The following is a 72,089-nucleotide window of genomic DNA, read 5'->3' on the forward strand; positions in this document are numbered from 1 at the left end:
TCCATATGAATACCTAGCAGATATGGGAGCCCGAGAGGCCCTTCATAACTTTCTGCAGGGGGCTCCACCATTTTGTGCTACTCCATGGTGACACACATTCTCACAGGCTGACACAAAGGCTTGTGATGCATGTTTCTGTGCTCTTGTCTACAGGTCTCACACTCCATAGACATATCCGTCAGGAAACACCGGTTCTTCCCAGTGCCTCCCTCACTTTCTCACTCACACATCTGCTCATTCACTCAGAAGTGTGTGCATTGCCAACAATGAAATAGTTGTGCTGTTATACTGGACCTGCAAGGCCTTAGGCAAAAGCACTGCTGAAACGACCTGAATATATGGGCCCCCTCATTAATCTACTACAAAGAAATATTCCTGCACTCACTACCCTCATGCTGCAGCAGGAGCAGCGTAGACCTAGGAACACGGGGGCGCTGATTTCAGGTGGGGGTGCTGTGTTAAGCAATAACTTGCGATTTAAAAGCAGCTGATGCAGAGTTCCTTGTGTGTCCAGATTTCAGGCAGCAATACAAATTTCAAGATAACTCTTATGATTAATGTTCCGCTAGAGAGAGAGATCCGAGTTTTGTCTAGTGGCCGTTTTGACTAGCCATAAAATAGCACAGAGGCATAATATACCTGCTGTAAAGAAAAGATCTGTATTTAAAGTGGATAGCTGAGTGGATTAGTAAAGCCAGCCTTTAACAGCGCTTTACAACAAATGAAATGTATGTGAGAGAGGGGCTATGGAGAAAAAAAGATTGTCGCAACGGGCGACACGAGCGCTATAGCTGGCCCTGGGGGTATGCTCACAATGGCAATGAGCTGTTTGTGATTCTAAGGTGCTGAATATCTGTGCTGTTGCCATATCTTTCAACAATCACTCTAATGGGGTGCACCATTATGTCTATTGCAAAGCACTTGTTCCATGCTGTTTGGTTGCCAGTTTGTTAAAAACATTGTTTAAATGTTGTGCCATCCTTTAAACCTGGAAATCTTTACACTTTTTTCAAAGCACATAACGAAAAGGAAAACAAATAAGCCTTTTTGCCCGCCTCTATGGGCGTTATCAGCATTCGATATCCTGCTTAGTGCATAATCCTCTGCCCACCCCACAATGATGGGCCTAAATTGAAGAAGGCAAGGGTACCTGATGAATGGAAGGGCAATCAAGAGCTTTTACCACTTGACAGCATGTGGACAACTGGGTAGTAGCACCTGTACCCCTAAACACTTGCACCCAGTGCTAAAGTTGTAAAAATGTAAGTTCCAGGGCCCTTCTCGGGAAGCCACTGCAGCCTGCACCATCAAGGGCCCCTGCCAACGCTGTCAATAACAGAACCAACACAATTGCTAAGCATCGGACTCCGACAAGTGTGACAATTGAGGCTATTCCAGGCCACCCAGAGCTATGAGGATGGCATGGAATGGGATGATTTGTCATTTTACATGTATATTGAATTATTAAATACTTTTGTTGTGCTCATCTCAAAATAAAACAAAACAGCGCCACCATTTGGTGGACTGTCATTAGTGCCAGGGTTGAATTTAAGGGCTGTCGCCGATCACCGGAAACCACCGGCTCAAATTAAGCACTGCTTGTACTCCTAAATTCAACCAAACCAGGCAGGCAGACAGGTCAGCTCTCCCTGTTTCCACTATCTCTCTGCTTCACGCTCTCACCGAACTTAGCCTGCAGGCAAACCGCAGTAGCAAATGCCAGAATTCTGAGCATTCAAAGTGGCTGAGCAAATCTGAGTATTCCATACACCATACTATTCCAGTCCATATTTAAAAAGACAGGGACAGGCAAAAATGAGAAAAGCGATGAGAACCCATAAAAAAAAGAACACTCATAATTGTCAAAAAAATTACAGAAAATGTGCAAAAGTAATCACTATCAAGGAGGTCTAACTGCGGAAAGTCTTAAGTAAATGCATTTACTCATTAGAATTAAGGGCAAAGTTTCAGTCAGGGATGTTAGCTTTGTTGTCATAAGAAACTGCAAATACGCAATGTTTTCCGAAGCTACCTACCTACATGCCAGTCCTGCCCTATTATTTTCCTCACCGAAAACACCCTCGTGGGTTCAGATTCACCAAGTGCTTATCCACCCACCACCACATACCACACATAACCCAATAACAGCTCTCCCGCACGCTGCCAAGCATTCACTGAGCATACCTGTGAGGAAAAAACCATCAGCGCGGGCCCATGCTCGGCTTCCCTTCAAAGGCAAACACCCACAACAGCCTGCATTTCAGATCAGGCGGCAGATATGCTGTGGATAGCAAGACACTGAGGCAAAAACAAGCCTATATTGAATACTGCAGTAAAGGTTTGTAGAACTTCCCATGAGAGCAGCTTTAGATGGTTGTAGAATGTTTAATTGATCAAGTGAAATGTTGCAAAAATCTATTATTCTCAAAAAAACATACAAATATGCTCTGTGTTGTTTTTTACTGTAAAATAGATATTCACTCAAGGAAACCACTTAAAAGTTGTTTTTTTCCCTTTTTTCCTATATTGCTTAAGATAGAAAAGAACGTTGCATTGCAGGGGGTGATTTACTCGTAGGTGGCTTCTGGCCATGAATTCCTGTGATTTCCAAAACACCATCTGATATAATCAAACTGTGCAAGCAATTATAATGCTGGTTATAGCATGCACAATTACATGGACAAATGTATGGAATCCACATTTTGAAAAATAGGAAAAACCCTACATCATCAAAACGTTTTTCAGCTCCAAATCGTACATTTGGACTTAAGGGGCTGCAGTCTGCTGCCTTCACTTCCTGGTATAATGTTTTCAACCACATCCTCCCTGCATCACACATACTTCACTGGTAGGGTTTTGTTTCAAGTACATAAATGTCAGCCCTTTTCTTATTTTTTTTTTTAGAGAAACTTGTGCTCTATGCACGAAGCATTTTTACAGTCATAAAAGGCCCGATTAGCACAAACATTTTTGGAATGTTCAAATCCCAAATTGCAATTTAGTAACTTGTTACCAAATGAAATACGGGTTTTGAGATTCGGTATTTGCAAGGTTCATGTTGAGGGCTTCCCTTCCTAATACCGAATTGAAATGGCATGTATGAGCATTTTGCGACCAAAAAGTGGTCGCAAAACATTCGCAATTGACCGCCATTTCAAAAATGGCGGTAACCCATTTGCAAACTGAAGGGGGCCCAAAGGGACCCCTTCCCCTTTGAGAATGGTTGCCAAAATATTTTTTAAGAACATGTGGTGGTCCCAGAGATTCATGAGGTAGGTCTATTTGTGACCCACTATGAATCGCTAAATGAATCTCAAAGAGTTTCTAACATTAGGAATAGTGATTTCCTAATTGCGATTTGCTGAAAATCGCAATTAGAAAATTGCTATTTCTAACTTATGTAGGGGCATATCAGCAACACCCGGCGATAATTATCGCTCAGCGCTCTTAGCGTGAGGATAATTATCGCCGGGTAACGTGGATTTTTATCGCTGAGATAGCGTGCTATTAGCAACGCTTATCTCCTCAGCGATAAAAATCCTCACGCTAACTGCCTAACGTGAGATTATCGCTGGAAACCCAGTGATAATCTCACGTAGTGTGGCGTTAGCTTGCTGATAGGGACTCACAAACTTAGCCATGATATCCACCTTCCATAGGGTATCATGGCTAAGTCAGTCCTGAAGCAGGCGTAAGGAAAGTAGCGATAACAGGGGTTATCGCTACTTTTCCTGCCGCTATGCTTCATAGCGTGGGGCTTGATGATAGGAGAAATGTCGCTTAGCGACATTTCTCCTGTCATGTTAGGTCAGGAACGCCCACTTTGCATCTCATTAGAGATGCAAAGCTGGGCGTTAGGAATCCCCACGCTAAAGCAAGGTTTCATGCGTTAGCGTGGCCTTGCTAACTAGGCGATAAAATTATTGCCTCTTTTCGGTCGAAAACGGCCGCAAAAGCGGCGATAATTTTTTATCGCAAGCTTGTAAATATGCCCCGTACTTCTAGCCCTAGTCACGTATAACCAGGGCTACCAGAACCCAGCGATTCTGCAGCAGCAGTTTCTTTCCCCACCTTAGTGCGACTACACCAGACTAGTTTACAATCCATCATCTGTTGCATAGTTTTCAGATTTCAAGAAAAAAATAGTTAAACAGATCAAAGGTTGGTAAAAGAAACACATCCCACGTAGTGCAGACACTTTATAATGGTTAACTGGTCACTTTTGAGTCGTTGATCGCTATAAATAGGTATTAAATTAGCACTTGTGAGAGGAGAGTTTTACCCAGGCAGTATTAATGCCCAAGTTGTTGAACTGGGAAGGGCTTTGTCTTCAGAAACAATCCTGGCAAATTAAATTTAACACAGAGTGCTTAACATTTTTGCTTCACTATTCATAAAAAAATCAAATCACGTCACAGGTACCTTATAACGCCAGCAGTTATTTCAAGAGTGGAAAAAATACCACATGATTTTCTTTTCTTTTTTAAGGGCTTGATGTCTTTAATCATGCAATGTCTCCAAGCAAGACCCTTATATTACCCACATGTACTGTAAAATACTGGTATGAAGGCCTGTTACTTAATAGAAAGAGGTGTTTCCACAGGTCTATGTGGACACAGTAAAAAACACTGCACGTGTAGGTATGTTTCTGTCGAATCTGTACATTTAACCCAAACTATTACACTCCGGGATTTAGCAGGGACTGCGGTAATAAAATGGAGTTTCTATGCAAGACATAATTATTATTTTTGGTGGACAGCACGTTGAATGGAATGACCGCATTCACTGCCCAACAGAGTTGGTCTTGTAGACTCCAAGAGGTAGGATTCTTTTTGATATTGCACAATTCTGGGGCCTTGTCATTTACTCCACTAGAGTTTATTTTATTTATACTTCTTAATAGTTCAACGCAAACTACAGCACGCGGGCATAGTGCACACTATGGGGTGGGCATGGGGCACACCATCGCAGCAGACTCTGATTGTCCTTTATTTATGGTGCGGCGGTCAATCAGCCTCTTCAACTAAATATATTTGTACTCAAAAGTAAAACAAAATGATTCTTACTGCTCATTTTCTTTACTTTTGATTTTAGTTGAGTATCATGACCCTCATGAGTGTCATGCGAAGTACCTCATTTATTTAGATTTTAGGTTCAGATGTATTATTTAACAGCTCCACTCCACGAGATTTCGTCGGGCCTGATTCTCCACTAAGACGAGAGAGTAAATTACTCCTTCGCTCGGACAGAGATGCCACCCGGCAGATTACATCGCATTGACAAGGAACCACCATCACTGAGGTTTCTATCAATGCCTTACACAGTTTGGGGCAGGGCTAGGTCAACTGGACGGAGCCCTGCACCAAACTGTTTTCTTTTTTTATTTAAAAAAAGAAAATCCAGAATGAGAACGACTAATGACAATCTAACCCCGTAGACCTCAGTGGAGGACCCAGATGCCGACAGCAAGGACGATCCACACGATCAAAATTACCCACATCTTTGCAGGCACTGTGGCACCAACAGGCTGCCACTGTGGCAGCCGCAGCATTCTGCCACACCTCGTTTGCAGACCTTTCTGACCCCCTTAAGGCGCTTCTGCCCTACAGAATACTACTCTGACTCCAGCAACGGAACATCTACAGCCCATGCTGCTGGGCAAAAACCCAGGACAGCCAGAACTCTTTCCCCACTACTGGCCCCTGGCTGGATTGCACAGTCATTATAGGGGGAGACTTCAACATTAGATGTACATCTAGAAGGGTCTCACCCGCTCATACCGGATGTATGTCGTTACAACGCACACTTTTACAACGCATGCACTTACAACGCATTTTTTACAACGCAACATCCACTACAACGCATTCCATTACATAGCATGACACTACAACGCATGTTTAAAAACTACCTTTACAACGCATTCCATTACATCGCATACTACCTTTACAACGCATACCATTACAACGCATAGTATAGGGGTAAAAATTACTATTCTAACTCCAGGGGGTGCAACAGTAGGGTAAGTGTTGGATTGCGTTGTAATGGTATGCGTTGTAAAGGTAGTATGCGATGTAATGGAAAGCGTTGTAAAGGTAGTTTTTAAACATGCGTTGTAGTGTCATGCTATGTAATGGAATGCGTTGTAGTGGATGTTGCGTTGTAAAAATTTCGTTGTAAGTGTAGTGCGTTGTAACAGTTGCGTTGTAAAGGTTGTTCACCCTCATACCTAACACGAATGCACACACCATAACCAAGGCACTGAGGGACTGCTTGCATTTCTGAACTCTCATCGACTCCTGGTGTTATAGGTTCCTGCATACCCAGGAGTACTCATACTACTCCACAGTACACGATGTACATATTTCCCTGGACCACTTCCTTATGCATCTCAGCCTACAACCACAGATGTATGAGGAAATATTTGTCAGCCGCACCATCTCTGATCACAATTCCCTGCTGACACAAATCAACTGGGGACACCATGGTACCCCAATACTATTTGAAAACTCCAGATCAGGTTGTTGGAGGACACTGCCTTTTGCTAATCACAAAAGCATAGAGTACTATTTCACTACGAATTAGGGATCCACTGATTCCTATTCAACTGTCTGAGAGGCCTTTGAAGGAACTGGTTTCCACGTTCTAGATCTACTATGGAACCCAAGGCCGATGACTCTTATTGTCAGCATGAAAGCGTGGAGGGGAGGAAATTATTAGCCAAATCAATCATGCAGTTCCAATGAACTATGACTCCGAAGAATCACAGACTCCCAATTAGATTTAGGTAGTTTATCACAAAGCCAAGAACAGTTGGACATACAAGCACCTGAAAATGAGGGTGTAGAAATACAATGGAACTAATACAAACCTGAACCTACGGGGGAAGTTGAGTCGGTGCAGCACGCACAGAATAATCAGTTCCAGAGTCAGAATAGAGACGTTAACAGAACAAACATCGAGATTCCCCTTCGTTGGAGGTTCATGGGTATAAAACATTAGTTTGTTCCTACACTACCACTACCGAGACATCCCTACATAGCATTTCCCAAAGCAAGATCCATAAAGGTGTGAGCACGTTAAATCTTCCTAATAAGTCTCTTCACGTTTAGATGGATCGAGTAGCATAAAGCTATAGAGCTTGTTCTAAGATGCTCTCTCTTTGAAGGCAAGGCAGAAGTCTCCCGAACTCTGTCCCTAACATCAATACTTCACTTTAGCAGGTAGTATCCCAAGATGCATTGCGGCATCACACCATTCAGTCAAGTCACCTCCTTATAAGTAACTTTCCACATGACAGCGTTTCTCCCAGGCCTTGGCGAGGTGATCTTGATTCCCAGGCTTGCTCTGATAAGAAAGTACAACAGTTCTTTATTATCAGAATCAACGTTCAATGTTTCCTCTTCTCCCTAAGCCTAACTACTAAAACAAGGACACTATTCTAGCTAACAAGGATGAAGTCTCCATCTGCAACAGAAACGTGAAAAAGAACAAATCCAACATGTACATGAAATTCACTAGTAATTCTAAGGCAAGAGCTTCCAGGAGGGAAAATACAATTCAGGCCTACAGAAATCAGTCAACATAAGGAACGGCAGAAGGCCTCGTGAAAGTCCACCTTTAAAATAAACATTATTACTGAGCACATCTAAATTAACACGTTACATAAGCACATCAATGGTCTGAGAACTTGTCAGCGACATGTACAAATTCTGCACGTTAATGTTTACGACTAACCACACGAAGTTGCAACATTAATTTTGTCACATTTACATTGAAAATATCCCCCGCACATTACCTTTCACGTGATTACAGTTCACGTTCTAATACCCTAAGTTAATACAATAAAGGATTATAAGTAGTGTTAGACCTGGCATCATTGGCATGAGTCTCTCCTCCATTTTTTTCTGTTTGCCTCCTCTGTTTACGATGTTTTTGCTGGATTATTGCTTTGGGCACTGTGCCACTGCTGATCAGTGCCACAGTGCAAGTGCTCCCTATGTTAAATTGTTACATTGATTGGTGTTACCATGATTGGCTTGGTTGACTTACTGTTCAGACCCTAGTCTAGTGCACTGCGTGTGCCAAGGGCGTGTAAGTTAACTGCTGCTGGTGGGCTTGCAGCACTGGTTGTGCCACCCACAGAAGCAGCGTGTAAAATGTGTCTCAGGCCTGCCACCGCAGCGCCTGCGTGCAGTCCCTGACTGCCATGTCGACTTGGTAAGGAAACACACTTACCAGTCTCTAAACCTTCACTTTGCCACATTTCAGACACCTCTATGGTAGGCCCTAGGGCAGGGTGCATTGTTGGTAAAAGGTAGGTCATGCCCTGATGTGTGTGGCATGACCTAATAGTGAATTACAGCCATTTTCGTTTTTCACTATTGAAGGGCTACCTGCCTCCAATAGGCCAGACTGGGCAGACTGATTATTAACTCCATTATAATCTATCTGACTCAGGGAGCATGGTAGCATGTCGAGTTTAGTATCCCTGAACTCAGAATTTAATAACACACCCTTTAGGATGGATGGTTTTTAAATTCTATGTTTGAAAATAACACTTTTAGAAAGTGGCTATTTTCTTGTCCAACTATCTACCGGTCTCTGCTGGTTTGGTGTGTGTGTCAGGGGCTGGGTGGCTCCAGAGGTCTGGGTGAGTCAGTGTGGGGTGAATGGGGCGTTTACACGTAGAGTGAGGGAAGAGTAGCCTGCCCTGCCTGACACAATACTGGCTCCGCCTCCTGCTGGGCGACTGATAGCCCTGCTCCTGCCAGTGACAATACTGGCTCCGCCTCCTGCTGGGCGGCTGAGGACTCTGCCCTGCTCAGTGAATAGGCCAGGTGCCTCTGCCTGGCAACACCCACAACAAACCTGAGATGGTGGGAATCTCCCTGCTTGGACAAAGGGAACAAAGGGAAAACGGGGTATAAGAGAAGGACCCCTGAACCAAGAACTCAGATCACTTCTGACAAGGAAACCTGTACCAAGGACAAGAAGCCTGCTGATCTAAGGACTTGCCTCCCCTTTCTGCCAGAGTGCTGTTTTGCTGTGGAGGAACCTGAAAGCTGCTTCTTTATTTTTGCCAAGGAACAAGGAGAGAGGAACTTGGTGTGTACTCTCTGAACACTTGCTAGGAAATCTCCAAGGGCTGGAAGAGTGCCAGTCTCCTGCTGAAGTCACAGGGCCAAAGGACTTCACCATTTGCTGAATTGCTGGGAAGTGTTGTTTCCAGTACACGAGGGAAAATCTGCAGTCTCGACGCCAGCAGCAACGCCAGTGAGCAGTGGGTATCGGCCCCGGCTCCAAGTGACCCCGTCTCGACGCCGGTATCGACGCCAGTGAGGAGTGAGTATCGGCTCTACCTCCAAGCGACCCCGTCCCGACGCCGCTGCTGATCGCATCGACTCGACGCCCTTCTCGACGCCGTGAGCGCTGCTCCGGCCCGACATCCCTCGACACCACTGCGGATTGACCCGACTCCGAGGCACGATCGACGCCGACCTCGACGCCGACATCTCGACGCCGTGGATCATCGTTTTCTTCGTTTCTCAAGGTACTGTACTTGTGGGGTCTGTTGCGACTCCAGGCTCGACGTAGCGCTCCTCGCGGTCGACGCCGAACCTTGGGAATCCTGTAGACTCGACGTCGTGTGACTCCTGTGGGGGTTACATTGTTGCCAAAGAACTGTGCTCAGAAGAATACTTTGCTAAAGAACTATTTGCCAAGAAGAAACCTTACTTGAACTATTATTTTTCCTTCCAAAGAGTATTTATTAAGACTGTGGTATATTTTTGTCGTTATTTGGTCTTGTGCTAAACCTTATATAAAGATCCTATTTTTATAATAACTTCTGTGTCGTGTCCATCTGTAGTGTATTCACTTTATTACTGTATGTGGTCATAAATGCTTAACACACTGCCTCTGAGATAAGCCTGTCTGCTCTGCCAAGCTACCAAGGGGGTAGCAGGGGTTATCTGAGTGTGTAATCCCCTTGCCCTGACTAGAGTTGGTAGGTCCCTATTTTTCAGAAGTGTATACCTCTGCCAACTAGAGACCGCCGGTTCTAACATTGGTGGTCAGCGGTGAGGATTTGAACTTTGCATTTATGACTCATGTGCAGTGATTAGTGTACGCTACATAGTGAAAGCAGACCATAACGCAGCCACAGTCCGTTTGGTAGGATATCCTATTTTTGTTCTCCGCTTTCCTGGAGCTTATTTTCTTAAACACTGCCAGTTTTGACCATGGAGAATGCCGGAGCTGCTACACCTGTGGAGAATGTTGTGGGGGAATTTGATAAGGAGAAGATAGATTCCTACACGCTAAAAGATCTAAAAGGATTTTGCAAGCAGTTTAAAGTTCCTACCACAGGTGTCTCAAAGAAAGAGGGCTTCCTCAAAGCGCTGAAGGCCTGGTTAGAGGCCAGAAATCCCTCTGATCCGGTGGTGGTACCGGAAGAGGAAGAAGAAGAGGAAGAGGAAGAGCCCACCGGTGGGCCAGTGTCATCTCCAGGCAGTAGTGCGTCCTCTAGGAGCCTTTCCCCCGAAGAATTAGAAGACAGGGAGAAGGAGAGGGGGTACAAGTTGGAAATGGCAAAACTCAAATTAGGAGGGCAGTTGGAATTAGAGAATGCAAGAAGCAAGAGAGAAGCTGAAATGGAGAGCAAAAGATTAGATTTTGAGAGAGAGAAATTAGCGTTTGAACGTGAGAAGATGGTGAGGGAGATGGAGCTTAAAACTAAGAGTTTAGAGTTGAATCCCTCTGGTGGCAGCACTCCATCTGTGCCTGCAGAAAGTAGGTTTTATTTTCGTAAAGATGTGATCAAGGATTACAGTAAGAATGAAGATATTAGCCAATGGTTTAAAGCATATGAGTTAGCATTGTTGGCCCACCGGGTCCCTGAGAAGGATTGGGGAACGGGGTTGTGGAGCCGCTTTACAAACGAGGGGAGAGATACCTTGTTGAGCCTTCCTGCTGAGGATAGGATGTCTTATACTCATATGAAAGATGCTTTAATGCTGAGATATGGCTTAACTCCAGAAAAGTACAGACAAACCTTTAGAGAATGTAAGAAGTTGCCTGGTACTACGTGGGTTGAATATGTGTCTTTTTTCTGCAGAACCATGGATGGTTGGATAAAGGGTAGCAAGGTTGATAGTTATGATGCTCTTTATGATTTGTTTGCTTGGGAGCACTTGTCTAATAACTGTTTTCCAGAGCTACGCCAGCACCTTGTTGATAGCAAGCTATCTAACCCTAGAAAACTTGCTGAGGAGGCGGACCGCTGGGTCAGTACCAGGGTCCACAAGGGTCCAGTGGGAGACTCAGCCAAGGGTGGGCAGGGTCCCCAGCAGAAGAGTGGGGGGGACAGGGGTAAACAGAGGGAGTTTCAGAAAGGGCCCCAAAGTAGTCCCCAAGGGAACCAAGGGAAGGGTTCCCAGCCTCCCCCTGTAAAGAAGCCAGAGGCCCCGACAGGTAAACCTGTTCACAGGGGCCCCATGACCTGCTATGCCTGTAAGCAGGTGGGACACCGTTATTATGATCCCCAGTGTCCCATGAAGGATTCGAATGCACCGCCGCGTGCACCCCCTCGTCAGGTAGCGAGTGTAGCCCTGGGAGGGGATGAGATGGGTGCCCCCGGTGGGTGGGGTCCCGCAGAAATGTCCCTGGTCTCTTTAGGAGACGTGGAAATGGTCCCTCCAACCCCTCTGCCTAGTAACACTAAGAAATATAGGCAGTGGGTGACCATTAATGGCCATAGGGTGGAAGCTCTCAGAGACACCGGAGCGAGTGTGACAGCTGTCAAGTGTCACTTGGTGTCCAGAGAGCAGGTGGTCCCTCATGCATTCTACCCCGTTGTAGCTGCTGACAACTCACAGAGTCAGTGTGAGGTAGCTCAAGTTCCCTTTGAGTGGGGGGGGGTCTCAGGTACTCTTCAGGTTGCTGTGAGGCCCGCCATGCCTGTTGATTGTCTCCTGGGCAATGATTTGGAGGACTCCCCTTGGGCTAAGGTGGAGAGAAAAGCGCATCTGGGAATGTTGGGTCTGCCTGAGTGGGTGTGTGCGACCACCCGGTCCATGTCAGTTAGTAAGGGTGTTGATGGGGGCCCGGAGCCTGAAAGTATGGCCCAGGTCCCAACCGTGAAGAGAAGAGGCAGGGGGCGCGGGAAACCGTCCCCCATCGTTCCCGCGGTCCAGGAGGGAGCAGACTCTGAGGGGGATGCCCTGGAACCGACAGGAGAACAAGTGGCCGAACTGGGAGACCTGCCCGAGCTGACCCATTGGCAGCAGGATGGTGGTCCCTCCAGGGAGGAATTTTGTGCTGAACAGAAAGTGTGCCCTTCTCTTGTGGGTATGAGGCAGCAGGCCTCAGCCCAAACGACAGTTGATCAGTCAGGATCACATTGGGTCTACTGGGAGAACGACCTCCTGTATAGCGAGCCTAAGGCTGCTGAACCTGGGTCAGCCCGTGTGCTGGTGGTACCCCAGCGCTTCAGAGCCTTCCTACTGGGGTTGGCTCATGACGTTCCGTTAGCTGGACATCTGGGACAGGACAAGACCTATGACAGGCTTGTCACCCATTTTTATTGGCCCCAGATGAGAAGGGATTCAGATATCCATTGTAGGACATGTCAAACTTGCCAGGCAAGTGGGAAAAGTGGGCGGAAGCAGAAGGCTCCCCTCCAACCTTTTCCCGTCGTCAGTACCCCCTTTGAGCGAGTGGGAATTGACATTGTGGGGCCACTGGACCCCAAGACAGCCATGGGCAACAGGTTTATCCTGGTCTTGGTGGACCATGCCACCCGGTACCCGGAAGCCATCCCTCTCCGAACAGTGACGGCCCCCGTGGTGGGACGGGCACTGATGGGTGTTTTCTCCCGCATGGGGTTCCCCAGAGAGGTGGTGTCAGACCGAGGCACCAACTTCATTTCGAATTATATGAAGTCTCTGTGGAAGGAGTGTGGGGTAACCTACAAGTTTACCACTCCTTACCACCCTCAAGGTAATGGGCTGGTTGAGAGATTCAACCGGACCCTAAAAGGCATGATCATGGGTCTTGAAGAACCAATGAGGCGTAAATGGGACGTCCTCTTGCCATGCCTGCTGTTTGCTTACCGTGAGGTGCCACAGAAGTCTCTAGGGTTCAGCCCCTTTGAGCTTTTGTATGGTCACCCGGTAAGAGGACCTTTGAGTCTGGTCACAGAAGGCTGGGAGCAATCTCCCAGGAAACCTCCCCAGGATGTATATAGTTACATGCTGGCCTTTAGGAACCAGACTCGGCGCTTCAGAGATCTTGCTCAGGCAAATCTGGAGGCCAGCCAGGAAGAGATGAAGCGGTGGTACGATCAGAATGCCACTCTGGTTGAGCTTCAACCTGGTCAGAAAGTTTGGGTCATGGCCCCTGTGGAACCTTGTGCGCTCAAGGACAGGTGGACTGGACCGTTTGAGGTTGTGGAGAAGAAGAGCGATGTCACCTACTTGGTGGACTTGAAATCTCCCAGGAACCCCTTAAGGGTCCTGCATGTCAACCGGTTAAAGCCCCACTTAGAAAGGTCCGAAGTGGGCATGCTCCTTGCCACAGATGCTGGGATGGAGGAGGAGAGTGAGCCTCTTCCTGACCTCCTGTGTGCAAAAGAAAAAGATGGGTCAGTGGATGGTGTTGTCCTCTCTGACACACTGACCCCTGAGCAGCAGCAAGATTGTCGCCATCTGTTGGTACAATTCCCTGATCTGTTCTCCTTGATCCCTGGTGTCACTCAGTGGTGTGTCCATGATGTGGACACTGGGGACAGCACTCCTGTGAGGCACAAGGCCTACAGGGTGACTGACAAGGTCAGAGCATACATCAAGGAGGAGGTCTCCAAGATGTTTGCCTTAGGGGTGGTTGAGTCCTCTAGCAGTCCTTGGGCCAGCCCAGTGGTCTTGGTCCCAAAGGCTGCAGCGCCTGGTGCTTCACCAGAACTTCGGTTCTGTGTGGATTACCGAGGACTCAATTCGGTCACCAAGACTGACGCGCACCCCATCCCCAGAGCTGATGAGCTCATCGATCGGTTGGGGGCTGCCCGGTACCTTAGTACGTTTGATCTAACGTCTGGGTACTGGCAGATCGCCTTGACTGATGGGGCAAAAGAGAGGTCTGCATTCTCCACACCAGATGGGCACTACCAGTTCCGTGTGATGCCCTTTGGGATGAAGAATGCCCCTGCCACATTCCAGAGGTTGGTTAACCAGGTATTGGCCGGGCTGGAAGATTTCAGCGCCGCCTACCTGGACGATATAGCAGTGTTCAGCGCCAGCTGGGAGGAACACTTGCGCCACCTCCAGGAAGTGTTGTTGGCCCTGCGCAGAGCAGGCCTCACAATCAAGGCTAGTAAGTGCCAGATTGGGCAGGGTTCAGTGGTGTACTTGGGGCACCAAGTAGGGAGCGGCAAGGTGGCCCCCCTGCAACCCAAGATAGATACCATCCTGGCTTGGGAACCGCCCAAAACCCAGACTCAGGTGAGAGCCTTCTTGGGTCTCACGGGTTACTACAGGAGGTTCGTCAAGGGGTATGGCAACATTGTGCACCCCTTGACCTCGCTGACTTCCCGGAAGCAGCCGAGACTTGTGATCTGGACTGACGCCTGTCAGAAAGCCTTTGACACCCTGAAAACTGCAATGTGTACAGCACCGGTCCTCCAGGCACCCGACTTTTCAAAAGAATTCATTGTCCAGACGGACGCTTCAGAGCATGGTGTGGGGGCTGTTCTAGCACAGATGAATGAGGAGGGCCGAGACTTACCTGTAGCCTTCATCAGCCGGAGGTTACTTCCCAGGGAACAAAGGTGGAGTGCGATAGAGCGTGAGGCATTTGCTGTGGTCTGGGCGCTGAAGAAGCTAAGACCCTACCTGTTTGGGACTCACTTCCGGGTTCAGACAGACCACAGGCCCCTCAGATGGTTAATGCAGATGAGGGGTGAGAACCCAAAGCTGTTGAGGTGGTCCATTTCCCTACAGGGGATGGACTTTACGGTGGAACACCGCCCTGGTACAGATCACGCCAATACTGATGGTCTGTCCAGATTTTTCCGCCTTAGTGATGAGGACTCCCTGGGTGAAGGGTAGTTCTCCCCACATTTCAGCTGGAGGGGACACGTGTTAGACCTGGCATCATTGGCATGAGTCTCTCCTCCATTTTTTTCTGTTTGCCTCCTCTGTTTACGATGTTTTTGCTGGATTATTGCTTTGGGCACTGTGCCACTGCTGATCAGTGCCACAGTGCAAGTGCTCCCTATGTTAAATTGTTACATTGATTGGTGTTACCATGATTGGCTTGGTTGACTTACTGTTCAGACCCTAGTCTAGTGCACTGCGTGTGCCAAGGGCGTGTAAGTTAACTGCTGCTGGTGGGCTTGCAGCACTGGTTGTGCCACCCACAGAAGCAGCGTGTAAAATGTGTCTCAGGCCTGCCACCGCAGCGCCTGCGTGCAGTCCCTGACTGCCATGTCGACTTGGTAAGGAAACACACTTACCAGTCTCTAAACCTTCACTTTGCCACATTTCAGACACCTCTATGGTAGGCCCTAGGGCAGGGTGCATTGTTGGTAAAAGGTAGGTCATGCCCTGATGTGTGTGGCATGACCTAATAGTGAATTACAGCCATTTTCGTTTTTCACTATTGAAGGGCTACCTGCCTCCAATAGGCCAGACTGGGCAGACTGATTATTAACTCCATTATAATCTATCTGACTCAGGGAGCATGGTAGCATGTCGAGTTTAGTATCCCTGAACTCAGAATTTAATAACACACCCTTTAGGATGGATGGTTTTTAAATTCTATGTTTGAAAATAACACTTTTAGAAAGTGGCTATTTTCTTGTCCAACTATCTACCGGTCTCTGCTGGTTTGGTGTGTGTGTCAGGGGCTGGGTGGCTCCAGAGGTCTGGGTGAGTCAGTGTGGGGTGAATGGGGCGTTTACACGTAGAGTGAGGGAAGAGTAGCCTGCCCTGCCTGACACAATACTGGCTCCGCCTCCTGCTGGGCGACTGATAGCCCTGCTCCTGCCAGTGACAATACTGGCTCCGCCTCCTGCTGGGCGGCTGAGGACTCTGCCCTGCTCAGTGAATAGGCCAGGTGCCTCTGCCTGGCAACACCCACAACAAACCTGAGATGGTGGGAATCTCCCTGCTTGGACAAAGGGAACAAAGGGAAAACGGGGTATAAGAGAAGGACCCCTGAACCAAGAACTCAGATCACTTCTGACAAGGAAACCTGTACCAAGGACAAGAAGCCTGCTGATCTAAGGACTTGCCTCCCCTTTCTGCCAGAGTGCTGTTTTGCTGTGGAGGAACCTGAAAGCTGCTTCTTTATTTTTGCCAAGGAACAAGGAGAGAGGAACTTGGTGTGTACTCTCTGAACACTTGCTAGGAAATCTCCAAGGGCTGGAAGAGTGCCAGTCTCCTGCTGAAGTCACAGGGCCAAAGGACTTCACCATTTGCTGAATTGCTGGGAAGTGTTGTTTCCAGTACACGAGGGAAAATCTGCAGTCTCGACGCCAGCAGCAACGCCAGTGAGCAGTGGGTATCGGCCCCGGCTCCAAGTGACCCCGTCTCGACGCCGGTATCGACGCCAGTGAGGAGTGAGTATCGGCTCTACCTCCAAGCGACCCCGTCCCGACGCCGCTGCTGATCGCATCGACTCGACGCCCTTCTCGACGCCGTGAGCGCTGCTCCGGCCCGACATCCCTCGACACCACTGCGGATTGACCCGACTCCGAGGCACGATCGACGCCGACCTCGACGCCGACATCGAGACGCCGTGGATCATCGTTTTCTTCGTTTCTCAAGGTACTGTACTTGTGGGGTCTGTTGCGACTCCAGGCTCGACGTAGCGCTCCTCGCGGTCGACGCCGAACCTTGGGAATCCTGTAGACTCGACGTCGTGTGACTCCTGTGGGGGTTACATTGTTGCCAAAGAACTGTGCTCAGAAGAATACTTTGCTAAAGAACTATTTGCCAAGAAGAAACCTTACTTGAACTATTATTTTTCCTTCCAAAGAGTATTTATTAAGACTGTGGTATATTTTTGTCGTTATTTGGTCTTGTGCTAAACCTTATATAAAGATCCTATTTTTATAATAACTTCTGTGTCGTGTCCATCTGTAGTGTATTCACTTTATTACTGTATGTGGTCATAAATGCTTAACACACTGCCTCTGAGATAAGCCTGTCTGCTCTGCCAAGCTACCAAGGGGGTAGCAGGGGTTATCTGAGTGTGTAATCCCCTTGCCCTGACTAGAGTTGGTAGGTCCCTATTTGTCAGAAGTGTATACCTCTGCCAACTAGAGACCGCCGGTTCTAACAAGTAGGTACTGACTACTCATGACTATAATGCACCCCTAGTAATGAAAGAGCAAAATTTGCGCTCCTACACCTTCAAGGTGACCATATGGGTGCACTGCATACAAACCTCAATAGGAACATGGACACATATCATACTATGCCTTGATGCCCTCAGTACCCACATTCGAGAGTTGTAGAGGCGTCCCACCTCCAATGTGACACCCCCCAACCTCCGTAAAGCTAGAGAACACACTAAACATGTGGAACCACAATGCTGCAGAGATTACACAGCATATATTATCAGAAGATAAATATGACGGGTTACTCACCTGGTTGATAAATCCAGGTAAACAATGTAATAAACTGACCAAAATACTTGACACTGAGGGGCCCCTCCAACATATACTAACCTCTATAAATGCAATATTTCTGAAATATTATAAGCAATTATACACCAATGAGGATACTGAAACAGAGAAAGCGTCTTAAATTTCTTTATCAAGGCTTAAGTGACAGCTCTCTTGGTACCTGACAGACCACCAGAACAACTCTCATTGTAACACCCCTCTCAGTTTTAGACTTGGATTATAAAATACTGGGGTAAATATTAGCCAACAGACTATTGTCCCACGTGACCCATCTGGTTTACAGAGAAAAGAGTGGGTTTATACCCAGCTGAAACTCAGGAGGCTGTTTGGATAGCTGAAGCTGCTCCACCAGAATGGCCCTACTTGGTGGTAATATCAGTTGATATGGAGAAAGCATTTGACTCCCTCCGTTGATGATTCCTCCATAAATGTTTGTGCCGCATGGGAGTGAGTACAACGTTTAACAACTGGCTCAACACTATTAACTACCTGTCCACGGCCAGCGCACTTATAGGTCAAATATTATCAGAGCAATAACAGATTAGTAGACCAATCAGTCAAGGTTGCCCTTTTTTTTGCACTACGGTTAAAACCCTTAGCGGCTTGACTCCGCAAAGTAGGCAGCCACTGAGGCATTCTGAGTGGCAACACAACTGACATCATGTCCTTTTTGCAGATGACCTTCTCCTTCATGTGCAAGACGTGAATATACTCTATTACTTGATGGCCAAGGCCCAATGGCTATCATGGTGGCTAGAATTATTGAATTTAGGGGAACTAAGAGCTCACACAACATCCAGAAAAACAGTGTTTCTGGGTTACTGGTTTCTCCAACATTCTAAGCCACAAAATGACTTGTCTTGTTTGCCGAAAGTCACACAACATTGTCACTGGCAATTTCTCTGGCACATCCCAAACACTCCCACCTGCTCGCCAACTATCCCACTTACATTGACAACTTCGCTAACACCAACACTGAGCAGATTAACAATGACTAGATAGGAACAGGCTGGCCTCACCACAGTTGGAAATCTATTCGAGAATTAAGTATTAATCCCCTTCGAGGCACTATCGAACTTCACAGGCATCCCAGCAGGTGGATTCCTGACCCACAGAACACTGCTAACCGGAATACAAACTTTGTGGCTCGTCACCAATTTGAAACCACCTACACATGCTAACATATAGACCCTTCTCACTCTAGGCAATGGGTATCACCTCATCATCACATGGCTTTATTGATCAAAATTGCATTAGGCGACCTCAAACTCTGCTGGAAAAGAGGCCTGGGATATCAGATCAATGACAAATATTGGGCTCTCTTCTAGAATATCCCAGGAAGGTATGTCGCAAAGCGGGGTTTCAGCAAATACAGTACACACAGGGAATATATATGTCCCACATAGGATTATTAAAATACACAACAACACCACTTTTAGCTGCCCCTGATGTCATGAAGAATCTGAGGACGTCTACCATATGATGTGCAGCTGCCCTCAAATAACTCAATTTTGGCACACAGTACAAAACACACTCACACAATTGACTGGCAGGAATTTCTGCAATACACCCAAATCCTGCCTTCTAATCCTTGCACCCAGCCTTGAATGCGGGAAGCCAGGCACAAAGTTTGCAGACCTACTGCTAATTTTAATAAAGCAAACTATCACTGTACAATGGAAGTCTACTACAGGCCCTCACATACAATACTGGAGAGCGGCCACTAAATGCTTCAGTATTAGTGAAAGTGGCACTTTACATAGGGAGGAAACGCATGGACTCTGTGTATTTCCAATAGCTCATGAATGGTATGACCTCTGTACAGCCTTGGCAGAACATAAGCATGACATCCTTATGCCTCCATGAAAAAGGAGTACCTCCCCAGATGGCTGTTGCCATCTCGACATTGACAAGTGCCCATGTCCTATCCCGATCTTTTTGACAGGGAGTGGTGGATAAGTAAAGGAAACACTAGGACCTGACCTCTGAAATACAATTCTCAACCCACATCTCAACATGACTCCTGCACAGCTGGCCACTGACGATGTTGACACCCCATAGACATATACACGCACCATTGTCCACTCTGAAGCATCCCACTAGAAATACTATTCCAACTACCATTGCAAAGCCTCCTCCCCCTACCTCGTAGCCATTGGGGAATTGTTTATTGTTTACTGCTATGGTTCACATTTGACTCATTCTCATCGGAAATATCAGTATGTGTACAAGCAGTAACCTCTCTCATGAGCCTGAATACTATCATTAAATAGATCTAAGTAAAATTACTGAAGACAGATTCAATGCACAAGTGTTAACCATCTCAGCATATCTTTTTATGTACAAGATATAATCCATGCAGTTCACCTTTGTAAAATTTACATATGGTATGTATGATATATATGCGAGCTATGATACCAGCAGCATAAAGATCTTCCCACAAAAAATCAAAGGCATGGTCACACCACACCCGTCTCCACACCGCCCCCTCATGCATAATCTAAATATTCTCTCTCTTAATGTTAAGGGCCACCCAACAAAAACCAGAAAATCCTAGCCTACACAAATAAATTTAAGGGTGACCTAATTCTCTTACAAAAGAAGAAAGTTGCCAGAACAGAAGTTCTACTACTAAAGAAATCCTGGGTGGGCAACCTATGCTGTGCCCCTGCAACCAACAAGAAAAATGGCCTAATTACTTTCATTTCTATCTCCTCTGGCCTCACTATTACCTTATCTGAAGCTGACTCAGAAGGCAGATGGCTTATCACTAAACTACATAAACATAATACTGACCTTATAATAGCTTATATCTACACCCCTAATAGTGATAACCTAACTTTTTGGACTAACCTTAGCAAAACATTATCACCTCTGCCTACCCATTGCAGACTTATTATGGGTGGAGATTTCAACCTCCCATGGAATGGTACACTAGATAGAAACTCCGCCTGCCATTTTAAACCTAATAAGTCTCACAGACAAATGCTAAACCGCTGTAAAACACATGAACTAAATGACGTTTGGAGACTATCTAACCCTTCAGACAAGGACTACTCATTCTTCTCCCACCCTCACAACTCCTTCTCGCATATCAATTACATTTTAGTAGATGATCAACATGTTGCAACTACCTCAAACCCCACCATAGAACCAATCTTAGTATCTGATCATGCCCGCATTTCCTTAGTCTATGATATCTCTTGTGCAATGTCTAATCCCAAAATATGGAGAATGAATAACCTCCTTTCAGAAGACCTTATATTTAAGGAGTTAATCAAAATGAAATTGAACAATACATAGAACTCAACAAAGACTCGGTCTTTAATCCTCAAAGAATGTGGGACACATTGAAAGCCACAATTCGAGGCCACATGATTAAACTAATGTCTATGATAAACAAGCAAGATAATAAAGCCTTAGACCAACAGGAACTCCAAATAAAGTCACTAGAAAAATCCCATAAATTTTCCAGGGATAAGTCACATCTAAACCAGTTGACCAAACTAAAGTGCAAATAGAACAAAATCCTAAGTAAAAAAAAACAGCTTTTAGTTCAAAGAATCAAAGGCATCAAAGTTTGCAGTAGAAATAAAGCAGGTAGAATACTAGCTTCTTATTTAAAACAAAACTGCTGTCCAACTAGGATAAGCTCTATAACTGACGACCATGGCATATCCTTCAAAAAAGAGAAAAACATTGTAATCACCTTTGAGAACTTCTTTCGTAAACTTTATGCAAAAAATAATGACTCTTTACATGAATCATGCTTAGATTACCTTAAAAGGATTACTATAAAAAAGTAGATGAGGACATTAAACTCTCCCTACAAAAATCCTAAACGCAATCAAAACTTCCTACTATGATAGTTTCTGTCTATCCACCCTGTGATTATCTGGTATAACTGTTCTCTCCCTTTACCTCATGATCTTCTAATGAGTTGAGGTGATTAAAATAACCCTGTTTTCCTGCCAGGAATCCTTAAGCAGGCAGCTTTCCAACAAAATGCATTTTAGTCTCTGGGTGGCATTTGATGGATGCCACTCACACCTACTAACTAGACTAGGGAAACCGAAGTACAGTCACTGCAGGTAGCAGAAGCCTGGGAGATTCAGCTTGGAGACTGAGCAGGCCCAGGCAGAGAGGAGCATCTTTCAGGAAAATCATCTTTTGTGTTTTGATACTAAATACCTAAGTTCACTTATACATTTGATTTTTAATAATGACAAAGCTGGGTTTTCTTACTCTTTCCTAAACCAAGTTATAGGAGTATTAGTTTTATACTCAAAGCAAACCTTTACACTAATACAAAGGTGCTCAAGCTTATGCAAGAAATTGACCTTTTCCTCAAACATGTTACTGCAGATATTTTCCAGATTATGCAACAAAGCCTTATGGCCCCTAAACAAAATTTCCAGGTCACTTAATTAGTGTTAGAAGTAGGTGTTCAAACATGCCAAAAGGGTTTATTTATATATACTTGCTGCAGCATTGCCTGCTGCCATAAGGATTGAGGTGTAGACCCGATGCCATTTTTTGAGTCACACATGTGGGTAGCGTAGTCCACACTGCAGCATGTGACATTCCATTATTATGCCACTGGTGCAAGAACTGGGCCAATGTACTGTGTCCTTATGTAGAACTCACCTATTTCAGTTGAGGTTAGCTAATTATTCAGCGATGAGAGCAAAGGCACTGAGCAGTTAGAAGTGCAAAGTTTCATGTTAGAAGGCAAGAGAGTGAGTCAGGATGAGAGGCAATGGCAGCTCAATGTGATGGGAGAGGACAATGTGTTAATGGAATTATACATTTTTTGAATGATGGGGAGGCCACTGTCAGTTTTGTGTGGTTGAGGTAGGTGGTAGATGTTGGTATACATATGACATGTGCTCATCAAAAACTGATCAAGTGCTAAAAATTAAGTACCCATCCAGTTGCACATTTTTTGGCAACATGAAAGTTCAATGCCAAATACTCTTCGCTGCATGTGATGGTGGGACCTGGCCTCTTCAGCCCAAGGCTCAATGCTCATGTTCCATCCCTCTTCGCACAGCAGTTACACATGAGGTGATGCCAAATGTAATAATCAAAACCTTTATCTGTTCATCAACACTCTTTTCCTCAGGTAGTGAAAAAAATCAATTGGGACTCAATTCATAATTCAACCTTTTATCATTGATTAATGCTTCTATGCACAATTATATGCTAGCCCATCATATGCTTTCTCATAGTTTTTCAATAGGGATAGCCCTTCATCAGGGACCTCATACATACCCATGTGTAGTCAATGTGCAGCATACCTGGCAGGACTTAGGGCTGGCAGCCGATTTTCAAGACTGGGCAAGAGTTGTACTTGAGCCATTTAGTTGTTGAAAGAACATGAGCAATATTGACCGAATGTTTATCGGGGGTTGTAAATATATGAGTATGAGGGAAAAAGATGAGCTGTGATATTTGGGTTGTGGATTATTCGTCGAGTTGAGTTCAATGTTAGTGGTGGTGTGCCTGCAGGTGTACAGGTGTTTGGGTTTCTGCAGTGTGTACAGGATAGGGAAGGGTAGTATGTGAAGTTCCAGATGCATATGATTGCATTCTTTGTGTAGGTAGGAGAGGACTTACAAGCAACTATCAAGCGCTGCTTTCTCAAGTGAATTTTTTGTCTGAAGTCAATTGACTCGAATAAGTTTTTTAGGGAGATGGTTTCTAGCACAGTTGAATGAAATACAGTTTTGTCAAGGATCAAATACTCAGCACAGTTGACTCACGTGCAGTTTTTGTCAGTAAGCATACGTCTAACACAGCTGGCAGTAGTACCTTCGCTTTATGTCATCTTACATTCATAATTTACTTATGATTTGGTTGACTCTGTGCAATTGTGAGGCATGTCAATATGTGTTCACCAAGAACACATCATCCTTTGTAGATGCGTCCTTCAAACATTTGCCTTTACCACCATGCCAAATGATTGCTTTCAGGATTAGATCTGTTATGGCCACGCAGAAGGCTGTCTACAAATGGTTTAAAACCATAAATGAGGCCTTTAGGATAACCCCTACCTTCACATGAACTCTGCATACTTATTTTCTATGTGCCAGTAAGTAGATTCTGAGGAAGATATAAGGGATTTTTAGTTAACAAATACCCTAGAATTTAACCCCTCCTATGCTTCAACGTACCACCAAGCCATCAACACACAACTTTCTCCAATACACTCTGTGACAAATCACCATTACTTCTTCTTAACAAAGACTTATACCTTCCTAGGTGAGCCAATATTTTAAAAATATCAGTATGATCCTGGATGTTAGGAGCTCTTACGCTCACATCCTCCTTGATCTGTCGGCAGCCGTTGAGACGGTCCCTCATTCTGTTCTCTTGGACAGAATAGGTAATATCGACATTCAAGGCAATGTCCTACAATGGTTTAAGTCTCTTTTGAAAGATAGAACACAATTGATTCAAATGGCATTGTATTGTTCTAATTTCATGGATCCAGTCCGCAGAGGTTCTCAGGGTTCCACCCTCAGCCCCACACTTAACAATTATGTGTCTCCGTTGGCTGATGGGATTGCTTCGTTTAGCTTCCAGTTTTATGACTATGCAAATGACACTCAGATTATTATCCGTAAAGAGGATCATCTCAGCCACCAGCAAGACCAGTTTAAATGTTCCCTTGTTGAGGTGGCCAGCTGGATGAATGCTAATTTTCAGTGACTAAACACTGATAAAGCGGAAGTATTAGTGTTTGGCAGTCCATCATGGTGGTCCTTCTCCTGGTGGCCTCAGCCATTAGGAACTTTCCCCAGCCTTGAAACTACATCTCATAATCTGGGTGCCATATTTGACAATGGAATGCCAATGGAACCTCATATAAGGAAATTTATGAACAGCTGCTTCCTGATTATGCAGGGGTTACAAACAATCCTACAGTTTATCCCACAACTGTCTCAACAGTTATTAATACAAGCTTTGATTTTCTGTACGCTAGATTACTACAATGCATTGTATGTTATCCTCCCAGTCTATTTGATAAACAGATTGTAGTTAATCCAGAATGCTGCTGCTTGAATGATATTTGGGATTTGAAAATTTGACAGCATCCCAGCACATACAAGGAACTTGCATTGGCTCCCGGGGTACCGAAGAGGTAGTGGTTCAAGGCTCTTTGTATGTCCCATATGCTTTCTACCCTAATCGTGTTAACTATATTTCTTCCATGTTTAAAAAACTCGTCCGCTCAAGACTGCTTTGTTCCACATATGCCAATCCTGTCTTTGCGCCTACGTTTCGCAGGGCAAGAATTGGTTGTTATGCCTTTTCAGCAATACATAACAGGCATGGAACAAGCTGTCCATGGGGATTTGTTCCAAACTAAATATCTTAAAATTTCACAAGGCCTAAAAAACTTTATTAATGAGCTATAAGCACACTTACCTTCTAACTCCAGGATATCTTCTCTAGGTTAACAATGCTTGGAGGCATTATATCGGTGCCAGCACAGCCTTCACTAATCCCGGGCTTAATAAAACTAATAAATAAATCATCCAGATTCATGCAGATATTGGCCCTTCCTGACTTTGCTTGTCCCTCCTTTACTTAAGCAAGCAAAGTTAAGGCTTAAGTAACCTAAATCACAACTCATACATTCTTTCTTTCCTCATTCAATGCCTCAAGCTCCCAGACATGTTCTTTCAAGGCCTATGGTAAACTAGGTGTTAGACCTGTCATGCTTGATGTTGTCTTCCCCCAAACATTTTGCCTTCACCCCTCCTGTTCTCTGAATTTCGTTTTTGTCGGCATTAGGACTTTGTGCACTTTACCACTGCTAACCAGTGTTAAAGTGCCTCTGCTCTCTCCTTAAAACATGGTACAATTGGCGTACACCTGATTGGCGTATATAATTTATTTGTAAGTCCCGTTTTTATGGTAGTACATATACCCAGGGCCAGTAAATTAAATGCTACTAATGAGCCCTAAGCACGCATTGTGCCTCCAACTTAAGTAGCACTTTAAAACATGTCTCAGCCTGCCACTGCAGTCTGTAGTGCAGTCTTAAAACTACCTATGCGGCTGGCCAAATAAACCTTTTGTGAAGGCCTAAACCTTCCATTTTAAAACATGTGAGTCACCCCTCAAGTAGGCCCTGTAGGAAAGTAGGATCTGTCTTGCATAGATACCCCCAAATTATGCCTGGTGTCAGTGTGTTTTAACTGTAGTTCACTTACCAGGATCCCAGTGGCAGTGCTCTCTCCTCTAAATACTCTGGTAAGTACTTTGTAGACCCCACAGTTGGCATACTGGGGTACCATTATAAGTCCCTAGTATATAGTACTGAGGTACCGAGGGCATTGGTACACCAGGGGTCTCCCATGGGCTGCAACATGTATTATGCCACCCATGGAAGCCCATGCAAACTGTCTGCAGAACTGCCATTGCAGTCTGCGTGAAATGATGCTTGCACCTTTCACTTTGGATATAAGGTTTCCCTTCTATCCCGGTCACGCCACTTATAAACTATAAGTCACCTCTAAGGTAGGCCCTTCAATCTAAGGGCAGGATGCATAGTTCTAAGTGTGTGGGTAGCCCTGCATGAGCAGAGGTACCTCTACAAACCCTGTACTCCATTCTCTGAACTTTGTAATTGCGGGGCAGCCATTATAAGGTATGTATACCTACATACATACTACATAATGGCTGCTCTGAATCTGGTCATGTTTAGTATCAAACATGTTGGAATCATGCACCTACACCAATTCTAGTGTTAGTTGCATGATACCATGTACTGTGGGGGCTCCTTAGAAGACCCCTCAAACCTACCTGTGTAGCCTTACAGGGTCTGCCTGCCAGCAGTTGATGCTGCCGACCCTAGAGAGTGTTCTGTCCCTCTGCTGATGAGCTTAACTCTGTATGGGAAGCTAAACAAAGGATTTCCTGTGAAGGAGAGGTGTGACCACCTCTACTTTAGAATTGGGTAGGGTGTGGGCTCTTCCGAGCACCACCAGACTTCATTGAAGGGCACATTTGGTGCCCTCCTTGCATAATTCAGATTTGCTCAGTTCAGGAGCCCTTGGCTCCCGCTCTGGTGCAAAACTACACAAGGGATAGTGGAGTGTCCACCCCCCTATCCAGCTCCTCCCTAGGGAGGTGCCCAGAGCTCCTCTAGGCGGTCTCTTGATTCTCCCATGTTGAATCTTGGCCCCTGGGAGCATCTGACTGGCTAAGACAGCTGAGTAACGTCCCTGACCCCTTCTGATAGGTGGGTCACCAGGGAAGAGGTCCCTCCCCTTTTTAGGGTTACTTAAGGAGCCCTGAGTGTGGGTCCTTAGGTTCATCCCGACAACAACTTCAAGATCCGACTGCCTATCTTCTGAAGACTGTTGAAAGACTCTTCTTCTGGTGAACGCTGGAACTCTGCTGTTCTTCAAGCAAGGATCTGCGACAAGACTGCTTTCAGTGGGAAGATTCCTACTGCATCTTTGTCCCATGTGCTTCTTCAAGTTTTGCAACTCCATGGACATGCATCCTCCAAGTCACCAAGGACTCAGCCTGCATCCAAACCAGACGGAATCTCCCTTAGATTGAAGGTATCATATCCCTGCATCTGCAGGCACCTCTACATTGCCGACCGCTTTGCTGATCCTGTTGTCCCACAGACATCGCCTGGCTCTGCAACATAGATGGTAGTTTGTTGGTTATCCAGAGGCCTGACTAGTCTTCCCTGCAACTTGGGTGACTGTATTCCCTTTCCGGCCGACGTGAACCGCCTCCATGTGCACCACATCTGTTTGCCGTTGCCAAGGCTTGTTGGCACTTTCTACAAAAGATCTTCAAGCTCTTAGAAGCCCCAGTCTGCAGCATTGCACAGCTCTATGAACAATGTCCTGCCTGCATCCTCTGCATCAGTGGCCTTCATCTCCTGTGTGCTGTTGTAACTTCCCTGCGACTCCCTGTACCTGATGCCAGAGGGTCCTTGAGGGGGCTCCATCAATTCCTGCTGGCTCTCCTGCATGCTGAGGGACAGCTATGACTTCCTCTTGCTGGGTTAGACTCACAGATCTTGCTGGTCTGCAATACAGCATCTTCTTCTGAGCACTGTTCTTTGCATTTGCCAAGGCTTGTTGGTTGTTCTGACAGCCACAGACCTTCCTGCAATCATAGACCAGCATGGGACAGCTCATGGACAGCTCCTGTGCTCCTGCATCATTGCATGGGCTCCACAGCTGTTGCTTTAACCTCACCATGCTACAGCAAGAACCTCATGTAAGGGCTGGTGTTGTGCTCCTGTGCCTCCTGGTCACTTTCGGCTGTCCCCTCTGCTTTCAGATTCTTCTTGTCTGGGTTCCACATCCTGGTTTCACCGACTGGGTCCACGAGACTCTGTAGCTGCTGATCTTTCATGATCCCCCATTGGCGTCTACGGGCGGTTCAGACACCACTTCACCCCTATGCACCTGGGCTCCCTGGTGTAGGTATCCCGGTTACTGGGGTATTCACGAGTGAGGTGGCTCTCCAACCCTCCTTGATCCAAGTGGTTCCTTCAGGGTCCTTTGGGAACGGTCCTAGCAGTGTAAAAATCCAACTACAACTTACCCTGTGTTATCCTATGGACGTTTGACCCGGTGTAACCACTCTGCATCCAGACACCTTGGGATCCTTTTCTATTCACCTGGGGTGCTTACATGTTTCCCCTGGGGTCCTCCATCCTTGGGTTTTAGTCCCGTTTTGATACTTACCTCACATTCCACTGTTTATTATATGCTTTGGCCCCCTGGTTGGGCCCTTTGTGTTTTCCTATGCTAATTACCTATTTCTAAAGTATTTCTTGTTTATATTCAATATACCAAGTTAGCGTGTAGTGTATGTTAATAAATACAAAGTATTTTTATACTCACCTGGTGTGCTTCTTTCTTGTGTGAAAAGCTTACTGATTGACTATAGTGGTACATTTATCTGCTTTACACCCTCCTGAATAAGCCTTAGCTGCTCTCCACAGCTACCTCTTGAGAGCTCTGGTTTTTAGGGACCTAAACACTTTCACTAAGGGTTGTCTGGACTCATTGCAGAGTTCCTCACCATAGATGGACAATACATACTAAGCTAGCCTCATACGGACCCTAACCAGGCCATTGAGCAGTGTGCACTATATGTAAAAAGCAATCAGGTGTTTTTAAGTTTTACATGTCCTGGTAGTGAAGAAATCCTACATTAGTTTTTCACTACTGCAAGGTCTATCGCTCTCACTGGATAACATTTGGTCATCTTATTACATTTATAAAAGCCTAGCTTTTTATTGGGAACAGATATGGATATTAGGTTTGGACGCAAATGAATTGTAATTTAAAATCCTCTTTAATAGCAGGATCGGATTGTAAGTCACAATTCCAAGAATGCCACTATTAGAAATTTGGTATTTTCTTGTCCCAAACATTTGATGCCTGCTGCCTGGGTCACATGACTGTAAATAAATTGGCAGTTAGCCTTTGTGTAGTCTTCCCAGACAATTAGACAAAGGGGGGGCTATCCTGAGAGAATGGGTGGGGCGAAGCTGTTCCTTCCTCCATTTACATATCCAGCACACACACACACACACACACAAACACACACACACAAAGGAATCTGAGGCCAGTCCTTTTTCGTACCAGACTGCTTGGAGTCTTGGAAGGAAATGGAAGAACTTTCCAGAACCAGATGTGGGGGTAGCGAAGATGTCACCCCCGCTTCAAAGGCTGAAACCAGGTATAAATATTGGACCTCCTGAGCAACTATTCAGTACACTGCTGTATCTGTTGAAGTCTTTAGGGACACTGTTTGGTACCCCAGAGAGCTGCATCACAAAAAGATGATAAATGGAATATTGAACATTGTCAAACATTCACGCCAATCACAGATCAGGGTTTAATCCATTGTAATTTTGCTCACCACGCCATTCCAGCTTGGACCCAGCCATATGCAAATCAGCCTTAACCATGTTCCCCATGGGAACAGTCCAACCCAAACTGCCAGTTCAGGTCCTTTCTGGATCAGAAAACAAGCATCCTGGGACCGGTTTCTGGGATTCACCCCTCAGCAGCCAGGCTAGCTAAGTTGCTCGCCATGCCCTTACAGTTTGGACCCAGCCTTGACTCTGTTACCCATGGGAACAGTCCAGCCCGAAGTGTCAGGCCAGGTCCTCCCTGGACCGGAAAACAAGCATCCTGGGACCGGTTAAAGGACATCACCCCTTATCAGCCAGGCTAGCTTAAACCAAGTGGCGTAGTAAGCAAGGGACCCACGTCTGGGCATACCCTTCCCACTTAGAGTGAAAATGCAACACAAAAAGATGATGGACATTGTCAAACATTCACCCCAAGTCACAGATCTGGGTTTAATCCATCATTATTTTACTCGCCACGCCATTCCAGTTTGGAAGCAGCCAGAGAGAACAGAGAACTGCCCTGCTGCTTGAGGCCTGTCTTTTACTTCAGAAGACGGCTCTGCTGCTACCAGAGTACTGTCCTGCTGTTTGAGGCCTGCTTTCTTCTTCAAAGGTCTGCCCTACTGCTTGAGGCCTGCATTGCTGCTGAAGGAGACAAGACCATCTCCTGGAACCCAGCACTATCAGATAAACTACAAGGGTTACTTGCCTGACCTCCTCTGAGAGCTACAGGAACATAACAAGCTCCAAAGACCCAGCACCTGGCCTCTGCTGTAGTGAGTCCTAATCCCCCAATTAGAGGGGCTACTCTTGCTTTACCCTAAAAGTTGAGACTTAGAAACATTTTCACCCTAAACTGCCAGAAGAAACAACAGAACACCGTGACCTACCTGCCAATCCTATCCAATACATTTTATTTTTTATGTCTAATGAAAATTAAGATACTGTGAATAGCTTGTTGTGCTACTGTTGTTCGGCCATGTTTCTAGGCCATTCACACTCTTACCTTTCCCCCTGGGGCACTTTTGTGGGCTTTCATTTCCCTGTTCTCCATAGGCCCTGATCACGTGATACCGGCCGTCACCGGTTATACTCTGCTCCAAATGTTGGTGAGTCGAACACGTTTCACTCGTGTCCTGGGATAATAACTTATCGGATTGAGTCCGCTTTTTCTTAAATTTCTGGATAGAATAGCGTGTCACGCTGCTTTACTTCAGCCGGTAAGAGCTTTAATTTACGAATTACTTGCGTTTTAGGTAGACGTTGTTTGTGCCCTTAGGCTCTGTTGGACTTGGCCCTTCTGGCAGGTTCACCCCTGAACTTTTTTTGCTTTTTATTGGTGATTTTTGGTTTCTGCGCACTTTCCCTGTGTCCCAGGGTAAAGTGCGTGCGCGCTCTGAGTGCATGTGGTGAGATAGGCCTGCCCTCCCATAGGAATGTATGGGGAATGTATGTGTCCCTAGTAGTTCCTGATGCGTGGGGTGTGCAGGCCCGAGTTTGGTATGTGCGGACTCGTGTGATTGAATGCTGCGCGATGATGTGTGCGGCGTGCATGTACCTAGTATGGAAGTGCCACTTCTAGAAGTGGGCACTTCGGTGTGCAGTGTAAAATGTGTGCCTGTCGCGTGATTGGCTGAGTGAGGTCATGTGACGGGCTAGGGAATCCCCAGTCAGGAGGAGTCGCCCAGTGGTGAATGGAGAGATCAGCAGCTAGATGGGTGGGAGGAGTACACCTGGGTCCTGAATAGGGCTGGGTTTTCCCCACACAATGATGGCTCCGCCCCCTGTGGTGCGACTGATGACCCTGGCCTGTCCTCTGAATAGGGAGAGGGGCTGAGCAAAACAAAGTGCTCAGGAACCAGTTGGATCTGGTTCGCCCCTTCCCTGCACCCTTGAGACAAAGGGATTTGGTGTATAAAAGAGGGGCTGTGACCCCATGAAAATGTTCTTGTTCGTGTTCTTGTTCTGGACTTGAATCTACCAGGGGCGTGCTGCTGCTGGGGCTCAGGGGAAGGCTTGCCTCCCTGGGCCCTGCCCTGCCCCTGTTTGCCTGGAGGACTTTTCTTTGCTGGGAGCTTTTCTGCTCCATTTCTTTATGCCCAGGACTTCTTGGGACCCTTCTGCCTTTGCTGGGGGCTGTTCTGTCCCCCTGATACCTCCAGGACTTTTAGGACCTTTTGCTTTTCTTGAGATCACTTCTGACAAGGAAACCTGTACCAAGGACAAGAAGCCTGCTGATCTAAGGACTTGCCTCCCCTTTCTGCCAGAGTGCTGTTTTGCTGTGGAGGAACCTGAAAGCTGCTTCTTTATTTTTGCCTAGGGACCAGGAGAGAGGAACTGTGTGTGTACTCTCAAACTTGCTAAGAAAATCTCCAAGGGCTGGAAGAGTGCCAGCCTCCTGTTGAAGTCACAGGGCCAAAGGACTTCACCCTCTACTGAATTGCTGGTTGCTGGAAAGTGTTGTCTCCAGTACCCAAGGGAAAATCTGCAGTCTCGACGTCGCTGGACGCCGCCGAATCCAGCTCGACATCGTGGGTAACGGCCCCAGTGTTCTGAGCCTTCGACGCCGGCCGCCGGGCCCGATTGACGCCAGCAGCAACGCCAGTGAGCAGTGGGTATCGGCCCCGGCTCCAAGTGCCCCGTCTTGACGCCGGTATCAACGCCAGTGAGCAGTGGGTATCGGCCCCGGCTCCAAGTGACCCCGTCTCGACGCCGCTGCTGATCGCATCGACTCGACGCCCTTCTCGACGCCGTGAGCGCTGCTCCGGCCCGACATCTCTCGACGCCGCTGCCGATCGACCCGACTCCGAGGCACGATCGACGCCGACCTCGACGCCGACCTCTCGACGCCGTGGACCATCGTTTCTTCATTTCCCAAAGGTACTGTGTTTATGGGGTCTGTTGTAACTCCAGGCTCGACGCAGCGCTCCTCGCGGTCGACGCCGAACCTTGGGAATATCGTAGACTCGACGTCGTGTGACTCCTGTGGGGGTCACATTGTTGCCAAAGAACTGTGTTTCAGAAGAATATCTAAATTGGTTGCTAAAGAACTATTTCCTAAAGAAGGAACTTTTCCTGATCATTGTTACTTAGGCGCTTTTGCGCCTGTGCATTGCTGTGATGCTTGATGCCTTCCTAATATGATTTATACCATGCTTTGTGTACCCCTCTAGATGTATTTTTATCCCTAGGAGGTTGTGTTACCTAGCATAGTGGCACTGGTTCCCTGCGTGAGATTCTCCTAAGGTGGTTAGGGTTGCGTAGGTGGTACTTACCTGTTACCAGTGGTTACTGGTTGTGCGCTACGTCTTCTAATTGGTGCTACAGTGATTATATGTGCTATGTTCTCAAAGTATTATTCCTACCAAGTGCTAATTCCTCCAAAGTACTAGTTCTACAAAACGTGCTATGTCCAAAAAGTGCTTATTCCTGACAGTGGTCCAGGTGGCCCTGTCTTGTACATATCCCTTGTAAATTCTACCCGTACCAGTGGCACTTTGTAAAGTGTATATTTATTATCTAATATGTTTTGCTATAATACAAAGGCTATTTTTATATAATACCTTGTGTGGAGTTTCTTTTGTGGTGGGCCTTGGGTGTTGTTGCTGGGTGCGCGCGCAAACGCTTTACACATTGCCTCAGGGATAAGCCTGTCTGCTCGTGCCAAGCTACCAAGGGGGTGAGCAGGGGTTATCTTTGGCGTGTAACTTCCTGCCTGGCTTTGGCGCAAGCCTCAGCCAACCAGAAATCCCATTTCTAACATTGGTGATCAGCGGTGGGATTTGGACTTGCGTTTGCGCTGTACCGCAGCAGCAACTGGCCGCACTACAAAACTCTGCATTTAGACAAATCACACGGTATAGGGATTATTGTTTTAAAGTTTGCTTTTAAATGTCATTTCTTTGGAAATGTGTTCTTGTGCACTGTGAGTTAGGTGTCCCTAGCTCGGGAGGGTAGATCATCCCCCTTAGTGCATTGTGTTTTCTGGATTCCCCAGAGGGTGGGATCCAGTGGTGGCAGCAGATGTGTGTCCAGTGCATGTATTCCCATTCCCAGTTCCCGGGGTAGTGGTACCTGTGTCACGTGGTGGTCAGGTTGAGAAATCAGGGGCGGTAGAAACTGTCTTACCAGTCTTGGGAGGGGTTTGAGGATGAATGTGGAATGCGCTGGATGAATGTGAATGTCCCATTCCCAGTTCCCAGAGTAATAGTACCTGTGTCACGTGGTGGTCAGGTTGAGAAATCAGGGGCGGTAGAAACTGTCTTACTAGTCTGGGGGGTGTGAGTGTGGATGAATGTTGTGTTGCACTGGAAGACTGAGTGTTAAATGGTGTGTGTAAATTATTTTGAGCTTGTTTTTGGGAGTAACCCTAGAAGAATGGTGCAGGTATCTCCACAAACCCTTGCGGCGGAGATGGTTTAGAGTAGCCCAGCTAGGTACCCTTATTTGTGAGGAGGTTGAGTGGTCTCACGCCTGAACTGGTTGAGGGCGTGACCCTGGGATGTAATTCCCAACCCCAACCTCAGTCTCCAGGACTGGTTGGTTCCATGAGGGAACACCAGGTAGGGAGCCTAGTCTGTCCTGTTGGACTGTTCTTCGAGGTGGTTCTTCCTGTTTGAGGTAAGCTGGGAGTGTCTGTAGTCAGGCCTTCATCAGTTTTGGTGTCGAGCAGTGCCACTCCTAGGTGGAGGGTGCAGAGGTTCAGTTTTGAGGGGTGAGAGGGGGAAGAGTCCCCAGTGGGAGCCAGTGGGTCAGGGGCCGGCCAGAAGGGCTGGGCCACCAATGAGTGACCATGGTGACGCCACTTCTGTCCTGGGGCATCTTCACACACTGTCAGAGGGACAGGAGGTCGTGAGCTCTGCGCCAGGCAGACTGTCACACGACACGCTAGGTATGTGTCACCCTTAGGAAGTCCTGGTCCGCCAGGCATCTGACCAAAGGGTACGTCCCTCGGTTGGGGAGCCAGTAGCCGGTGTTTCCGGATCTGGACGTAAGGACGACTGTAGTCAGTGTCCTGGCCGGTTTGCCTTCTAGGGGTACCACTCCAGTTGGGGGGGTGCAGAACCCCAGAAGTAGAGGTAGGGTGGGGCATTCTTGCCCGTGACCTCTGGCCAGCCTGAGGGTGCAGACCCTAGGTTGAAGGATCAGTGGTAGTTGGGAACTACACTGAGAGGGAGAGTGGAGAATGGCTTGTAGGCCAGGGGTTACTACCCCCCACTCTGGGTTTGGCAAGGACCAGTGGTATCTGGGTGGCCTAGGGCCTGGTCCTGGCCGTGGACAACTAGGTAGTACCAGTGGGGTAGCCTAGTTGGGCCTGAGTTCTTTTCGGTTGTTTTTTTTGGAACCCTGTTGATTGAGAATGGCGTAGAACCGGAGAGTGTCCCTGCAGTGCGGGCCTGCGTCCGTGTTCTATCGCCCCAAGCAGGGAAGTCCATCACGGTGGTGATTGGTCTGCCCTGCGTTTTGGCTGGAAGGGGGTTGTGTTGGACTTGGCCCTTCTGGCAGGTTCACCCCTGAACTTTTTTTGCTTTTTATTGGTGATTTTTGGTTTCTGCGCACTTTCCCTGTGTCCCAGGGTAAAGTGCGTGCGCGCTCTGAGTGCATGTGGTGAGATAGGCCTGCCCTCCCATAGGAATGCATGGGGAATGTATGTGTCCCTAGTAGTTCCTGATGCGTGGGGTGTGCAGGCCCGAGTTTGGTATGTGCGGACTCGTGTGATTGAATGCTGCGCGATGATGTGTGCGGCGTGCATGTACCTAGTATGGAAGTGCCACTTCTAGAAGTGGGCACTTCGGTGTGCAGTGTAAAATGTGTGCCTGTCGCGTGATTGGCTGAGTGAGGTCATGTGACGGGCTAGGGAATCCCCAGTCAGGAGGAGTCGCCCAGTGGTGAATGGAGAGATCAGCAGCTAGATGGGTGGGAGGAGTACACCTGGGTCCTGAATAGGGCTGGGTTTTCCCCACACAATGATGGCTCCGCCCCCTGTGGTGCGACTGATGACCCTGGCCTGTCCTCTGAATAGGGAGAGGGGCTGAGCAAAACAAAGTGCTCAGGAACCAGTTGGATCTGGTTCGCCCCTTCCCTGCACCCTTGAGACAAAGGGATTTGGTGTATAAAAGAGGGGCTGTGACCCCATGAAAATGTTCTTGTTCGTGTTCTTGTTCTGGACTTGAATCTACCAGGGGCGTGCTGCTGCTGGGGCTCAGGGGAAGGCTTGCCTCCCTGGGCCCTGCCCTGCCCCTGTTTGCCTGGAGGACTTTTCTTTGCTGGGAGCTTTTCTGCTCCATTTCTTTATGCCCAGGACTTCTTGGGACCCTTCTGCCTTTGCTGGGGGCTGTTCTGTCCCCCTGATACCTCCAGGACTTTTAGGACCTTTTGCTTTTCTTGAGATCACTTCTGACAAGGAAACCTGTACCAAGGACAAGAAGCCTGCTGATCTAAGGACTTGCCTCCCCTTTCTGCCAGAGTGCTGTTTTGCTGTGGAGGAACCTGAAAGCTGCTTCTTTATTTTTGCCTAGGGACCAGGAGAGAGGAACTGTGTGTGTACTCTCAAACTTGCTAAGAAAATCTCCAAGGGCTGGAAGAGTGCCAGCCTCCTGTTGAAGTCACAGGGCCAAAGGACTTCACCCTCTACTGAATTGCTGGTTGCTGGAAAGTGTTGTCTCCAGTACCCAAGGGAAAATCTGCAGTCTCGACGTCGCTGGACGCCGCCGAATCCAGCTCGACATCGTGGGTAACGGCCCCAGTGTTCTGAGCCTTCGACGCCGGCCGCCGGGCCCGATTGACGCCAGCAGCAACGCCAGTGAGCAGTGGGTATCGGCCCCGGCTCCAAGTGCCCCGTCTTGACGCCGGTATCAATGCCAGTGAGCAGTGGGTATCGGCCCCGGCTCCAAGTGACCCCGTCTCGACGCCGCTGCTGATCGCATCGACTCGACGCCCTTCTCGACGCCGTGAGCGCTGCTCCGGCCCGACATCTCTCGACGCCGCTGCAGATCGACCCGACTCCGAGGCACGATCGACGCCGACCTCGACGCCGACCTCTCGACGCCGTGGACCATCGTTTCTTCATTTCCCAAAGGTACTGTGTTTATGGGGTCTGTTGTAACTCCAGGCTCGACGCAGCGCTCCTCGCGGTCGACGCCGAACCTTGGGAATATCGTAGACTCGACGTCGTGTGACTCCTGTGGGGGTCACATTGTTGCCAAAGAACTGTGTTTCAGAAGAATATCTAAATTTGTTGCTAAAGAACTATTTCCTAAAGAAGGAACTTTTCCTGATCATTGTTACTTAGGCGCTTTTGCGCCTGTGCATTGCTGTGATGCTTGATGCCTTCCTAATATGATTTATACCATGCTTTGTGTACCCCTCTAGATGTATTTTTATCCCTAGGAGGTTGTGTTACCTAGCATAGTGGCACTGGTTCCCTGCGTGAGATTCTCCTAAGGTGGTTAGGGTTGCGTAGGTGGTACTTACCTGTTACCAGTGGTTACTGGTTGTGCGCTACGTCTTCTAATTGGTGCTACAGTGATTATATGTGCTATGTTCTCAAAGTATTATTCCTACCAAGTGCTAATTCCTCCAAAGTACTAGTTCTACAAAACGTGCTATGTCCAAAAAGTGCTTATTCCTGACAGTGGTCCAGGTGGCCCTGTCTTGTACATATCCCTTGTAAATTCTACCCGTACCAGTGGCACTTTGTAAAGTGTATATTTATTATCTAATATGTTTTGCTATAATACAAAGGCTATTTTTATATAATACCTTGTGTGGAGTTTCTTTTGTGGTGGGCCTTGGGTGTTGTTGCTGGGTGCGCGCGCAAACGCTTTACACATTGCCTCAGGGATAAGCCTGTCTGCTCGTGCCAAGCTACCAAGGGGGTGAGAAGGGGTTATCTTTGGCGTGTAACTTCCTTGCCCTGACTGGAGTGGTGGTTTCTGCCTGGCTTTGGCGCAAGCCTCAACCAACCAGAAATCCCATTTCTACCAGGCTCTGATTACGTGATACCGGCTAAACGCTGGTTATACTCTGCTCCCTGCTTTTGTGAGCTGCACATGGTTCTATTGTTTCCATGGTTAATTACTAGTAGGGTTGAGTCCGTGTTACCCTTTGAATTACATGAATGGATTACGTGTTACCCGGTTTTGACTTCAGCCGGCTAGCGTTTTTTATTTATGAATCATTTGCGATGTAGTTATACACTCTTGTTGTTTGTTCCTTCTATATAGAACTGCTGGATCCTTAACAGATCCAATTTACTTTTCTAACAGCTGCTGACCTAAACTCTGCATACATCGCTCATTTCCCGAGGTTACAACCGCCCTGATTCATTGTGGGTAAGCTCCTGTGTGATAAGTACCTTGCCTTTGCTGTCGCTGATGTAATCATAGTCAGTATTAGTAATACCATTAATATTATTCTTCAGAGCCTTCCTTATCACGCCTGGACCTTTTATCCCGATGTAATTGATTCAGCGTTTTCCTCACTTGTGGATATCAGAATCTCTACTATTACATCCCTTACGTTGTACCTAACTGAGACTGGTCCAGCATTTCCCCTACTGGTGAATATCAGGTAGTCTTTCTGTCCTGTCTCACCTTTTTCTTGATCTATTTTCGGGGTCCGTCACTGATTTCTATTTTTCCTTCTTAATTTTTAGAAGTACTGTTTGAAGCAATTGTAACCGTAGTCCTGATGATGAACTCAAGTTGACGAGTTCGAAACGCCGTCGACCTTTCAACGTTATTTGCGGTCCTGCAAAGGGTCGTGCCTAAATCATAAAATAATGTTGTGATGTTTAATGTTTTGTAAATATTGTGCCCGACTCTTATTGTTAATTTAATTTTGCGCCGCCTCGCGTTGCTCTTGCACCCTTGTGTCACTGTGCCGTCTTCACCCATCACTTCACTTCCAGTGCTCACACGGTTGTTATGGTTACTGTAATTAAGTTTTTTTGTACTTCTAATTATAAATAACAACCTACTTTTTTCAAATTTGGTCTCCCTTGCCCTGTTTGTTCTGATTAATTGCTCTGTGCTAAATGGTTCTCTTTACATGATTGACCAGTTGAGACATAGTTCCTTGTTAGTACATTCTTCTCTGCAGCACCAAATCCTGTTCGGCGGACCTCTGACAGTTTCTGTTCTCATGGATCCCTCTTCGGCTAGAGCTTGCAGTTTCATCCCACTGGAGGTTTTCAACTTCCAAAAAGTTGTCTAAGTTTAAAGGTAAAAATCTGTACTGGGCTCAAAGGCGACAGGCTCCCCATTGACAATGGTGACTTCCTCTGCCTGGAAATCCGGCTTCTCATGCTCAGAGCTTTTTTCCAGCTATCGTCAACAGCCTCACCAAGACCTCATTCAGCCCTCCCCATTGCCGACGACTCGCCCTCGGACATAGCCTGCTGCCTTGCCCTACTGAACACTGCCGTTTCCTGGACTTTTTCACAGAATTTCTTCTAAGTATGAAGGTAAGCCGAGACCAGGCCCAGTTCACCTCATGTATTCGAACTGCGCCTCATTGTGGTTGGCCTTAACTTTTGATCTCATGCGACTAGATATCTATGGGTTGACACTTTGATCCTTAAGGAGCTAAAGTTAACTAAAGAATTTAAAACTTCATGACTCCGGTCTACTGATAAGATTAACTTTGTTTTGGGACCATTTTATTTATTAACATTTTTCTCTATTTTTCTAAATCGGTGTGGGATTTTTCTTGTGTTTTGTTTTTACTTTATAACTACATAAATACTTAACACAGTGCCTGTATGTTTAGCCTGACTGCTTGTGTGCCAAGAGATACCACAGGGTTAAGCGGAGATTAATTAAGTGACTTTTGTGGTTCACACTGACAAAACTTGTGGTTACTGCTGAAGTAAGGTTTTCAGTCCCTTCAACCAGTAACCCAATTTCTTACAGGGGTCTTTTCTTGTAAAGGGTCGCCCACATAACTGCGGAAGCATCGCTTCATTTGCGGCCTCGTGTAACCGTGGAAGAAACGTGGCATTGATACATCTGAGTTTCACCCACATCCGCCATGATGCATGCTTCGTCTGTTGGATACCTTTGTTTACAGTTCTTTTAAGGGTCTCCTTCATCACATAGTAGTCATTACAGGGCGTGGCTTCTCTGATGCAGCGCCTCAACTGTGGACTGAATTTTCTGAAATGGACTCGCTTCTTTCCTGAGGTTTCTTCTCAGGAGCGCGATGTGGTACATTTTTTGTGAATGCATAGTTATATGGATCCTGCTTGGAAGCACTTTTGAGCACTGGCAAAAGTCCTATGCAGAGATCAATGCATGCATTCATAAATGAATGCTGGTTCATACCGGCAAACAATGATACGAAGTGTCATCCGCACGAAATTCAAACACACTTCGTGCCATGCGTGGAATGCTGCTGGCAAGACCTGAAACTCTCCCATCAATCTTGTTTTTTGTTTTGCTAATAAATATTTCCTCTATTCGGTACAGCTGTTTTCAATTTATCATATAATTATATTTTTCTTGCACAGTAATTTGTGACCGCTGGACGGACCAGTCGCACCTGTTTGCACTTTGTCCTTAATGGGTATAACTATGTGTCGGTGACTGGTTAATAGTAGGGTATTGTGCTGGCGAAGGGCCTGTCCTCTGCAGCTGCCCTCACAGTCCAGCTGCTTCTGGAACCTGATGTGTGATGAATACTAGGATAGGTCACAAACCCTCTGTCTTCTTGCATTTTTCTGTAAGGATGACACAACTCTTTTTGGTGGTGGATTCATCAGTTTTACTGTACTTTCCATTTTTCACTGTCTTGTTTTGAGTATGAGGCCTATATAATCATTTGTTTTAAATCGGTATCTTTTCAAGTAAAGACAATTTGTCTGGACAGTTTCCTGGTTGATGTCCCCTATAAAGTGGCACCAGGTACTAAAATCACATGCAAAGATTGTTTTATGTTTAATATGTTTCATTTATTACATGCAAATATCAGGAAAATTCGATTTGAATGGTGTCAATACTTCTTACTGGTTGGGCTATGACCTTTATGACCTAGGAGCAGCATGTTTTCATTTCCCTTAGTTCAGAATGAGTGTTGGCAGGAAAAACAGGAAATCCAATTGCACAATGATGTGGCTTGTCTAATACAGAGTGGAGCAAACCCATTAGCCTTGTACATCACAGAAAGTTTTTTGCACCAGAGTAAAACAGAGAAAACACTCATTTTTGCGTATAAATCATTTAATAAATATACTAGACATTTTTGTAAAGAAGTCTTACTCTGTGTATCATCTTAAGGATTTGAGGGGACCCGGGCAAGACATATTTGGGTGCCCCTGCATAGAACTAATTTTAATTTTTTCACCCATTCCCTGATGATTCAAGTCAGCATATTTTCAGACAGTACTGAATCATATGTTAGACTTTAACAGTGTCACGCAAAAAAGTTACAATATGTCTTGCACGAGACACCAAACAATCCATTAAGATGACATAGGGTAGAAAGACATAGCTAGAGGAAGAGGTAGGAGGAGAGGGAGAGAGGTAAAGATAGAGGCAAAAGGATAGACGGGGGTCAAATAGAGAGATAAATCATTTTCCCAGGGAGGACCTTGGGAAGATTGGCCAAATGCCCACTTTGCCCATGCCTTAAAATGTCTCTCATATCGAGCACAAGCATTTGGAACTATTTCTGCTGAATACACCGGAACCAATAGATTTTGCATATTTGAAAGAAAGAGACAACTTATTTTCTCCATTTCTCACTATGTAAATCAGAACAAACAGCCTGAACTCCGCCTGGTCCATGTTTTGCTCTGAGCAAAACACAACGTGGCCATTACCTATTTCAAAATCAGTAAAAATGTTACAAATGGATTTTCAATGACACGTTTTATTTTCTCCAGTGAAGTGCCTGTGATATTGTACTTCATCTTCAGAGGTAGACCCTTGTCCATCATTGCTGGGGACTCGCGCTCGTACCACACTCTAAAGCCAACCGGTGCGAATGTGTATCTGAGTCTGCACTGTGCTTGCCATCTTATGCGGATGATGTGTGGTTCTGCAGATCAAACTTCATGGTGTGTTTTGTGGCTGGGAGAGAGTTGAGCAAATTTGCATAAGAAACCTCCACCACCTCCACCCCCGGCTGGGGGGGCTTATTTATGAGCCCCTTGCAATACGTTTGTGCTGCCGTTGCGTCACTTTTCGTGATGCAGCGACTGCGTAAAGTATGCACCACGTTGCGTCACATTTACAAAGTGACGCTTCTAGGCAGATGCATCACCTTGTAAACCACTGCACCACATTATACCTGTGTCAGGTATAATGTATGCAGGTTGGGCATTCCCACCGCAAGAAAGCCTCATAGAAATGGTGCAGTGAAATCTATAAGATTTCACAGCGCCACTGTGTTACAACGTTACGCCTGCCTCATGGAAGGGGTAAGGGTGCCCAGTGCAATGTGTATAGGCCTCCCCCATCCTTTGCTGGAGTAGCGTCATGCTTAGGACACAACTCCAGCAATGCGTGAGTTTTGCGCCAACGGATACGTCAGGATTCCTGACGCATCTCTCACTCCTTGCGCGGTACAGAAAATAGGGTGCATCCATGGTGTCGCAAGGAGAGTGAATCACTGTTTTATCTCAGAGATGCAACACTTTTCATAAATGAGGCCCTGGATATGTAGATGTGGTACCCTTCTCCTAAATTTCAAAAACATTTGTGCATGTAAATTCAACATACATGTGCAAAACCACTTTGCTCTTCCCTAAAGTTGCTTTGCACAGATGAAATGATTCAAACAATGCTTTTTCTGTGAGTACATTTCTGACCATGGCCGAGGGGATAGTAAGTGGACATTATGTGACAGGTATGCCCTGTAAGTTTGTGAACATTCACAAATGTTCATTTTTGTTGGTATTCATAAACTTATCTCAAACCTGTCACCCTGGAAAAGGTCAGAGATTTACTCTTGCCAGGAGTAAATCAATATCAGAAATACATCCATTACAAGGGCAAAGGTGAAGGGAAAGCACACACATTTGCCAAGAATGTAGGAGAAGGAGATTCTTCACACATGAAAAACAAATCCCTGTGACAAAGAAAATGGCATTGCCAAAAAGGGAAGACATTTCCTACGTGTAGTTTACACTATGTTCAATGCTCAGTTTCTGGGTTCCAGTTGTAGCCATAATTCACACATTCATAAACACGGCTGGAAACCTACGATTGCCACCGGTGCAGCCTGGGAAACCTTTGTGGATATCCAAAATGCGAAAATCTCAACTCATGTTGTAAACTGTGGAATGTTGATTTGCCTATTATTTTTTAAAGAAATCTGGCTTTTAAAGTGAATTAAGTGCTTTCAACCTATGTGTGCAATGCATGCATGTAAAATGTAACTAGTATAGACAAAGCAAATAAGCAGAGGAGTAGCTACCATTGGTGCAACTGCTGCAATAGGTGCAATGCACCTGGGCCCAGAGGAGGGAGGTGCCCAGTCTGCCCTGCACCAGCTGATGTCATGTCAGAGACTGCCTGGCCTGTGTTTCGTAGACAGAGTGCATGTCAGGGCCATGGCGGTGTTTACTTTTCTGAGGGAGAGGTACAGAGGGAGTCGAGGATAAGGGAACAATAAAGAAGGAAAGAAGAAAAGTGAAAGGGATCAAAGAAAAGGAGCAGGTGAGAGCACAGGGAAAGAGGGTAGGTGTTGTAAAGCGAGACACCATCAAAGATGATAAACATAAGATGCCTTATTCTCCGTAGGTCACACCAACCGTCCAGGACAGATTGCCGGCTCTAACTGACCACTGCCGTACTCTCCTCAAGTCAATGTTCTGCATTACATATATTCATTCTGAAAGCTACATTCTATAGTATTGAGAAACCCGCAACACGTTTCCTCCCCTAAACAATTTTGGACTAAACTATTGCTCCGGCCCATTTTAGTATCTCGCAATTATCTACTAGAACCCACTCTGGTCGGATGGAACTTTTTACTTGCCCAATAGCGTGGAGGGAATAAACACCATTATCACAATTACTGTCCACAAATTGTCATAATCAAGGACACGAGGCTTAATCTCTTGGCTCTCTGGCTTTTATTATCAACATAAAGATTTGTAGATACAAAGTCCTCAATACGAGGCACAACAAGTACATAGGCACTAACACAAATGCTACTCTACGAAGAATCCGCATACGGCTAAAAATAACTAAAAGCACAATCTCTAAAAGCATGAGGTAGAAAACTACCAAGCCAATGTCGATATTAGGGACACTGGACCATACCATCTCTGTCCCTACTCTGTACTAGATGACATCCCTACTTAGCAATCCCTTGAGACCCTCAATCGAAAGGTGTCAGAGTGAAACTTCCTAAGAAGTCTTCACTTAGAGAGCTTGATCTAAGTTGCCCCCTCTATCTCTTCGCCTAGCCTTTCTCTGCTCTGGGCTGCTCTGATCTGCCGCCACCCTCGGGGCGCTTTCCCTAATACAGAACCCCAAATCTCAGAACACGCCCTTTGCACCTCCTCTTCTGCGGAGTCGTCTTTCAGTAATTTTCCATAGAGCGCTGTCCAGTTCCATCGTCCATCGCTTGGCCTTGAGTCCCAGACACCATCCGCACTAGGAGTTACGATTGGCACATTCCAAGCACTCCCATGTCTGGCTTTTACTACATAAGTCAATTCATGAACAAAGAGCTTCTCTACTAACGAGCAACTGTCCTTGCACCTGGGGTGAGATCATGCAAGACAGACATACTTCACATCTTTTAACTTGCAATTTACTACAGCCTAAAACCTCTACTGGAATAAATCCTTTTGGCCTATTGCCCTTGGCTAACATAAGAAAATACCAGGCCTTTCGCCTCAACGATATATGCGAATTCTGGCCACTACTACGGTTACACAAGCATGTCTAAATCACAGTATTGACATTTACGTCTTTCTTTCATGTGTGGTCAAACTAAACAGTCTACAGACACAAATTCTAATCTACACGTTTTAACATCACATTGTGTTCAAGTAAGCTAAACTCTATGCATTTCTCTAATACATTCACAATATGCTTGTACATAGCTAACACTTCTATTGAAATCGATATAGATTATACAATTCTTAACACATTGCACACAAAATACCTGAGTACACATTTGATTATATGCGGGTGCCGACTAACAGTGAATATAACGCACCCCTACGATTTTCAACCTTTTAAGCGCTACATCAGTTCCCCCCTTTGATGACATCTGTCATCACACCATTACAATCTTCTTCTTTGGAACTGATTTAAACCGTACTAGTCATGGCTCCGCCATGTCGAACTCCCTCCATTCTCTTAAGACTCTCATATTGCTGCTCCTGAAACTTCGCCATCCTTTTCTCGTTTGCCCTAAGAGCACTTTCAACCTTGCCTCCTTGATACCACTTCCACGCTTTCACGCATCCCCACAAACAAATCACACAAACTACAGCAATGATAATTGGCTTCAACACTGATCCAAGAAATCCTCTTCCCAAATTCGCAAACCACGTTCCCACTCTTCCAAATCCTTGTCCAATCTTTTCCCACACATTCTCCTCCGTCAAGTCCATAATCTCCTTGTGAATAGTTGTGATGTTATCTATGTACTTCCCTATCTCCTTCGTGTTGTCTGGAATATATGTGCAGCATTCTTGAACCTTCAATAATTTGCAGACTCCGCCTTCCTTGGCTAATAACACGTCTAACGCAAGGCGATTCTGCATAACCATATTTCGTATCGACAACATCTCTCCAGCCACCAACAACAAGGACCTCGCCGTGTTCATAGACAACTCATCAACTACAGTCGCCAACCTCCTGATCTTCACGTCATTCAACACCACACCCATACTAGGTATCATTGCTCCATATATATCCCCAATCACTGCACCTGCGTTCGTAGCCCTACGTCTTCTAGAATGTTGCTTCGTCTCTAACAATTCCAAGTCCTCTGTGTGATAAATCTTCGGGAATATGATAGCCAAATAGCATATGCCATACCAATTTGCGGGTAGCCTGACATAAGCATTCTTCCCACATACATAATACACTGTCGGAATCAATTCTACTGGACCTTGCATAAAACCCTTAACAGAAGCTTCCAGGGTGAAGGTCTGAGAACAGGTACTATGTCCTACTGCAACCTTCTCCGTGGCCGATTGAGGCCGCCCAATACACAAATTCCCTCTCTGCACTTCATCTAACGCTATTGGTCCATAACTTCCCTTGGACCTGTGAGCCCTCTCCTCCTCAGTCCAATCTACTGGACTATCTCCGGTGTCTCGTGTCTGGGTCAACTTTCTATATCTGTCTTCTACTTGATCTATGAATTTCTTCTCCGTCTCAGACAACGCACATGTCAGGTTATGCCTGTGAGCATGCGCAGTATCCAACTTCACAGTCGGTCTAAAATACTTCAGGAGTCTGTCCTCTTTCTTATAATAATCGTATTTATTCAAATGCTTGATTGCTGGAACTTCAGGAAGTACCGTATCAAAATTCGAAAAGAAATACTCGAACTGTCTCCTGTCGTAAAATAAACTGAGCAATAAACTACAAGAAATCCCATATGTCAATGGGAGATGATGATACTTGATACCTTCATCCACGGAAGCAGGCAACTGCATACACACATAACAATCCTTCACATCCATCGCATCGACATATTCATACAATAACTTTGCATACGCATTAAGCTTAAAATCACCCTTCGACAAATCCATGTGGAGTCTGCGATCCTCACTTAACCTTGATGTTCCCTGTTCCCGGATACTGACATCTCTCTGTCCTGGGGTAATAGGTGGGTGCTCCCTGAACCTTCCTCTCTTGCCTGTGAGCCACCATATATGAACTGATCACTACTGCAAATATAGTGACTATCACAACCCCTATCAGTGTACCTATTATCAATTTAGCCCTACGATGTGTGTTTGCAGGATCTGCCATCTTCGGAATATACTCAATGTCCAATACAGTTTCTGAAATGGTAAGTCTCTTTCTCATTAATGTCTCTTTCGTGAACTTAGGCAAACCTTCCTAACTTTTCTTCGTTCTATAACGGAAAAATCCCTAAATTTGTTCTTCTTCCGCTCGGGTCTAGGTTATCTTCTTCTCTGCTTGCAACCCTCTCAAATCAGTCCAACATAACCGCTGGTCCCAACAGTTCCAGGATTCCCTGCAATATTTCGAGCTTAAGGATGATCAGTTCTTGTGGATCTGGCACAGTAGTGAACGTCGGGAACTCCAAATTGTCTAAGATCATACCTCGAATGACGCTCAGAAAGGGTGGACTCGGAATGTGGATAGTCAGAATTCCTTCGATCTCCAATCCCGGAACTTTCAGCAACACTTCCACCCTCTGGAGCGGGACACTGTTGACCAATGTCATCGACCTCAATCTCCCCGTGCTCGGTAACCCTGGCATCAGTCACTTGATATGCCCACTCTGGTGAAGCGTACTTCCGACTTGGCACTCTAGTTCTCTTCGACCTTCTCACACCTTGAGGATACTCCTCGTCGCCTGATTCTTCTTCCGGCTCCTCCGAAACTGGTGCAAGATCTGTGTCCGGTACCAACCTCAGGTTTACCCGGTTCTGTCTTGGGGGCCAAACCCTTTCTGCTTCTGTGGCACCTCCGGTCTTCCCTTCGATACCCTGTGCACTGACCTCCTCCTCTTCGGCAGAACTCGATTCCGTACTACCCACTGCACCTCTTGCTCCTTCTCCCGTTTCTGGGTCAGTACTTCTTTCACGTCCTTCCTCAGCTCGGTTCAGTGCACCATCAGCCGCTTCAGCAACCCTTACAGCTTGACTGGCCCTCTCTGGAGGTTCTGTCGGCTCAGCTGGATTTTCATTCTCGAGAGGGGCTGTATCTTCTAAGGGTGCTGGAACTCTACGGGTATGGGAAGCATGCACCCAGTTCGGTAAACCTCCACACTTAACTGCTGTGTTCGTGATGAGGATCACTTGAAACGGGCCTCGCCACCTAGCATCCAAGCAACTCTTCCTCACGTGCTTGCGGACTAAGACCCAATCGCCTGGGCATAAGTCGTGGCACAGGTCGCTCGCAGCTGGAACCGTTGCTGTCTGCACCTGCTGAGACACAGAACGGACCACGTCAGCAAGACCTTTACAATAGTCCAGGATCATATCATCAGTGATATTTATTAGAGCAGTAGCAGGTATTGCAGGCAAACGCATCGCTCTTCCCATGAGGATTTCATGGGGAGACAACCCAGTTCTTCTATCAGGCACACTTCGGAGGCTCATAAGGACCAAGGGTAATGCATCAGGCCATTTCAGAGACGTAGACGAACATACTTTCGCCATCCGAGCCTTCAGAGTTCCATTCACCTGCTCCACTATCCCTGAAGCTTCTGGTCTATAGCTACAATGTAGTCTCTGATCTATATTCAGGGCAGCACAAAGCTACTTCATAACTTCGCTATGGAAATGAGTTCCTCTGTCCGATTCAAAGGACGTCGGGAACCCGTACCTTGGAATGAGTTCTCTCAATAGTAGTTTAGCTACCGTGAGTGTGTCACATCTGCGTGTAGGGTATGCCTCCACCCACCTGGAAAAGACACATACTATGACTAATATGTACCTCAACCCATTACACTTCGGCATTTCAACAAAATCCAGCTGCATCCTATTGAAAGGTCCTCCTGACCTCCCTATGTGGCTCAACGTCACAGCTGTCCTCTTTCCTACATTCATCTGTTGACAAGTGACACACCTCTGGCACACGGTTTCGGCCACTGCCCGAAACTTCGGGTTGTACCAAGTCTGACGAAACACTCTCATCATTGCGTCTCTCCCAAGATGCACAGCACCATGTATCAGCCTCGCCATGGGGTTCAACAAACTTTCCGGCAACACTGCTCGTCCATCATTCGAAACCCATATATCCACATCTCCTTTCTCACACCCCGCTCGTATCCAACTATCTCGCTCCTGATCCGAGACTCCTTCCTGAAGCTGTTTCAGTTCTTCCCATGAGTCTGCCATTGCCAACATCTGATCATACACCAATTCCTTCTCGGTTTCTTCAATGTGAGTCTCCGTAAAATTGCATCCCTGCTCTGCACAAAACCGAGCTACTTCATCGGCATAATTGTTACCCAACGAAACAAAATCATTTCCCTTCGTATGAGCAGCACATTTAACAACGGCAATTTCATCAGGGCCTTGCAATGCTTCAAGCAATTTTCGTACATGGTCACCATTTCTTATAGGAGAACCTGAAGACGTCATAAACCCTCTCTGGGACCATAGCTGTCCGAAGTCATGAACCACACCAAACCCATACTGACTGTCCGTGTAAATAGTTACACGGATCTTCTCGGCTGCCAAACAGGCACGAGTCAAGGCAATGAGCTCAGCCACCTGCGCGGAGTATACTCCTTCCAAACAAGCGGCTTCAACCACCCCTGTGATGGTGCATACAGCAAACGCTGCTCTCAATCGACCGACACTGTCCCTTAAACATGAACCGTCCACAAAGAAAATCTCATCTGACACTGGGAGCGGTTCATCGACAATGTCAGGTCTCGGTTTGGTGCATAGTTCCGTAACGTCGAGACAATCATGGTCCTCACAATCTTCATTATCATCTATATTTGGAACAGGTAACAATGTAGCAGGATTTAAAACAGCACACCTCTTCAATGTCACATTATCGGCTGCAAGGATAACTTGCTCATAACGAGTCAGCCTATTATTCGTGAGGTGCTGTGTTTTAGTCCTAGTCATCAACAATTCAACAGAATGTGGCACATGTACAGTAAGAGGATGACCCATCACAATGCTCTCACATCTCTCGATGCTGACACCTGTTGCCGCAACGGATCTGAGACATCCGGGCAACGCAGAAGCTACTGGATCTAGAGTAGCTGAGAAATAGGCAACTGGTCTACGGACACCCCCATGATTCTGAGTTAACACTGCTAATGCCCAACCTTCCCTTTCGCAGCAGAACAATGCAAATGCCTTGTTGTAATCTGGCATTCCCAACGCAGGAGCGCTACATAAGGCTTCTCTCAGCCTCAGAAATGATTTCAAGCAGTCGTCGTCCCATGGTACCGGATCACTTACATCCTTTCGCGTCAGCCCCTGTAAAGGCTTCGCTTCAAAGGAAAAGTTTGGGATCCACTGGCGGCAATAGCCCACCATTCCCAAAAACATCCTAACTTCCCTCTGGGTCGAGGGAACTGGCATTCTCAGGATCGCATCAATGCGATCTGGGGACACCTTCCTCTTGCCCTTCTCGATCCTGTGCCCCAAATACTGTACCTCAGGTAAACAGTATTGCAACTTGTTCGGAGACACCTTGTGACCGTTCTCTCCCAGGAAATTCAACAGCGCAATGGTATCGGCCCTGCAAGCGTCTTCTGTTTCTGACGCAACAAGCAGATCGTCAATGTATTGCACCAAAACAGAGTGTCGCGGCAGCACAAGACTTTCAAGATTCTTCTTTAGGAGCTGATTAAAAATCGATGGGCTCTCCGTATACCCCTGTGGGATACGACACCACGTTAATATACAATTTTCTAGCCTAAATGCGAAAAGAAATCTGCTCTCCTCGTGTAGGGGAATCGAAAAGAATGCCTGACATAAGTCAATCACTGTGAACCATCCAGCTTCACATGGGATCTGAAACAGTATCACGGATGGATTCGGTACCACTGGACAACATGGAACGACTATGTCATTTATTTTTCGCAGATCTTGCACTATCCTGAACTTCCCACTTGGTTTCTGCAGTCCCATAATGGGCGAATTACATGGACTACCCATGATCTCCACCAGTATTCCCTGCCTAATCATAGACTCGATCACAGGTTTAATCCCAGCAATCGTTTCAGGGGATAATTTATACTGAGGTGTTCTCGGGAATTCCGCGTTTGGCTTAACCTGTATCTTCACTGGTTCCACTCCCCTGACTAAGCCAATCTCCTCTCCACTTAGGTCCCACACGTCAGCCGATACTGACTCCCTCAAATCCTGTGGAAGCTCCTCCACTGTCAAAGCAGGGTACATTTCCACACACACCCGCTGATTTGCAACCTTAAAGGTCGCGTCATCATCCCTTGTCTGCACCTCGACTCCTTTCGGGGTACAGTAGATTGTGCAATTGAGCTTGCACAATAAGTCTCTTCCCAACAAACAAACAGGACTAGAATCGCACACCACAAACTGATGTCGATCCCTAAAGTTTCCTATCCTGACTGGAATCGGTTCTGTCAAGGGGCTAACTAGCCTCTTGTTCGCTACTCCAACCACTTGTATGCTTTCTCCAGAAAGGGCTACACCCGGGACTACTGCTGATCTTATAGTTGACCTGGTAGCCCCCGTATCAACTAAAAATGTAGTAGGGTGTCCGTCAAGCTCTCATTCCACAAAGGGTCCTCTCTGATCTACTTCTAAGATGGCCCTAAGTATGCAGTCATCCTCTTGGCCTAAACTCAGCCGAGCCAGAAAATCCATATCCTTCTCCTCGCTCACTTCGAACATGGGCATCTGCAAATAAGCTCGAGCTCCCTGCTGTACATTTTGTATCCTTGGTGGCTGGGGAATCTGCACTTGCGGGATGCCGGTCCCCCCTTGCATCATTCTCGGTACAGTCACCGTCTGTACCTGTTCCGCCCCAGGGACCTGACCCATTCCTCCCTCCATCTGTGGCTGATTATAGGGGTTCAAGGGACACTCGCGCCTCCAGTGTCCCACTTGATGACACTGGTGACAAGCTGTCGTCTTTTTCAGTATAGCTACATCTATCCCGGTCCTAGGGTCGACGGGCCTCGGCCTTCCTTGACCCTGCACGTTCTGATTCCCTGTCTGATAGTTTCCCTGTCTCCTCACCACTGGTCCCCCATTCGACGGTCCCTGAGCAGCTTGCATCTGAATGAGCAATAGGTTATCCTTCATCTTCTTGTGCTTCGACTCAATCTCATCCGTGCAGTACCTGGCGTACCGCAAGATTTCATCTACGGGCTTATTCTGCCAACAGATTAAATGCTGCTGTATCATGAGACTAACCTCGGGCTTCAAACCCAGCACGAACTTAGACACAAACTGTCCCATATCTTTCGTTTCCAGCTCGTCTAGGCCACTGTACTGCTTAAAAGCCTTCAAAAGTCTCTCATAAAATTCATGTACTGTCTCCTTTGGTTCCTGCACTGTCCTGTCTATTTTCACCCAGTCTATATCTTGAGGTGAAACCTTCGATTTCAACCAGGTAATTACTTTATCATACAACCTCATCACTACTGGCGACGGACCATTTGTAATCATGTTCCTATCAGGCTCATAGTCCGGCCAATCAACAGCAACCTTGCATGCGTTCCACAGATCTCCCGGAACCACAATATCGAATAAGGTATTTAGATCTATCCACAACACCTTCGAAATCTTGACAAAACGCTCAACTTGCTTGTACCACTCGGCAGGCTTCTCCCTGAGCTTGGGAAAATCATTCGTAAATGATGCCAAATCCCCCCTGTTCCATGGTACATGCACATATCCTCCATTCGCCACTTCCCTCAGGGGAAAGGTCTTTGCTAATAACAACCCTTCACCCGGGGTTCCTCCTTCCACTCCCTTAGAGGTCTTTTTCTTAGACCATTTCTCTTCCCATTTATCAAGCGTCAGCCATGGCCGCATGGCTAGAACCAGTTCTCTGGCATGTGACCTCAATCCAACAACCCTCTTCTCCTCCAACTCTCGCTCAGTATAATGCATCCTATGACTTCCTTGCAACACCCTAGTCTTGGATAAATCCACATCATATTCCCTCGCCAATCCCCTCAATTTCTCGTGTGCCATTCGTGCTTTCCGAGTCACATCTTTCGCTACGAAAAACAGCTCATCCGGATTGTAAGATACTATCCTCTCAAGAGGTAGACTTCCATATATTATTTCGTCTACCTCTGCCTTGAGCCTTACTATATCTATCATCCCTGCCTTCAAGGCTCCTTTCAACACCTGACAACTGGCTCCACGTCCCTCATCATATTCACATTCCGGTTCCTTCTCTCTCCTTTCTTCTGGTGCTTCTATAGGAGCAGAATAACTCCTGAAGTTATCCTGAGCTTTCTCCGCTTGGCCCACATTCCGGTTCAGGTGCCTCTCTGACGGTACCCATGACCTTAAATCTGATCTCGACTCCATCAGAGTCCTCGGCCTCCCCAATCTCTGGTCCTCTTCGCCCCTAGATGTGTCTGACACCGCTGCCAATGGTGTACTGGGCTTGGAGGTCGGGCCATTGCCCCTTCCAACCCACTTTCCTCGCTTTCTCTCCTCGTTCTTTCTGCCACTTGTTCAGACCTTTCTCCTTCCTCCGACTCCGGACTGTATATCGACACAATCGGTCCAATGGTGACCGGTACCCTCAATGCATCCGGTAACCTCATCTCCCTCTCAATCCTCCCACTAACTCCAGACTGACTCCGTAAACTCTCTGTTCCACACGAAACCAACCCCTCCACTCGGGTCTCGGGTTTGATTGTTACCCTTCTAGTTTCTCCCCTCTCACCCCACCTATCATCCACTTCGTCTGGATTATAAGGAGGTGGTCTCTCGTCTAACAATCTTTGCAATACCCCATCATCGGAATCACTCTCTTCATCCTCTGCTTTCACATGCCTTATCCCCGTCGAGTCTATCAGTAAGGGATACAGTTTCTCTTGCTCAATTGTCTGCACTCTCCATCTTTTCTCCGCTGCGTCCCACTTGGCATCCTGAAATGCCCTAATCGACTTCCTCATCCTCTCCTGACTTCTTCCCTTTTCCTTATCATGCGCTGCTCTAATCCACGCATGTAATGCCTCGAACTGTGCCGGTCTTGGCAAGGGTCTTAAGGACCCCATCACCGTCTTCAGTTGGTACAGCACCGCTAGTCTAAATGAGCCATACCTCGGGAAAGCTAGTTCCCCTTCACCTTGTGTAATCTTGTGCCAATTCTCGATCCAAACTATAGTGTGTAACCCCACATTCTTTGCCATGTAATGTGCTGGGGTGTCCTAGGGAGGGGCTTCTTCTCCCTCACGAACAACCACATGCTTATCGCCTCTACACAATTCTCGCAAAACCCTAAGACACTTCATGACGAGCGAATTTGGTCTCGCGCTCTATTTACTTCTTGTTCTTAAATCCTCCAATAACAGCGCGACTCACACCAACCGGCCTATCACAGCGCGACACCCTCTGACGTCACCTTCCTCCGCTCGCAGCAGTTCCCTTCTCCAAACACGTTTCACGCTTGCTCTCGTCCCATTCATACACTGAAATAACCGATTAAGTTACTTCTCTGGCTGTCCGTCCACAGCCTCCGACTGTTCGTCCACAGTCTCTCGACCTTGTTGACCTCGATCGGCGCCCGTCTGCCCCCGTCCGGCCAGACAGATCGCCCCTGATAGGTTACTAACACTTCGATCCACACACAACAACCCACGACCAGCGTTAAGTTGCCATACACACACACGTTCGCTCCCCCTATCTCGGTCCAGTGATCGATGGTACCTCACGATCTCCTTTGGGTGGTCAACAAAATCTATCTCAGGTGTCTTCTACACCACAACTCCCGGGCTGCGCGCGCTCACAGCCTGATCTCACAATCACACGACATACATATCAACTCCGCAAGACATCACACAACAAATCACCACCGCAATCTACAACATCTCATTATGTTCATACTCACTCCTGGAACTGCTGCTTTCTGCCGCACTGCTACTCGCCGTCGATGCTCGTCTGCTGCCGTCTGCTGCTCGCCATCTGATGATTCAGCATCACTTATCGTCTAAGGGCCTCAAGGATCACTTATCCTTATCTAATCTAATCGTCCCTCGCTATCGGAAGTAACCATCCTCTGCTACCAACTGCTCCGGCCCATTTTAGTATCTCGCAATTATCTACTAGAACCCACTCTGGTCGGATGGAACTTTTTACTTGCCCAATAGCGTGGAGGGAATAAACACCATTATCACAATTACTGTCCACAAATTGTCATAATCAAGGACGCGAGGCTTAATCTCTTGGCTCTCTGGCTTTTATTATCAACATAAAGATTTGTAGATACAAAGTCCTCAATACGAGGCACAACAAGTACATAGGCACTAACACAAATGCTACTCTACAAAGAATCCGCATACGGCTAAAAATAACTAAAAGCACAATCTCTAAAAGCATGAGGTAGAAAACTACCAAGCCAATGTCGATATTAGGGACACTGGACCATACCATCTCTGTCCCTACTCTGTACTAGATGACATCCCTACTTAGCAATCCCTTGAGACCCTCAATCGAAAGGTGTCAGAGTGAAACTTCCTAAGAAGTCTTCACTTAGAGAGCTTGATCTACGTTGCCCCCTCTATCTCTTCGCCTAGCCTTTCTCTGCTCTGGGCTGCTCTGATCTGCCGCCACCCTCGGGGCGCTTTCCCTAATACAGAACCCCAAATCTCAGAACACGCCCTTTGCACCTCCTCTTCTGCGGAGTCGTCTTTCAGTAATTTTCCACAGAGCGCTGTCCAGTTCCATCGTCCATCGCTTGGCCTTGAGTCCCAGACACCATCCGCACTAGGAGTTACGATTGGCACATTCCAATGCACTCCCATGTCTGGCTTTTACTACATAAGTCAATTCATGAACAAAGAGCTTCTCTACTAACGAGCAACTGTCCTTGCACCTGGGGTGAGATCATGCAAGACAGACATACTTCACATCTTTTAACTTGCAATTTACTACAGCCTAAAACCTCTACTGGAATAAATCCTTTTGGCCTATTGCCCTTGGCTAACATAAGAAAATACCAGGCCTTTCGCCTCAACGATATATGCGAATTCTGGCCACTACTACGGTTACACAAGCATGTCTAAATCACAGTATTGACATTTACGTCTTTCTTTCATGTGTGGTCAAACTAAACAGTCTACAGACACAAATTCTAATCTACACGTTTTAACATCACATTGTGTTCAAGTAAGCTAAACTCTATGCATTTCTCTAATACATTCACAATATGCTTGTACATAGCTAACACTTCTATTGAAATCGATATAGATTATACAATTCTTAACACATTGCACACAAAATACCTGAGTACACATTTGATTATATGCGGGTGCCGACTAACAGTGAATATAACGCACCCCTACGATTTTCAACCTTTTAAGCGCTACATCACTATAACAACTATGCAAGTAAACAATACCAATAAAATAGTTTAGAAAATATAATAGAATAGGCCAAACAACTAAGTTGGTTGTACCCAAATCAAATGGCAGGACCACAGAAGAGAACTATGAGGCCCCTTAAGGTGCATAATCTTTCCACCACATTGGTCTGCAATGTTGACTTTATCTCAGATTATCACCAAAATGTAAGTCAAACCCCTGGTCATTTTGTGCAGGAGCAATGCCCTTAGCATTGTTAGCTTTGGTAAATGTAAATGTAAATGTAAATTTGATACTTGTATAGCGCACTACTCACCCGCAAGGGTCTCAAGGCGCTTCTACGAATACCGCTGTGGAACCCATCCTGGCTTTCCCTGTGAGGCGTCCACTCCTGTGCACCCCCAAGGTGGAGGCCAGGCATCCTTAGCGTTGTGGGGGCCGTTGTGGAGATTAAGCAAGCTATTGCCCAGAGTTGCAGAGTGGGACTCCATGACTGGAATAGGCACCGAGGCGAGAATTATCATAATTCCACCTCACCACTCTGGACATACGCCACACATCACCACTGTCTAATACTACCACATTCATCTTGACCATAGGAATCACAAAAGGTCCTATAAATGCAGACCTGCCTTTACTTACAAGGCCTTGCTTTCTTATCAGCACTTTATCACCCACACACCATTGTGGATTAGTATTGCTTTTCTTGGTGTCATATCTTAATCTGTACTTATCCTGGTGACCTTTCCTTAATTAGAAAGGTGGTTCTGGTCCCTCCCGGGATCTTCTCTATCCACCAACACATCCACCCATGCCAGATTCATGTTAGTACAACCAATTCTCTCCCTCAAACACATAAAAGAGAACACTGACGTTTTGCAATTCACGGTATTGCGATGTGCCCACCATATGTCTCTAAACACGTCTCTAAAAGGTGTTTTGATCTCATATGCCCTCTGAACACAAGTTATCACCATTCTGTTCATGCGTTCAGCAAGGCCATTGGCTTGGGGCAAATACAAAGTTGTTTTTAAATGAACAATGGCATGCCCTTTCAAAAATTCCTGCATTTCCTGGGATGTAAGTTGGACCCCGTTGTCTGTAATAAGATGATTGGGTATACCTTCCCATGAAAACTCTTCCTTAAAAAATTCATTCACCACCTTGGTATCCGGTCACCCTACACACATCATTACTACCCAATTCAAAGTGCACTCCACTAATAACATTACATAGCTCTCACTGATAGGTAAAAGTTGGAAGGGTCCCATAAAATACAACCCCAATTTCTTCCATGGTGTTTCAGGAATATCTTTAGGTGACAGTGATGCCTTTGATACCACTTTGCTTTCATTATTCTGAGTACACAGAACAAAATCTTTGGCAACACTCTAATCCAGGCCTCCATTACTTCTCTCTAACTCTTGATTTTGTGAGGTTTCTGTCTAGGTGGCCCTCATGTGCCAAATTAATCCCTTTATCTCTCAAACGTACAGGTGGTATTGCTCTCATTCCTCTAAAGAGTTCTTCCCCTGTCAGACACAACTTTTCTCTCACAGTCCAGAATCCCTTCAAACTATCGGGGAGATTCTTGTACTCAGGCCACCCTCTCACAACAAAATCTCCAAGAGTTTTCTTTTCACCGTATTTCTCCCTCGCTAATTTCCACTCATCTTCAGAGATGGTTTTCTCACACACCCAACCAACCAAATTGATGTCAGAAAACCTCATCCTTTCCGTCAATAGGTGAGTGTGAAAGAAAATCTGCCACTATATTCCTGATCCCCAGTATGTATTCCACTTGAAGATTGAATTAAGTTAGAACTGGAGTTTCTGGTTGGCAGAGGTATTCAACCTCTCCAAGCAGGAACCACCAATGTAGTCAGGGTAAATTAGATACACACTAAAAGATAACCCGTGCTCGCCCTCTGGTAGCTTGGCACAGAGCAGTCAGACTTATCTAAAGAGGCAATGTGTAAATGTTTGTGCAACACGCACACACACAGAAACACACACAGACAGTAACACAATGAAAACACCAGAACAAAACGCCATAAGTCAAATAAGTAGAACCTGAGTTATACATTTTTAAAGAACAAATCAAAATCAAGTGCCTAGAGTCAAATAGCGCCTAGGGGTTAATTGAGGTCCCGCTGGACCAGGCAGAATCCAAAGTTCAGGCCATCCGCGATGGAAGGAAGGTTGGCTACAGGGCTCACACAGGTCCCAGTACAAAAGTACTTTGGATGGACCAAGCTTTGACTTTGAAAACTTGATGCGAGGAGTCAAAGAGGCACCATGTCGCCATCGATCTCATGGGTGGAAGCGAAGCGTCAGCACTGATCAGCTCCGTTGATGAAGGCTTCATTGACAAACCCCTTTATGATGCAGGCACTGCGTTGTCGACAAGCAGCCCTGTCTGTTGTCGTCAAGCCATACAGTCTGTTGAAGCAATGTCGTCGATCAGCTCCTGCATCAGTGCCAAAGGACAATGTGTCGGTTTTGTTCAGTGCAAAGTCGTCACTGCGTCATTTTTGATAGTTCTGTAAAGCAGAAATCACCTTTCCAGGGCCCAGGACTGGATTGGCACCTCTTTGTAGGGCAAAACTGACAGATGGCAGAGTCCAGGTGCTGTTGCAGAGTTGAAGGAAGTATTTGATGGCCCTGAGGATTCAGAACAGGGGACAAGCCAGCAAGCCCTTGGAGTCACTCTGGGATTTAAGTGAGATGGGTCCAATTTTTGTACTCAGCAGGGCAGAGACCAGCAGGCAGCAGAGCAGCAAATCAAATCAGAAAAACTGTTCTTTCAGAGCAGCAGTCAAGCAGAGTGGTAATCCTTGTAGCACACCAGTCTTCACTCCTGGCAGAGTTCTTCTCAGGTCAATTAGTGCACTGTCTTGGTCTGGTCGGAGCCCAGGTACTTACACCCAGTTGTGCCTTTGAAGTGGGGGTGACTTCAAAGAAGAGTCTTTGAATTGCAAATAAGGGCCTGGCTTCAGACTATCAGTAGGGAGTAATCAACCCTTTGTGTGCGAAACAGGAAGCTACCTATTCAGGTGTAAGTGTCTGCTCCCCCCTTTCTTCCTTCCCAGGAAGAGCTATCAGAATGCAGATGAATGCAGATAAATTCTATGTCACACCTACCCTTCCTGTGTTTGTGACTGAAATAGGGAATTTACAAAGTGTAGTAGTTACTTACACAGCACCCTGTCCCATGAGCAAGTTAGGGCCTACCTTAGGGGTGACAAATGTATAATAAAAGGGGAGTATAAGGCTTGGGAATTAGTTTTAAATGCCAGCTCGATGTGACAGTAAACTGCACACACAGATGCTGCAATGGTAGGCCTGATACAGGTTTGAAATGCTACTTTTGTGGGTGGCACAATCAGTGCGGGTGGCCCACTAGTAGCATTTAATTTACAGGCCCTCGGTATATGGTATAACACTTTATAAGGGACTCACAAGTAAATTAAGTATTCCAAACTGGCGTAAACAAATCATACCATGTTTAGAGGGGAGAGCACATGCACTTTAGCAGTGGTCATCAGTGGTAAAGTGCTCAGAGTCCTAAAGCCAACAAAAACGGTCCGAATAATTGAATAAAAAAGGGAAAATGTTTGGGGTGACCCTTCAGAAAGGGCTATTTTCCAACACCATCCATCCATCTTTTAAGTCTCTGGGTAATTTCATGGCAGTGGTGGAAAACAGTGGACAAGAGGCCTAGGATCAGTCTTAACCACAAAAAGCAAACCCCATAAATAAATAAAAAGTGTTTGATTGCCCATGCACTTGCCAAACCCTCTCTCCCATTGACAGAATATTGTCCCTAAGTACCTTCGAGGGAACGTGAGGCAAAAGTAACTGCCTTCTCTTCACCATCCACAATTTCTGATAAGACTTCCCCCTGCCCATTAAGACTTCTATCAATTGTAAACACTGTTTTCTTAAAGATGTCAAAATAATAAAGGATGAGCATGCTACTGATGGTCTTTTTAACAGAGGAAGAAGCTGACTTACATTGACTCGTCCAATCAAAACTAACCATCGAAGAGGCTCCACCACAGTTGAAAATTTGGCAATGAATTTCGAATAGTATTCAGCCAATCTTGGCCAACCCAAGAAACAATTGGTATTGGTCCTTGTCCTGCGGCTTTGGTGCTCTGAAAATAGAGTCAACCTACTCTAGCTTGGTTCAAACACCTTCTCTGAAATGGTATGACCCGAGTAAGAGCCTGTGGTAACTCTAAATTTGCATTTTTCCTTCTTCAATGTAAGAGAAAACATTGCCAATCTATTCAACACCTCTTTTAAAGTGTTATAATGTCCTTCCATGTTGCTTCCACATACAAGTATGTCATCTCGAAAGAAGAGTACATGTGAGATTCTGTCTAACACCTTCTTCATTGTCCTCTGGAAGCAGGCTGCCACTGATGCTAACCCAAATGGCATTCTCAAAAGTGGAAAGGCTCCCAAGAGCATGACAAAGGACGTCAGATGCCTAGACGCTTCATACAACGTAACCTGATGATAGGCAGATGAAAGGTCCATGACACGAAAAACCCCGCCTCACCAAGTCCCGAAATGGTCTCAGAAATGTTATGCAATGGTTGCCGGTCTACCCTGATATGTTTATTTGATACCTGACATCTACACACATCCTAATCTGTTTACCCCTTCCTTGAACGTTGGCACTACCGGTGCCAACAATTCACAGGATTCAATTCCCTCTATTTCTCCTGTGTCCATCAGCTTGTGAAGCTCACTTTTTAGGGGCCCCAACATTAGATTGAGAAACTTCCGAGCCTTTTGAATGCATGGTGTGGAATTCTTTTTCAGAATAATTTTATGTTCAAAAAACTTCAAAAGACCTAAAGTGTTGATGAAAATCAAAGGAAATTCCTCATCAATATTCTGATGTTCAAAATCATTACTCACTAACATGACTTGGTGAGGTGCATTCAGGTTTAACATGATACACGTCACGTTGATGTCACCAGCCCAACAAGTTGCCACCACACTTGGCAAAATAAACCTTCCCAACTTTATTTCCCCTGAACCTCAATCCTCACATACAGTGTATCCCAAAACATCAATCTTGGTAACGCAGAACTCGCTGATATCCAATAGCAACAGAGAAATTTCACTGTTCCCAAATTCTTCTGCCTACTTTTTTTCCTTAACCATTGTATATCGGGAACCTGAATCCACCAGAACCTTAATAGGTTTATCATCCAATTTGATATTACATTCAGGCATTTTAATAGGGCTATCATCAAGTGCACATGCACTGGTTTAACACTGAACACCGTCCTACTGACACCCTCTGACACCGCTTCAACACCATGGTACTTGTCACCAGTAGCGGTCCGTGGAGAGAGTTCCATGGGGCGCTGAGGCGGGGCGGAGGAGGGGCAGGGTGGGGAAATGTAAACACCGGAATATGGATGAACGGAGGTAAGTATACATTTAAATAAATAAAACGAATTTCGTTGCGCGCGCTGCATCGCATTTTGTGATGCAGCGCGCGCAAAGGAATTTGTTTTATTTATTTAAATGTGTACTCCCCGCCCTGCCTCAGCGCCCCACGGAACTCCCTCCACGGACCGCTACCGCTTGTCGACCTTGCAGACATGCACTTTCAAGTTGAATTTTTAGCATAACTGTTTGGACTATTTGAAGAATGACCCTGGTTTCCACAACAGTAACATTTTAATTTAAAATCCTTAGAGTCCTTGTCTTTTGTGGTTAAGGATGTTCTCCCCTTAGCATTCACCTTGAGAACAGACTCATTTTCTTTCACCCTCTCTGCAACCTTCACAACTGAACAATCGTGCTAACAATCCTCACTCATCACCCGTATCCATCTGTTTTTACACTCCATACTTTCCACAATGGCAATGGCTTCTCTTAGATCAAGGTTTTTGGCTGAAAGTTTTTCTTGAACATGTATATCTGCAATGCACCAACTGGTCTCTAAACAATGAGTCAGTTATGATACGAAAATCACATGTGCATGCTAGCGTTTACAAACATGTAATTTCCAATATTCTCAGTTTTGCTTTGAGTCCTTGCAAAAATATTGAGCTGCTCCAAAACTACATTCAAGCTAGTATCAAAATGTTTTGCTAACATCATGACGGACATCTCATAGATATCCTGTGGTTCTCCTTCAGCATCACCAATGGCCATGGTTTCTAGACTGTCATAAACGTTCCCTCCTTCCACACTTAGATTATGTGGTAGAACTCCCTATTTTCTAGCTGCTGAATATTTCTCACCACCAACTACAATAGATAAGAACCATAAAGATTTTTCCAGGTCTTCCAAGGAAAAACTGGCTCTCCCTTCTCTGCTTGCTGCTTTAGTTGGAGCTGTAATTGTTTTTTGTACAAGTCACCATGCCTTACAACTAAAACCGCTTCCCTGGTTTTCTGTAAAACAACAAAATTACCTGAATATTGTAAATGTGAGTTGCTCCATGGATAGGCCTATGCACATGTTACCCAAATCATGTGTAAACGTATTCCAAAATAGTATCAGAGTGTAAATCCAGATCAGGGTTTTTCTCCGTAGTTGTATCGTCAACCCAATCCAAAATGGAGGTGTGACGGCATGTGATGACGTCATTGCATCACATACGCAGAGCATACCAGATTGTAAGCACATCCTGTGATGAGTATACGCTGACAGGGTACACAGAAGAGGGAGACACATGCTTGCACAAGCGGCTGTCAGGAGGCTTGAACTTGCCCATGCAGCTGATGTTACAACGAACAGAGGCACTTGTGCAATAACAATGCCTTTCCCATGTTATGGTTAGTTCTTTTGTAATGAATCATCCATACCAATGTTTACCAAATGAGTCTGCCACGGTTACAGTACATGCCTTTGCGGTCTGGTGAAGAGGTTGACATCTTCACATACGGTGATAATTATGACATGTGGTGTTATATTCCATATAGGTACCCTAATATAGGCTCAAGTAACATCCTAACCCTTCACCTATATTCTTCCCTACATTACATACATAACGGTTCTTAGGGACAGACATTTTACCTAGATAAGACACTGCACACAAAACGCGGGTTTTTCCATGGTAAGAGCCCCATACATTATGCATGAGGATTCTAGGAAACTCAGCAGGACTGCCATCTCCTGTAAAATAACTCTGTATAAAGTTAATTCCTGACGTTATCCTAAGTCCGACAAGTAGCACAGTAAGGTAGAACCCCCGGGTAGACCTTTAGGTATATAAACATCACATGTTGCTGAGACAGGGAGAGAGGATTTCCCTGCCGACACACTGACGCGAGACGCTGAGGTTCCTGCATGCAGATACTCCAGCTCACAGTGGTCTAACATCTCTTGCGGGGTGTCCAACTCGAGACCGAGACGGGGTCCCACAGTCTCTCACTTCAGGTAATGGGGTTGGCTTTATCCTAGAGGGATTCTTGGCTTAACACCTACACACATGCTAGGTACATTTAGGTACATCTAGTTAGGGTAGCATTGTAGGAGTACGCATTTTATGTACTTGCTTATACTTATGATTATAACAAGATGGTAGAAATCTACCATCCTTTTACTTTCTTAGGGCTTCTAATCCTTTATATCTGTTACTGTCTAATGGTTGATTCAGCACACCTATTTTACACTAGAATAATGAGTGTTCAATAAATACTTATTGAAAAAACGTCCATACCGTTTATTCTGTGTATCTCTCTGAGACTAAGTGAGCACGAGTGACTAAGCGAAATGTAGGACACTGTTTCCACAGTCCTGAGGGATCAGGGTTGTCATGTTCGATAGTTGCCAAGAACTCTCCTTGGTAAGAGGAGTTTCTAGTGGCACTGTCAGCTAGCTGGTATACAGGCCAACATACCCGGTGGGGGTGTCTGAAGTCAGTCTGGACACCAAACCCGCCGTGTATGTTGTCTAAACGCACAGATCCTATATAGGTTTTATAGGAACTACATGACAATGGGTTAAGTTGAAAGGAGAGGTTTGTAGCAGTGCCTGTCTCCTCCCACTCGTCACCAGTGATGTAAAATGAGACAGCATCAAAGATCATAAACATAAGATGCTTTATTCCCCATAGGTCACACCAACCGTCCAGGGCAGCCTGCAGGCTCTAACTGACCACTGCAGAACTCCCCTCAAGTCAATGTTCTGTATAACATATAAAGAGTTTGAAAGCTACATGCTATAGTATAGAGAAACTAACAACAGCAGGAAAGGTTGAGAGAATGGGAGAAGGCAATAAGGTTGAATGAGAAATGAGATAAGGAAGAGCAAAGTGGACAAGGGAAAAGGTAGAGAAGGACAAAAGTAGATGAGTATAAGTGAGAAGCAGTTGGGGGAAGAGAGAGGCTGAGGAAAGGAATGACAAGGAGAGCATCAAACGGATGAAGATGAGAGAAGAGCAGGGTGGAGAGAAGGAGGCAAATTTGAAAGGTAAGTAGAATTAGGAACTTGTAGACACGTAAATAACGTTAGTGTAGCAGATACAGTGACACCGGGCATCAGGCGTCTGATGGACACGATGCACCTCATTTACAGCAGTATTCTAATACCAGCTTGGGGACCTAATTTAATTGCTTGCACTAGGGTCCATGACCCCCAGGCTAAGCCACTGCTAATATGCCAGGCATTGGCTACTGGCCTTTTGGCTTAGCTTAATGATGGTTTTGGTTTGTCAGGGTTTTTTAAAAGCTTTATTGCTGGGGAGGATGCCAGCCCCTTGTCAATGTAAAAGATCTTGGCTAAAAGCAAAACTATTTTCTGGTTTCAAAATCCAAACATTGCCACAGGAGTCCCTGGCACTGATGGGAACTACTTTGTGTGGATATGCCCCTTGAAAGTTCAGAATGCTGTCATTGCGAATAAAGTTAGCCAATGGCTTATGTGGGCTGACCCTCAGCAGCATACCATGTGATGTAGCGAGCAGAAGAAAAATGTTAATGGCACCAGAACAGACCTATGCATGGAAAGGGTTGGCTTAAAGCCCCTGGACATAAACATATTATAAATATAAATGCCGTAAAATTAAAAGGCCCTAGCCAACCCCCGACCTAAAAAGCGCAGGTGAACAGCATTGTTGTCATAGAACTTTGTCGTGACCTTTGGTGAGGAGGAATCCTCAGTTGTTTGCACGTGCACCATTGCTCCAAGGTTGCTTAAAAGTAACAGAAACAACTGATGTTGGAAGCCTCCTCTTCCATCACCATCATTTCTCCCAGGAAACTAAGTATAAATAAGTGATGCAGAATGTCGAACAGAAGGGGAAGGTTAATGAAGACCACCATGACCAGTCACCTCTCACCTAGAATCTGTCGGAAGTGAACAACAATGTGGCGAGCTCTGTCGCTGATGTGAACCAGAAGCCTGGGCAAAAACATCTTAGTGTGTCATGATACTGGTCCATGAAGCTGTGGCCCTGGATAGTCACAACCTTTTCCAGAATATGCAGGCTACAGAGAATACTGGATATAGGGTAATATCAGGGGTGTAGAAACAGAGCTCAGGATATTTTTCTAAATCATAGTGAATTTATGAATTCCTTCTTGATAGAGTGTGGTATGGAGAGATGAAATAATGTACTGAAAAAGTCATTAATGCAGGGATTCAATGTGCAATTGTGGGATTACTTGATGTCTCCCAGCCAATTGGTATGTTTGACCTCAAGAATGATATTAATATACTCTTTGCTCGCTTTTTCAGAGAGAAGACGCAGTGGTTCTGCTCTACGTCTCTAGGACTGGTAATAAAGTCAGACAAGAGATGAGTGGACATCCGGCTGTTCACTGCAGTTAGGGTAGTTTTTAATGAATTGGGAGACTGAAGAAGTTAAACATTTCATGAAATGACCCGATACACGGTAGTGCTGTTAGTGTGTGTGTTTGTGGGGGGCACAAGCTGCTGACAACTTGTGTACTTTTCCATGAGGAATTTTGATTAGCGTCAATGTGTCCCTTTTTGTCTCTCGGGTGTGCCTTTCTTCAGATGCAAAATAATCAGTTGCTTTACACAAGACTTTGTTATAAACGTCAGTGATCATTTCAGTATCCACTATGTGAGTGTGAGGGGTAATGAAGTCATCCAATGTCCCGGAAGTTTAAGAACTATGGGGCATATCAGCAACAACCGGCGATAATTATCGCTAAGCGCACTTAGCGCTAGGATAATTATCGCCGGCTAGCGTGGATTTTTATCGCTGAGATAGCGTGCTATTAGCAACGCTTATCTCAAAAGCGATACAAATCCTAGCGCTAACTGCCTAACATGAGATTATCGCTGGAAACCCAGCGATAATCTCACGAAATGTGGCGTTAGCTTGTTGATAGGTACTCACAAACTTAGCCATGATATCCTCCTTCCATAGGATATCATGGCTAAGTCAGTCCTGAAGCAGGCCTAAGGAAAGTAGCGATAACAGGGGTTTTAACAATTCTTTTTATTAAAGTTATGGAAAAACATACAGCCTGAGCACAGTTCCATCAAATCACATTACAGAGAGCACAACAAAACAAGTCACATTTTAGAATGAGGAGAAAATGACGAAGTCATGGTGAGGGGGGATTGTCACTTTCAGGCTCTTCTGGCGGGGTACATATGTAACCACGGTATGCGTTCCAGGGTGACCAGACCTTTGCCCACTTTCTGGGGCATCCTCTCGCGGCATAGACCGTCTTTTCTCTGAGCATGCACCAGTCAAGATCAGCCTTCCAGCCTGCACGGCTCCCCAGAGCTGAGCAATGTTTCTTTTGGCCACCATGCAGCCCAGTGTAACCCATTGTGTCGCATGCGAGCCCAGGTCCGTGGGCTCCCAGATGTTAAGGAGGCATCTAGGCGCTTCCTGTTGGATATTAAGTTCAAGCACCTGGCTCATTATGGTATGGATGGCTCGCCAGTAGGCCTGTATAGGGTCGCAATGCCAGATAATGTGAATGAATGTACCCTGTTGCATGCACCCCCTTTTGCAGTAACCGTCGTCCGAGCTACCCATGTGTACCAACTGGGGCCCAGTGACGTAAACTCGGTGCAAGATTTTCAGCTGTACCAGTCGGAGACGCGCCGATATGGCGACAGTTTTAGGTGAGGAAACCGCAGCCTGCCAAGTCTCGTCATCTAACTCTATGCCATCTTTTGCCCATTTCTCTCGCAGTGGCGTCAGCGGGTCCTCCATATTATTGATGAGCTTCCTATATGTTAGGGAAATGGCTCTTTCAGGCAGATAGCCGTCTAGCAGCCTATCCTCCAGCGGTGTGTACTTGGGTGGGGGAGTGTCTTGGGGCAGCGCTGCCAATAGCGCGTGTCGTATCTGTAAATACTGGAAACGCTCTGTGTCTGCCATAGCATATTGATGCTGGAAGCGATAACAGGGGTTATCGCTACTTTTCCTGCCACTATGCTTCATAGCGTGGGGCTTGATGATAGGAGAAATGTTGCTTAGCCACATTTCTCCTGTCATCTCAGGTCAGGAACGCCCACTTTGCATCTCATTAGAGATGCAAAGCTGGGCGTTAAGAATAGGTGCGTTAATGCAAGGTTTCACACGTTAACGTGACCTTGCTAATTAGGCGATAAAAGTATTGCCGCTTTTCGGCCAAAAACGGCCGCAAAAGCGGCGATAATTTTCTATCGCCGCCTTGTAAATATGCCCCATTGTCCTTTGTGAATGTAATAGAACTTTGTCAGTGTCACACAACTTTGTCTGCAGGTGATTATTCTTACAGATAGAAAGCTGGCAGATGATTTTCTTGCAAATACTTGTTTTGAAATAGAGGTCTTCCACCAAAAGTGGATTTTGGCTAAGATTTTTTTTCTGTTAAATACAGAATTATTTCTTCAAACTTTGTAAAGTTTGTGAAGTTTGCGCTTTTTAAATATTTTGCAGAAGAAAATCTTTGCAACTTCACACACCATTAGGTAGCTCCTGCACATTGGAGTATTTTTATTTAAGTTTTGAGATCCCCAAATAAAGCATGAACTAAGTTAGCCTTTGTATTTCAAAACTACTAATTGAAGTCCTACAGGACCTGAATTATAACAATAAATACCAAATTAAAAGCATTAAGAAAACTCTTCTTTCCATAGTTTGTGTTTTTTTCTACCCCTATTATATATAGAACAATGGCTTTAAAAAATTGGCACCCACCCTGCAGGCTTCTAACTTTGGAGTTAGTAGCTCTAAAGATAGAAACAAAATAGAGGCAGGATGCAAACCACGTTTTCATTCCTGAACTTTTATTTGATTATCTGATGCAATTTGGTTTTCGTCCACTGACCCAGTGTAACAGTTGTGCTGATAACAATGATCAGTAATAAAACTGAGCCATGCTGTCTTGATGGCGTGATTTAAGGTGGCAAATATAAACGAACGGTGTGGGATTGGGGAAGAAAATAGGCCTGAAAACTAAAATATAAGCGGCCTACATTTATGAACTGATCAGTAAATATAAATGTGGCCCACATTTCTAAATAGGCTACTCTGGACTTTTTAAGGCATGCTGCCTAGGTGGTCTCTGACAGGTGGTGAACCGCAGGTATTTGTGCTTGCTCTGGGCAATATGAGTGGTAATATTTAGAAAAATGTAAGCGTAAAATTCACATGTTCCTTCTCTTTTAAAAGCTAAAAACATTGAAATATTCTGCTCTTCTTTCCATAAAGTGTGACTGGTCCAGCCATGCTGCATGCAATGAGATAACAGCATCCACAGGTTGCACAGTGCTGTTTGCTACTGCCACCTAGCCTTTATTAAAATATGTTTACATTAGCAGCCCACATACAGCTCCACAACCAGTCCACCACACCTCCAAACCGGTCCCCACACAAACCTGTCATATTGGCCCATTTGGCACTGCCAGTTTGCCCCATTGGCCAGTACGACTCAGTAAGCATGCCTCCTTGAACTACATGCCAATTGCGCTTTGCAATAGCATACAATTAAGGTGCACTCGAAAAAATACAGACTTGGAAACCTCATTTAACTACTATTTTATTGAGTGATATGAAACTAAAATCATATTGCATATGATTGCAAGTTTGTATGTGGTGTTCCTTTCAGTTCCATTCCTTTCTTCTGTCTGTCGTCTACCAGTGTTGTTTTGCAGCAGTATAAATAGGTGTTTGGATTTTGTTTATTGTCTACAAAATATGACTTTTGGAGCTTCAGGGCAGTACTCACAGTCATAAAATTAGACTACCACTCTCAAATATGTATAGCTCTTTAATGCAAATTGGCACAAACTAAATGAAATCGCAACGCCCGCAGGCAATATACGCAATCAACCCAAATTATTTACTCCAAAGATCAATCAATCTGGAATTGTAGAGCGTACTAATCACCCCCGAGAGTATGCGGGCACTACGAACTAGCTGCTGAGGGTGGTATTAGTCGAGTAGCCAGGTCTTGAGTCCCTTTCTGAATTCTGGGAGGGAGGGAGAAGTTCAGAGGTGAAGGGGAAGGTCATTCCAGAACTTGGCGGCGAGGTAGGAGAAGGAGCGTCTTCCACTGTAGCTTAGGCAGATGCGGGGGTGAGGGCAAGGGAGGGGGATCACAGATGTCTGGAGGGTCGATGGAAGTGCAGGCAGTGGTTGATGCATGCAGGTCCTTGGTCATGGAGGGCTTTGTAGGGGTGCATCAGCATCTTGAATTGGCATCTCTTCTGGACAGGGAGCCAGTGGAACTTCTTGAGGCGGTGGGGTGAAGTGAGTCAGTTTAGAGAGGTCAAGGTTGAGTCTGGCGGCAGAGTTTTATATCATCTGGAGTCTCTTCATGAGTTGAGTGTTGATTCCTAAGTAGAGTGCATAGCCATAGTCCAGGTGGCTGGTGACTAGAGCTTGAATGCCAGATTTCCTGGTGTGCAAGGGGAGCCACCTGAAAATTTTCCGGAGCATGCGGAGAGTGAGGAATTAGGCGAAAGAGACTGCATTGATCTGTCTTTTCATGGTGAGTTTGCTGTCCAGGATGATACCAAGGTTGTGGGTGTGGTCAGTCAGTGTGGGCGAAGGTCCGAGTTCGGAGGGCTACCAGGAGTCGCTCCAAGGGAAGATATTGTTCCCAAAGATCAGCACTTCTGTTTTGGCCTATTCAGTTTTAAGCTGTTGTTCTTCTTCCAGGTGGTGACATTCTTCATGCATTTGTTGAAGTTGGTTCCAGTGATGGAGGGGCCTTCTGAGAGTGAGAGAATAGGCTGGGTTTCGTCAGCATATGATATGATGTTGAGGTCGTGGGCTCTGACGATGTGGCCAGGGGCGTCATGTATGTTTTTAACAGGGCGGGCTGAGGGATGAGCCTTGAGTGAAGCCATAGATGATGCTCTTGGGTTCTGAGGTGAATGACGGTAGGAGGATTCTCTGAGTTCTTCCTGTGAGGACTGATGTGATCAATATGAGGTTGTCTCCCTTGATGCCATTCTGATGAAGTCTCTTGATCAGTGTGTGGTGGGATACTGGGTCAAATGCTGCTGTGAGATCGAGGTGGATCAGGGCCACTGTTTCTCCCTGGTCGATGATGGTTCTGACATCAGCAGTGGCAGTGTTCAGGGTGGTTTTGGTGCTGTGGTGGGTGTGGAAGCCGGATTGGGAAGTGTAAAGAAATGGGGTCACTAGTTGGCAGAGGTATGCACCCTGGACAAGTAGGGACCATTACTCTAGTTTGGGTAAGTCAGATATACACCCTCAATTAACCTGTGCTCACCCTCTAGTAGCTTTGCACAAAGCAGTCAGGCTTACTTTAAGAGGCAATATGTAAAGTATTTGTGCAACACTTATTACAGTAAAGCAGTGAAAAACACCACACAAAAATAATTCATGCCAGGTTAGAAACACAGAGCTTAATTTAATGAACAAAACAAAACAAAACTAAAACAAAGACCCGATAAGTAGAACTGGAGGTATGAATTTGTAAAGAATATGTTACAATATAGTTGCTTGGAGTTATAAAGCGCCAACTGAGACTATTTGGTCACGTTGGACTGGGTCAAATCTGAAAAGGGAAGCCGACCGCGATGGTGCATATGTCAGTTACAGAAGCCATGCGGGCCCCACTGCAGCAGTATCTTCTCTGCGCAAAAGTGTCAACGCCGAGAAACAGCTTTGAGGAGCAGAGGAGGCGACGCGTCATCGTCGATCTGAAGGATTGTATGCACTGTGTTGGTTTAGAGTAATGCAGTCTAGTCCTGCGTCGTCGAAGAGCTCAGGACAATGAAGGCAATGCAGTGGCAGCAGGCTCTGCTGTCGACACTGTGGAACCCTCGCGGTAGCAAAGCGTTGTCATCGATGACAAATGCGTAATTTCTGAACGACGCAAAGCAAGTTACGCATGGAGATTTAAAGAACAACCAGGAAAACCCACTTCCAAGTGCCCAGCCCCACTTGGCAGGGCGGGATTCACAGATGGCAGAGTACAGAGGCTGTAGCAGGGGTGAATGAAGATTTAGATATCCCTGTGACTTTAGAAGAGGAGATAAGCCAGCAAGCCCTTGGTTCTGGGGATGTAGACATTCAGGTCCAGTCCTTCTCACCATCAGGCAAAGGACAACAGGACAGACACAGCAGAACGGAAGTCCAGCAAATCCAGCAGAGTCCAGCAGAGTGTCAGTCCTTTCAGCAGCACAGCAGTCTTTCTTCCTGGTAGTGTCCTCAGGTCCAGAGTGTACTGAGGTGGTGGGTACCTATACCCAGTTGTGCCTTTGAAGTAGGGGAGACTTCTGACAGAGGCCTTTAAAGAACACAAGGTCCCAGACCTTACTGCTCTGGCACCAGACTCTATAGGGGGTATGCAGCTCTTCAGTTCTTTGTGTGGGGACAGGCACAGCCCTATTCAGGTACAAGTGTCAGCTCCTCCCTCCCATCCAGCCCAGGAAGACTCATTAGGATGATAATGGCCCATCAGGCACATCTCCGCTCCCTTTGGGTGTGACTGTCTATAGGTAATGCACAAAGTCCAGCTGTCACCCACCCCAGATGTCTATTTAGAGACAGGCAGAGGTACAGAATGGTTAAAGTAGGAAAATGCTAACTTTCTAAACGTGGCATTTTCAGACTCACAATTTAAAATCCGACTTCACGATAAGTCGTAATTTTATATTGTGAGTCCAGAGACACCAAACTTGACATTTCTATCTTGTCACAATTGGAAACTACAGTTATAAAATGCAGTAAGGTAATCCAATGTTAAGCTATGGGCAAGATAGGCCTTGCAGTCGTGAAAAACTAATGTAAGAGTTTTTTTTACTACCTGGACATCTAAAACATAAAAGTACAGGTCCATCATTTTAAATACCCTCTACCCTGCCCCTGGGGCT

Source organism: Triturus cristatus, chromosome 2_2 (genome assembly GCF_964204655.1).
Source record: "Triturus cristatus chromosome 2_2, aTriCri1.1, whole genome shotgun sequence".
NCBI lineage: Eukaryota > Metazoa > Chordata > Amphibia > Caudata > Salamandridae > Triturus > Triturus cristatus.